Source organism: Grus americana, chromosome 5, assembly GCF_028858705.1.
Source record: "Grus americana isolate bGruAme1 chromosome 5, bGruAme1.mat, whole genome shotgun sequence".
In the NCBI taxonomy this organism is placed as follows: domain Eukaryota; kingdom Metazoa; phylum Chordata; class Aves; order Gruiformes; family Gruidae; genus Grus; species Grus americana.
In genome coordinates, this window is record NC_072856.1 from 42,201,835 (window position 1) to 42,273,923 (window position 72,089).

Below are 72,089 nucleotides of genomic sequence, written 5' to 3' on the forward strand. Positions count from 1 at the left end.
TGCTGTATTCTGTAATAAGTTCAATAATACTTTTTTGTTTAGCTTAGTGCCAGGTTCTCGGTAGACAAACCTTTGGATAAGCTGAATGAGAAGGAATTGCTCTGAAATCTGTGATTGCAAGAAAGCAGGACTCCCATTTAATACAATTTTAACAGCATGATTTTTTAATAATAATACAGCAAAAGCAGTCTCAACCTTTTCCCCACTTAGGCATAAAGTACCAAAACCTTTGTGTCTTCCCACTCTGAGGGAAGAAATAAAAACCTTTTTTCTCATGTGAATTTATAATATTCAGTACAAGCTTCTTTTAAACTTTCCTGCTGTTGGAGGTACATTTTTCCTCCTTCTACTTGGATCCTTTTAAGATATATAATTTATTAGAGGTTTCCTCTTCCTTCCTGTACTTTTCTGCTCTGGATGCTCTATTTATAGTCTTTGTAATGTCAAAATTATCTCTAAGGAAAAACACAGAGTCACATACGTAGGCAATGTAAATGGGCCCCATTCCGCTGCCCAGTCCAGCATCTTTGCATTGCATTTGTCCTTTAAACAGAGGAAACATTTCTCTCAATTTATTTACATACTAATTTGTCAACATTTAATCTACATTTAATCATTTTATCTACATCTAATTTATCTCCATACAGTAGCCCTCGTCTCCCCACGTGCCGCATAGACCAGGTCTCCCATTGCACCCCTCGTTGGGCTGGCACATACGTTGTGTCCCTGCACACAGGCGAGTGCCGTGTCCTGGTTACAACCACTGATGGCTCTCAGAGACGAAATGAGAGGTTACATATGTGAACCATACAAGGCACTGGGCACCTGGACCCCACTGCCCCCGAGGCTGGGCAGAGAGTTGGGAGAAGCAACATCTTCATTACACGACCACCATCCTTCCACCACCTCCTTGGCCAGTTTTGTGAAATGTTGTGCAACTGTAAGGCTCCTTTGGGGGCAAAGAGGAAAAAGTGCCGCCTGGCCATGCCCTGGCACCTCCATCCCCTGCTCCCCAGTTGTACCAAGGTGGGCCTGCACCCAGGCTTTCCTTTAGTTCAGAAGAAGACATGATCCATACTGTCCTGGAGGAGGACAGCCTCTGTTCCTGGCAGAGCAGCTACTCCCAGGAGCAATCCCACTGAAATCAGTAGCACTCTTCCAGCGAGTCCCCGCGCCGCAGCGCGAGTGTTTCAAAGCCCGACCCCGCTCTGGTGGATACACCTGGAGTCCATTACAAGTCCCCTTCTTCCTGTGATAGGTGAGCAGCTGAAATGTACTTAAACGAGTGCCCTGGCCTTCCCGGGTGCCCACCAGCCCCGTGTGGTGCGGACACGGGCGAGCAGGGAGGTGTACGGGGACAGCAAAAACCAGCAATGGTAGCAATGACAAATTGGGAGCAGAAAGGCCTCAGTTTCTAGTGGAGCATTCAGTATGGTTTAGGAAGGTTTTCACGGCTCTGTACTGAAAGGCTACAGTGCGTTGCAGTTATGTCCGTTCTTCACAGGCGCTGGTTTGTTTTCCTGGGGTATTTCCGCACAAAATGAGGAAACGTTGCATCTGGAAAATTGCAAGGTCGGCTCATGCCGGTAGCTATTGCTGGAGAAGCAGCCCTGTGACACTATTAACCAGGCCACTGCCACAGATAATTAGCAGCAGACCCCAAAGATGTTTCTTAGATCAAAAGAGAGAGAGCCAGTGGAAAAAGTAAGAAAAAGAGATTTCTGGGTAGGGGACTTCAAGATGGGACATTTCCTAAAGCAATTAATACGGGGGGAAAAAGGAACAGTCAGCTCAGGAACATACGACTGTCACCATTTCTCCCTCTAAATACAAGTGCTTGAGCTGTCTTTGAAAACTAGCATCAGCTTTGTGTGACCGTGTCCTTGTCCGCTGTGCGCTGTCCCAGGGACGCGGCAGGGGAAGGCGCCACAGCCATGAAATCGGGTGTGAGGAAAAGGGGTTCTCCAATGCACATGTGTTCACTGAGTGTGCATGAGTAGCATGCAGAAAGGTCTCTTTGTGCTGATATTCATTCCCTGTAATTCTAATACAACAATTATTTTATAATCCTTTAATATATTTTTAACTAATTTAAAGTTCAGGGCTGAGAGTAGATTAGCCATCTAGCTCAATTATTTAAATGCTTAAGCCTGTTCTAAGATACCAAAAAAGAGGTGAGTTTAGGTATTTCAGCTTTAATGCCCCATGATAACTTTTCCCCTTCCTTCAAAAATGGATGCGAAACAAACAAATGAATAAAGTGAAACACTCAGGGCCCGAAATTTTTTCTCTCTCCTGCTCCTCAGAGGTCACTACCAAGGCTTAATCCTTACTTGCAGGTCTGTAAAACAAGCAAACCACAGGCAGTGCTACAACAGGACCTGGGGCTGTGTGTTTGGTGTGGCCGATCTCGGTGGGCGCTGGCATTGCACACCCGCACGGCCGCCGTGGGTTGGGCTTTGGAGGTGCTGATCTCCAGACACCTGAAGAGGTTAGCCTGGAGAACTATTTACGTCAGTCATCGTGTAATTCAGCAGTGGCGAACGCAATCCTCCACCCCCTCATCCCTGATGGATTGCATGCATCTGCCTCCAGGCAGGAGCGGGATGCATCTGTGGAGGTGATGATCCTGGCACATGGCACGCTGCGTGGCACATCTGTCACCTACCGCCTCGGAAATAACCAGGACGTGTCTTTGCTGCCAGTGCGGTGCCTATTGCTCATGGCCATTTTAGTTGGGGTCAATTGTCTCCAAATTTGTTCTCACTTCACTATATAGTTTAGTCTACCATTTTGCTCACCAAAATGTGCACACCCTGCTCAACCAAGCATACTTGGATTTTTTGGTTTTTCTTTGTTTTATTTCTGTTTCTGTCAAAGAGATATAGCTTGGTATTCACTGGAGATTTAACACCTTCTGTGCAGGCACTGTTATGCCCACAAGCAAAAGTAGAAACAACTAGAAATCTTCCTGGCCCTTGTAAAGTTTCGATAAAAATAAGAGAATCATAGAATCATAGAATGGTTTGGGTTGGAAGGGACCTCAAAGATCATCTAGTTCCAAATCCCCTGCTACAGGCAGGGACACCCTCCACTAGACCAGGTTGCCCAAAGCCCCATCCAACCTGGCCTTGAACACTTCCAGGGATGGGGCATCCACAACCTCTCTGGGCAACCTGTTCCAGTGCCTCACCACTCTCACAGTAAAGAATTTCTTTCTAACATCTAATCTAAATCGACCCTTCTTCACCTTAAACCCATTACCCCTTGTCCTGTCACTACACTCCATCTATAAACAGTCCCTCCCCAGCTTTCCTGTAGGCCCCTTCAGGTATTGGAAGGCTGCTCTAAGATCTCCCTGGAGCCTTCTCTTCTCCAGGCTGAACAACCCCAACTCTCTCAGCCTGTCTTCACAGGAGAGGTGCTCCAGCCCTCTGATCAGCTTCGTGGCCCTCCTCTGGACTCGCTCCAACAGCTCCATGTCTCTCCTGTACTGGGGCCCCCAGAGCTGGACACAGTACTCCAGGTGGGGTCTCACAAGAGCGGAGTAGAGGGGCAGTATCACCTCCCTCGACCTGCTGGTCACGCCTCTTTTGATGCAGCCCAGGACATGGTTGGCTTTCTGGGCTGCTAGCGTGCATTGCTGGCTCATGTTGAGGTTTTCATCAATCAAATAAGATGATTCTAAATAGTCAAATACCTTGTTTAAAACTGTGCTTTGTTGATGGACAGAGTTTTAGCTGAAGTCATAGAAAGTTGTCCGGTGACTCCTTTGTGTTTTATTTTAACATAGTTTTATGATATTTTCTATTTATGTTCCTATCTCTTCAGTAAGAGAAAGAATTTAATAGAGAGGAAAAAAGTATAGATTCTGTTTATAAATGTAGGTGTGACAGATATACAGATATAACCATGTACAAACATCTGTGTCATAAAGATTTGGCCTTTTCCACCTGGAAAAACCTCACCAGAAAATAAAGAAAACCTAATTTTACTGCAATAATTTCCAAAATAATTACTTCATCTGCTAGTGAATTTATTGTATCAAATTGTCTGCTTGATTTATCCATGTTAATTATTTTTAAAGGAGTAGTAATAAGAAGAAGTGGAAAAGTCCTATGCAAAAGAGCAGTCATCATATTGGAAAAGCATTAGCTATTCATAAATGGGCATGTTAGACTTACTCTGTATAACAGAGTAAAACATAAGCCATTTCAGGCAAGTTCCCCTGTTCCTGATAAGACATATTTTAAATAGATCTGATATCCTAATTATAATCTTTTCCCTCTGGCTAATAACGCTAGGTGTTATTCAGGTTAACATCCCCCTTTACATTTATTTTCTTTTTCTTTATAACGTGACAAAAATAAAATTGAAATGTATTCACATTCACACTTGTAAGAGCTTTGAAAGTTATGTGGCAAGATTTTTGGAGACCTTTTCTCCCGTCAGGTTTCACTAAAACATACATTTGCCATGTCCCTTCTAGTGGTTCCTTTCAGGAGATCAGCTGCATTAATTTAACTCCTCTACTGTGATTTGTAGTTAAAACAGAGACTAAACCTGGGATAAAAGGAGCTTGGTGACTGCTTCTGCCTTTTGCCATCATTTGCTTGGTCTGAAGATAATGGTGGCAACACTGACAATGTTAAAAAAAAAAATAAAAAATGAGGAGTACTTCAGGCTTTCACTCTAAGAAACAAAAGGCAATTATCCAAAGACAGATAGAAAGGGAGAGGTAGTTGAAAGAAAGCTAAGCAGCGGTGTCTGCTGAGAAAAGCTGTCAGCTTTGAAAAAGCATCTTTTTGACCTAAATCTTTCCCGTTGGGCTCCTATTCCAGGTGTTCAACTTCTTAATCGACGTGGCCAACCCAGCACTGTGTTGCCAGCACGACTGTCAGTTCTCCAGGCTCCCGGTGCACCGGCCCCTTTCCACCCGCCGAAGGAACAGCACCGTTCCGCTGGTGGCTGTGCTGGTGCCCCACACTGAGGGGACGAGACCTGCAGAGCCTCCGCACCCCCGGCATGTGCTGGGGTGTAAACCTGCATGCCCCGAGGTGGGATCTGTGTGCGCGTGTGTGCAAATGTGCACGAGTCTCTATCCCTAGCTTTGCCTGCTGCTGCCTCGCGCCCCAAGCGGCTCTGGAGAGCCCCATCCCCGTGGGAGAGGCACCTCTCGAGAATAATGTTGTATGCCTCACCATATAAATAATAAAGAAGAGCCTCAGTCTTGTCTCCACAAAAATTCTCTCTCTCTCTTTTTTTTTTTTTTATTTTAAATCTAGGCTTTCTAAACAGCAGGCAAGCAAAGGGCATTATTCAGCTCCTGCACAGTAAAGAAAAACATGTGGTTAAAGTACAGCGTACTTAGTACTTTGGCTGAAAAACCAAAACACCTTCACACACACTTAGGTGCCATTAAAAAACCATATAAATTTGCAGATGATTTCAAAAGCGTCAAAGTCACTCAGGAGGGGCTGCGCTGGCGATGATGGGGCGGGCTGGGGCGTTCCTCCGGCAGCCGTGAGGACTGGGGGATACTTTCCCCTGTGGGGCCACTCTCTCTGCTCACACGTGAGGTTGCAGAGGGAGGGATATGCTGCATCCAAACAAGACAGGGGACTGTGTTGAAGACAGCCTGAACAGTCCCATACACCCAGAAGACTCTTCATATTTGCCTCTCCACTGCCTGCAGCTCCAAATGAAGCTGGAAGAGGCATGTAATACACCCCGTGGCTGCATGGAAAAGGGTGCTGGTATGATTGTTTAACACCATGGGAAGTAATTGCATCACAAAAAGAAAAAGATAGCTAAACAAAGCAAAAAATAATCTTTTTATAAATATATTGGGGCGTCTTAGATTCACCACTGTGATCTATAAATTATGAGCCATTGCCTAACACAGCTTGTACCACTTGGTGGCAACACTTCCATGTTTGATTTATTGAACCTTTCTCATAATCTTTCTTCTGAGAGTTGAAAGAACAAGTGTAGGCCCTGATTTGTGCAATTAATTACTGCAGAGAATAAAAATAAAAGTTTTGAATGGCTTTGCTGCTCCTTTCTGTCCAGGAGTCATACTGAATAGTTTACAAGCTCATTTTGCTTTAGGTCCTGAGGCATTTCTAATAGGAAACTTTCACATGCCAGAGAGGCATCAGTGAGCAGCCTTGTACAGCAAGCTCATATTAAATACTGGCAGAAAACAATTTCTTCCAATGTGCAACCAGAACCATGAAAGAAAGTGTTGACCAGCTGCTTTCAGAGCATCAGGTGCTCTGGAAAGACAGGGTAGACAGCTACGACTATGCAAGGTTTTCCATTGCAAACGTGGTTTCAGACTGCAGGTGCGCATTCGAATGACATTCAAGCTGCAGTCTTGCATGGTGCCCAAACAACAGCCATGCCATCGCCTTTTCTTGCAGTCTAAGTTTGATCTGCAAGATTAATTTTTCAAGCAAAGATCATTCACTATCCCCACCTGCTCACCTCTAGGCCCCCCTGCTAAACCCAAGAAGTAATGTCATTAATGTCAATAATTCCCAAAATTGCAAGGGGTGCAAGAGAAAACCCATTTGCTGCAAGAGAAAGAGGAAAAGCCAGGAAACTCAACGGCATGGAGCCTATAGATACAGTTTGTGGTGGCCTGTTCCGCCACATGGAGACATCATTTGAGTCTTACAACCACAGGGGAGAAGTCTCCTAGATACTCCCTCGCCTCTTGTGCCTGCAGCACAGGGTGATACTGGTCAGGGTGCTGGCACGGGCGCTCTGCCCAGAGAGAATGGCAGCGGGGTCCGTCCCCTCCAAAGTGCTGAGCCAGCTTGGAGAGGACGTGCCATCTGCAGAGGCTGGAGAAGCCCCCACCTCCTCCAAAATGACTTCGTCTACATCTTCTGGCCATGATTTTCTGACAAGGGGAATGAAAGGAAGCTGAGACTCCAGCAATTTTCATGTGCTCCCTGGGCACATTCGCAGAGACTAAGCAAAGGAAATACATTAACAATAAGGGGGGAAATGTTTGGCTTATGATATTAACATATTTATAGCAGCAAGAATACTATAGGTCCTAACCTTATATAAAATTTTGATGGACTGCCAGTTTTAAAAGTGAAAGAAAAGTTTGCAAGAACTACCCATGGTATTTAATATTAATAATAAACACATCTAGGCTCAAGTACTGGTGTTACAAGTGCTTGAATTTATGATCACATTAGTTAATTCAAGTTCTTTCAGATGTATTGAAAGAATTAATGACTCAATTGAGAATTTACTTACAACATACTCGGAAATCGACATAGCTTTGCAAAGGGGAGAAAATGTTCAACGGAGGCAGCAAATGTTGACTTTTGGACGGATACACATTCTCTTGAATCAGGACATGAACTCGGGGAGGAAGCGGAGGTTCCTGCCTTCAAAACCACATATGGTCCCAAAGGTTGACTTCTGATACCCCCCTGTATATTTCTTCATCTTTCCCTTTTTTTTTTTTTTCCCTAGTATTACTTCTATTTATAATGAATGATTGAAGATGACCTATTATTCAATGCTTCCTAGAAAACAGAGAGTCCAACCGGCTGCATGGCTGTGCTGGATAGGAGGGACAGCAAGGATGTGCTGCCTGCTCTAAATCAGTTCCTGGTTCTACTTTGAGGTTAGATCCAAAAGGGGCATCATGTTCAGAACTGCAATTTCTGGATTTGAGACAGGAAGAAGAGGAGGAGAATCCACAGCCTTAGGCACTAGATCAAAAGGTTAGGGCATGAAATTGTAAGTGTACCCCTCCTGGGGTACATGCTTTCCATGCCCGACATGCTGCGTGGGGTGTGCAGCGTGGGTACCTGCAAACGTATCAGGCCAGAAGGAAGAGGGCAGGGGAGGACAACTGTCCACGGCAGCGTCAGGCTGAATTTCACTCCTTGGGAAGGGCAGCCCCGACCTAGTCCCACACCAATGAGTGTTAGTGATCCCCATAACTGTTCACCGGAATAGGACGACCCCCAAACCTCTTCCCTTCCATGGGTACCTTGGCCACTTAGACTCCAAAATCATGCTTACATTACCATGACACAGGGCATGTCATCTAGTCTGATCAGCCCCTACTCACTGCTCCAAGGAAAAACATCGCTTCTACCTACATCATTCCTGGAAGATGTTTCTCCAACCACACGTCTGGTAATGGCATCTCCACAATCTCTTCAGGCACTCCAGTGGTTCGGTGTCCAGCTGTAAGAAAATTCTTCCTAACAGCTAACTGGCAACTTCCTTGCTGCAATTTTATCCCATTATTTTTGTGTTATCCATCACAAGTAAAGAGAACAAAACACAACTTCTCTATTCTTTGAAGTGACCTTTCCTGCATTTTAAAACTATGATTGTGCTTTTACTTTCTTCTTCACCCCTCTCCCCACTCTCCTTATCCCTGTAAGAAACAATCCCACTTCTTTTAGCCTGTCCTCACAGGTCATGTTTTCTACATCTCTGATCATACTCATTTTTTCCAGTGGACTGATAGAAGAACATTTATTTCCACATCTTTCTTGACGACAGCTGAGCCACAATAGTCCAGTTTACATAAATTTCTTCTTGAATCCATGAAAATGTATTTATTTGCTCAGAAATGGAACAGCTTGATGTGGCTTAGCCCCAGCCGGCAGCTGGGTGCCACACGGCCGCTCGCTCACCCCTCCCCCAGCGGGATGGGGAGGAGAATGGAAAAACAAACGGCAAAGCTTCGAGGGTTGGGATAAGGGCAGTTTACTGGGACAGCAAGGGAGAGGGAAACAATCAACAGCAGTACTGATAGATATTCACAATGGGTGATAACAAAGAACAATTTATCAATCCCACAACCAACCAGACACTCAACCCATCCCATGGCCCGACTGGTCCCCTTTATGGGGAGCATGATGTCACATGGTATGGAATAGCCCCGGCCGGCTTGGCTCACCTGTCCTACCTCCTTGTGAAATTAATTCTATCCTTGCCAGAACCAGGGCACAGCTTCAATGAGTTAACCAGAAATGTCACACTCCCTCACCACAAGGACACATGCTGTGTAGCCTAATATTTAGGATTTTGTCCTGGGGGGGTGAATGAAGCTGGTTTGATTCTCCTTGGGTAAGCCTGGCATCAGCTTTTGGCATCCCGCCTCCATGCCAAAGGCATAGGGGCAGCTCCATTCCCTCCTGCCATGGTCCACATGGGACCCAAGCCCAGAAGAATCATGTCTTTCAAGACTGAGGCAGCTCTTGACCAAATAGAGGAAGATCTGCTGGTGCTCTGGGAACTTTGCTAAAATAAATGTAGATGACTGCGGTGGTGGGCAGGAGGTTGGGAAGCTCCAAAAGTAGGTCTCTGGCACACGGTGTAGCACTTGGGCACCCAGGGCCACGTATATGCCAGTTAGTTATTATGGTGTAATGAGCTGAGCTGCTTGACTGATGGTGGCTCAGAGTCCTCCATCTGCCCGGCCCTGGGAGGGGTTCACACCCCAAGCGCTGCATTCATACAACTGCGCCACAGCTCACCACGCCGGCTTGGATCCAGCCCTGTCATGTCCATGCATTGGGATTGCAACGCAAGGAGCTAACAATAAAGTAATTAGCCTGCCTCAAATCAAGGAAAGATATTGCAGGTGAGGACCAACAAAGTGGGAGCTAAGTGGAAGGGGAAATAAAATATTTGAAGAAAGAGAAATCAAAACAACTTTCTGTATTGACATTTGTTTTTAAACCAAAGACATAATTATCCTGTTGCAAGCCTTGGCTACAGAAAAAAAAAAAAAACACCATCTTGTTGGGAACTAATTAAAGAATTAGCCAGTGTTTAGCTTCTCACAGATAAAGGAGCATAAGCTTTGAAACAGAAGTGTTTGCAGTGAGCTTTTGAAAACTCTCTGAAGACAGCTGAGCTTAAGTCTGTTAAGCCTCTTCCTTCACCTATTAAATGTCTGTTCAGACGTCTTTTTTTGGTTGTTGTGGTTTTTTTTTTTTCTTCCTTTCTTTTTGTCTTCTTATGAGAGAAGCCCCTGGTACCTCTTAACAGTCATAGTCTCCCTTGCTTGAAGCATGGAGTGATGTGCTACCGTACATCACCATGATGAACCCGGGGCATCCACTGAACCACCGTAAAGGTGCGACAAGTGTCAAAGCTGGCACAAAGTGCAGTATTCACTAAGTAAAAAGCAACCCGCTGTCGCTGCATGCCACAACATCACTCCAGGTTACATTCTGACCAGACCTTGTGGCCTTTCCCAGGCACAGCCACCTTGCCTGGCCTGCCTGGCTTGGCACTGTACCCCTGACAGAGACAACCTCGGGGTGCTGCAGGGGATGCCCAGTCCCTTTTAAGAAGCCGACCAATTTCTTGGTCTTGTGTGGGGCAACTTTCATCCAAATTTCCCTGCCTATGACCTCTTTTTTCCTTGCTGGGATTTATTTTATCAGTGAAAATGAAAACCTTGCTTATGTGGGTGGAGAAGCTGAATGTTTTGCAGCCCAGTTCCAGCTACTGGTACTTTTCTAACTAGCCTGCTGGGCAGTTGGTTGTATTTCCTGTGCTTCCCTGTACATGCCAGAGGATGGTGGTACTTAAAATACCTAGATCCACAAGGAGATCCCGAAATCCCTCTGTCAGTTGGCCCCCAACCTAACACTGTGATAGCCTTTATTTTCTAACTACTTCAGGCATTGGATCTGCGCTTCTCCCAGTGCCTCCACTGCCTGCGTCTTGGCAGAGCCCAGCAGCTGACATCTGACTGAGCTCCTGACATCATTTTGGCTCCGCTGGCTAAGTGATCCTCCCTTTGAGGGAGACGGACCACCCACCTGCAACCCACAGGCACCCTCAGTGCAGCCCCAGCTGCACACTCAAGGGTCCTACCAAATGCAGTGGCAGCCGCTGCACTGGGTTGGGAACAGCAATGACGTTAGCATTTTATCCTCTTTGTATACTGCATATAATCATTTTGTATAATAACTTTCTGCTCTCTGTATGGACAGAGTGCTGAAATGCAACACGGGAGCTCTAATTCTCTCCTTGCTTTAAGGATCCAGTTTCTCTCCCTGCTAGCAAAATGCCATTAAATCCTTTTTCTTACTTTTCTAGAAGTGTTTTCAATTTAAGTTCAAGAAGAGAAATGAGCCTTGATTAGTTTCTTTTTAATTTCATATGAATACAACATATATTGAAACACAAAGATTTTTCCAACTTAAAATGTGAATTATTTTCTCTGCTTTGGAGGAAAAAAATAGCAGCATTTTCCTCGCTTTATTGGGGTATCAGCAGTCACTGAGAAGGAAGGTGGGCGTTTCCCACGGGTGATCAGGAGACTTTACAGTACCGCTGCATGGACATACCAAGCCCTCTTGGGTGCTTTGCTTATGGTTAGAAATAGCATGATTGGCAGGCTGATCAAGCCTGAGGTTTTGGCCAAATGTGAAGTATCATTCTCCTTTTTCTTTTCCTTTCAGATTAAATATGAAAGTGTTATGCAGTTTTCCTGGCTTCCAAAAGTTTTATCTTTGTTTTCAAATTTGCACACTGATGGTCCGTTCTTATCTCTGCCATTAAGTCTGGCCAACACCTTGGCCATCGGCTCCGAAAGCCCCTCCAGACCCCGAGGGCTCAGAGCAGCTGGGACACGTGCTTGCGGTCATGCAGGACACTGCCTGAGGCTGCCGAAACTCATCCCGGGCCGTTTGCCTCGCCAGGATGGCGCACAGGGGCTCATCCCCAACAGCTTAGCAGCCCGTGGTGAGGACTGGGTGGCAACAGGTAGATGAGCAAAGACCTTGAGTCCCAAGTAAGAGCGTTTAGCTCTTTGGAATAGGACTTTGGCGACCTGTTTCTCAGAGTTATCAGGTCCATCACAGACAGCCTTCTGTAAAACAGCCTGGGGCTGAGCTTTGCCCCACAGAGGCATTTGATGAGAGATGAGATGCAGCCGAGCTAAACAAATCCAGAGATGGCAACAGTGCAATGGCAGCAGTAGCAACGATTTCATTTCCCACTTTGCATGCTCCTGACTGAGCTGCAGTAACGCCGTGTTACAAAACAGCGGGCAGAGGAGAGGGCGTGGGGACCGCTGTGTTTTACTACAGTGCTGCACATCAGCCTAAGCCCGCTCCCTCGTGAGAACGGCGCTAGTAAGTTTTAGTTATACCATGAGCAGATGCTATTCTTCTGCTTTTCTAACTACCTCTCCTCCAGTTTACTTAGGGGGGAAAAAAAAACCAAAACCAACCAAAAGCCCAAAAAAACCCCAAACCCCAAACCAACCAATTTCAAAGATGCACCTTTCAGGAACAGTAAATATTTTAACTACAGATCTGTTCCTATGTCAGTCCTGGCAAAGGGAATGAGTCCTTTCTGTACACTGGAAAACACAACATATCTTTTCTCCAGTAACAGTAGCAAGGGAAAGAGCCTGGGAGGTTAGCGGAGCCATAACAAAGGCTTGATGGTAAAATTACTGCTGTCTAAAGTATTCCGCTTTCCAAAGGTGCGCTAGGTGGTTTCATTTTGCAGTTCTTTTAGGAAAAAGAACTGGTTTATATTATCAACATTAGCTGGTAGCAGAGGACCAACTTTCAGTTTTCTCAGATTAATTCCCCCTGGAAATCAGGCTTCCCTCTAGCTGCACAGGGAAACAAACACACACGCACACACTTATACACACACACGTGTCTGCCGAGACCAGCAATGCCTCGGATGCTTTTATCTTCCCACTTTCCACAGGCGGTGGCTGCTGAGTCTCTGCTACAGCACCGCAGAAATGGAGCTGGTTTCTTACGCTGGTATCAGAGGGAGCGAGTGGGAACAGCGACAGTAATGTCATCTTTCATAAACTTTAATAGCTCGACGTCCTCTGCCTGGGAAGGGATGACCCCCAGCCTGAAGAGCAGGGGCTGCTGGAGGTGGGACATGTCCTGCACCGAGGGGGAACAAGATCCCACTCCTCCTGGCTCCAGCTGCAAGGGCTGCTGTGGAAGGGGAGAAAACTGGCCCCTGCCAGTTCCTGTGTGCACTGCCATCCCGTAACTTTTGTTTAGTGCTTGCATGCACTGGAGGGATTTGAATCTTTTAAGTTCTCACGAGATGCAGATATTTTGGTACTGAATGCTGCAGTGCCCACAGGTCGCACCCTCAGTTCACTTCTGAATGCTACTAATGCTGAAGATGGGGCAAAATGCCCCCTTTTTGCATAATTCCAGCCCAATTTGCAGTTCTTGGAGAGGTGCTGCTCTGAAACTGAGCTTCATTACTTCCCAGGGCAGGGTTTTTGCTGCTGTGCTGCTGGCTCATCGCTCACACAGCTCCCATACCTACCTGTGTAATGCTGGATGGAGGATGGCTCCGCTTCCTCTGCCCCGAGTCCTCACCGGAGCTGGGAATTCAATCCCCTCTGCCGGGAGCAAAGGCAAAGCCTGCAGAGGGTGGTCATGGCTCCATGTTGTAACCCCTAAATGAGTAAATGCTTGGGCTCCCCACTCAGCTTTCTGCATGCGATGCCCCAGCTGACCCCCGGGCTCTTCCACGTTGGCCGGACGACGTGCCTGGTCACGGCACACACTGGCAGAGAGCAGCTCAGGGTCAGCAGCCGCTGCTCCCAGGGTGCTGCGCAAACTTGTCCATCACTCTGGAGCCTGAACCACCGCCCTGTGGTCAATTCTTGTCCTAGCCTGGGTCTGCTCTCACCTATTGCTGTCATATGCCCCGTTAACAGATAAGCTTAACAAAACCAGCTTGCCACAGCACCACCAGCAACTCTATAGAGCAAAGGGGACTTCAGATAACTTTTACCATCTGAGTAGTGTCATCCCTTCTGCTGCTTCTTTGCTAAATTGGATGATGATTTCTCAGTTGAGAAATCTTCTGTGCTGTGCTGCATACAGCATTATGGTGCTTGAAAGATCACGCAGCAGCAATCCTTCATAGATCATGGGGCATCAGGGATCAGGAAAATGTTTTAAGTCCACAGTTCTGGAAGTTACTAAATAGTAACAGCTGTATGAAAGAGGCAAGGCTTGTAAGGGGACATCATATTTTTTATTAATCAGACTGACGCAGATGGGAAAAAAGGGACACGTTCAGGCACAGAAACCCTTCTGTTAAACACACTGGCTCAACTGGTTGGAAATCTCTTTCCCCCGAGCGCTCCAGTTTAAACTGCCATTCTGATTTTGCTACTCTGAGGTGTTTCAGCACAAGACGTTCAACAGGTACAAGATGAGAAAAATGTCAAAATTAAGGGAAGTAAGAACAGCTGCATGTAATCACAAGTGATCTTCAGAGCTCTCTTAGCTTGGACTACAGGGTCTTTCTTTCCCTGCTTCTCACCAGCCACCCATACAGGGGACTTAAGAGCCAACCAGACTAACACTTTCCCAAAACCTTGGGACTAGCAGCCACACTGACCCCCCCCCCCACTCCTGCTAAAAATCAGTCTCCATGGTGCTGGTTAAAATCAGGGTCCACAACCTACCTCCTCTCCCCCCACTAGCAGAAAGATTTACCACTGTGGGTGTCCAGCAAAGGAGCAGACCTGCACACTAGCGCTGACTGGGGTTGCTGCCACATGAGAATTGCTGTTGACTGCAGTTGGCCTAGTGTAGTTTACTCAGCATCTCCAGCATTGTTTAAAATAAGCACACATGTAGATGAAATTATCCTCTCTTTCCACAAGACAGATTTAAAAAAAAAAAAAAAAAATCTATCTCTGCTTTGTGAAAAAGGATGGGAGTTTTACTAACTCTCTGAAGTGGAAGTACTCCACAGAGACAAAATTATGTGGGAAAGGGGAATCAATTTTTACTAACCTCTCTTCCAATGTCATGCTACTTAGTAATCTTCAGTGCAACCTCTGCTATCAGATGCATTCTCAAGAGTCATGGGAATTGTCAGTGCAAGTATATTTAGCCATATCCCTTTGGGTAGGTGGGGGAGGAAAGAGACCCCTAAATAGCTGTAAGATAACAATTACTGCAAGTATATTTGCTTAGACAAAGTTTAGTCAAAGTTCAGAGAAAAGACAAGTCCTTGGCAGCTGGATGGCCAATGGCCAGCTTCTTCTCGAGCTGTCCCTACAAACCCTTACTGGGTGAGGAACATGCTCAGCAGAGAAACCCCTCTGCTTTCCTTAGGTCTGCTCCACATGCTCCAAGTGCTCCTCAGTGCAAAAGAAATGCTTAAAGTGGCAAATTATCTAGAACTCTCCCCTCTAACCAAAAAAGTCAAATCCAAGCCTTTCACCATAGAAAGCAGGGGTTTTTTTGGTTGGATTTGGGTTTTTGTTTTGGTTTGGGTGTGGGGGGGTTTTTTCTGGGGGGGGTGGGGGGTGGGGGGTGGGAATTCCCACTATTCACAATATTGCCAAAAAAAAGAAATTTTCAAAAAAAAATTACAGCACTTTAAGAGACAAGTGAAAATGTCCTGGCTTTCATTCAGCTGCATTCTCAGTGGGTGTGGGGAGAGGCCTCCCCCACAGCTGCAGGAGAAAACTGTGCAATTCAGGCTGGAACAGGAGGAGGAGGAGGAGGATGTGACCACTGAACACTGTTAAAAATAAAACTTATCAGATGACAATTGAATTATGAGAATGTTATCTGGTTCAACAGGAGTGTGAAAACAAATAGGCATTTCAAGAAGAGGGTCACTAGAAGGTAAATAACTTCAAAATAGCAGGAAGTGACCAAGGAAATGTGCCAAACTGATGGCAACAGAGCTCTCCCCGACAGCGGTGGCCACAGATTTCGGAGTCACCTCATCCAGCTGTGTGGCACTGCACCCCTCTGCCGCAACCCTGGACATGGTAAGACCCAAGACAAAAGATTTGCACAAGACAACACTTAACATGACCCAGTGTTTATTGACTCCTGCCACATTTTATTTTTTTTAACAGTAACATTAACACAAAATGTGATGTATGGTAACATACTACTAGGGGTTTCTATATCAATCTGATGCAAAGTGCCAGCATTGTTGACCAGCATACAACCTGACAAGAGAAGATGTAGTCATAACTCGCTCTCAGATTATCTGCTGGGAGTACAGCACAAAGTAGAACTAGTTATTTGCCTGCAAATAGATACATTTTCTTCTAGATGCAAGTGGTGTTAGAGCCAGCTATTTTGCAATAACAACAACAAATACATATTAATATATTCCAACATTTTAAAAACTCAGTAGGAAAGGACTAAAACTGTTTAAGGAGAAGGAAAAAGAAGGAAAAAAAAATCTTTTCAGACACTACTTTGCAGAGGCCATTCCTCATAGAACCAGAAGTAATCTAGAGAAAATATGATTTATTAGAGGCTACCTCGCTCAAAAGGCCAGTGGTTACAGGTTTAAGAATAAAAATAGTCTCTTGATTTTCAGTACTCTCTCCTGGCCTTTCTTCTCCCTGCACAACAAAACCCACCTGTTGGAAATTGTGGCTTGGTAGTTCTGCATATTTTTCCAATGCAATTGCATTTGGAAAGGCAATTGTATTTCTTAAAGAGCCATGAAAAACTTGCATGACACACATGTGGCATGTAACATCTTCACAGATATGAATGATGAAGGCACATTACTGAAAGGTTGAAAAAACCCAGTAAAACTTTCGGAGGACTAAAAGTTAAATGCCTTAGAGAAAACACTCTTTTTCACAACTGGGTGGCAAGTCCTGTTTAGCCATCGATGGCTCAAACAGTTCGCCATGAAGACAACACCCAAGGAAAGGAAAGAGTCTCCTTGAAATGCCCTCCCTACTGCAACAGCCTGCTTCCCCCAGACAATTTCATTCTTGTAGAGCAGTTTGCAACAATTCCAGAGACAGGCAAGAGAAATCTGTGTAGAAAACATCCAGCCTGTGCATTCCTACACAACCAACACCCCACCCACTCCCCCAGTTAAACTACAGCATCTTTGAGGAGATCATCCCACTGACCGGGAAACGGGGTAAAGGGCTGGAACAGAGAAATGAGGAACCGGTTTCAAACCCCTGCACCCTCAACTTTTTTGATCTTAATTATATGTGTTAATAAAGAAAAAGACAATGCTCTCTGACAGAGAATAATTGTTCTCTCCTCTACCTGGATCAGGAAGATATTGGCTAAAAATGAAAATATGTACTCTATTTACAATAAATGCACCTGTACTGCTCCATACTCCATCCACGTGCTGCTGACCACCACTGAAGCCAGGTGGTAGCAATAGAGGTAACTGAAGTACCTTTCTTTTTCAACCTTTACATAAAGCCTTTCCCCTCCCACCCCATTGTTTTTCCACTGTTCTAGGCTCCAGTGAGATGTGTACTAACATCTCTTTCTAGTGCATTTTTTTTTTTTTAAGGTTACAGTTTCTAAAGGCAAAGCAAGCTTTGCTCTGCTCTGGTTCAGCTGTCTTTGTCCCCTTTAAAATCATGTAGGAGTTTCAGATTTATGTGCCATTATCAACTTTGCATAGCAATACAACAGGTTTGGTTCCTTCCCCCCCTTTTTAAATAATAATCCTTTGTGTGTCCCCCCCCTTTTTTTTTTCCTCAACACCTACCATCTTTCAAAGGGTTACCTCTCACTCTCAGGGAAGAGCCCTAAATCTTTCTCCTCCCACATGAACATTGCAGAACGCAAATATCAAGTTACCTTCAAGTCTATGTCGTGCTACTTAGAAGCAACTGTAGTGGAATAATGTTTTTCCTAACATTAAAGGACATTTAAGTGATTATTTGTCTTTTTGTAGTCTTGAGTTATAAGAATATTTGTCACACATGTTCCCTCATATTCCTCTCTTAAGGTGCACAGTGGTCAGGCTGAACAAAGTCCAGCCCATAAGACCATCGCTGGATCTCTGGGAGAAGCCAGGGAGAACAAGGGATTTCTTAGGACTACTGTAGTTACATTCAGAATTCAAAGACAGGCTGAAGGATGCCCAGTTTTTAGGATTTGGTTTTGCTTGGTTGTTTGTATTTTTTTTAAGACAGAACTGCTTAAAAAAATACTCCATTTCTGTTATTTTTTTATGTCACAAAAGTTATTTCTTTTCTGTTCCATGCAGCTGTTGCCCTTCTGTCACTGATGTTTAATAGCTGCCATGGCTGCTACCTTGTCATTCCCTAGCTCAAGCGCGCCAGAGCCAGCCCGCAGACCCATCGCTAGCATGGGAGCCCAGCACAGCATGGAACTGGTGCAGGGGCCGGCGGCTCAGACAGCCCACCTTCACCACCGCGGGCGGGCGGCATGCGAAAATATGGGAAACCACAAAGGGCATCTATACGGAACATTTAGTGGGGTCCGACATACACGCTGACAACATGAGACAAAAAAATTGAATGCAAGTGAGTGTATTAGGTTGAGAATAATTAGTGTGAGCGATAAATACATCCACCACCAGCTCCCAGCTTCATTAAGAGCTATTCTGAACTGCATAGTAAGTGCTGGTTCTAGAAGCTCAGGTAGACTGGAGGTAGCTCACCAGTTACTCACTGAGTCTCATAAGTTTTTAAAAAGAAAAAGGAGAAAAAAAAACGTGCTTTGCCATTTGAATAAATCTAATCTCATGGCTTGGGCACAGCAGAAGTAGTTACCTGGTGTAACACATCAATTGAAACGGAATCGCTGTTTCATTCAAATTACATACGCATGCAAAGTTAAATAAGTGTGTTAACTAAGGATAAGCAGCATAGAAATCAAGTCTAAGTTACCCATTGTTTATCATACATTTGTCAGACTGCCAGACACATATTTTCCTTTCAGATTCATATCTGTGTCATACAAAACATAGTAGATGAAGTCACATAAATACCACTTAGCTCTACGCATCATTGGCCTTTAGTGCCAATGCATTGCATGCCATCAGCCTTCCAAGTTTACCAAACTTTGGGGAGAAAACAGCTGCTTTACCGAACTTTGAAAATAGAAAACGTACAACCCATCCCGCTCAGAACAGAAAAGAAATGGTTTTACAAAGTTGTGGACAGATGCATAACTACTCCCCCCCTCAGTCCTGGGACAGAAAGGGCAGCACAACTGCACGGCTAGAACTTGACTCTTGAAAAAGCAAGAAAATCCAGGAAATGCGATGACTAGACAAAAATCTGTTTGGAAAGTCCTGCTGTCGAAGAGCTGAGCCAACATTCTGCACAGCAAAGTGATGAACAGTACATCGACAGGCCCATAAGATGACACACTACAAAAATCCAGTTCAATTTCACATTTCCAATACCTCTCCTCACCCATCAGCAGTCTGCCACAGATTTTAAAACTTGTAAAGCTCCTTCCCATTGAGCTAGATTTCCCCCTCCCCGCCCCCATAAAGTGCAAATAAGACTCAGGTTTTTACCGCTAGTTCCAATGATCATTATCTTGGTCACAAGAGTGATCAAAAGCCAGTCAGCTGAGTCACTACCACAAGGCTTAGTGATACTCTTTTTTTTTTTTTAAACCCTGGTTACTTTTTCCAGCAAAAGGCAAATAGAAAACAAGCGTTCCTTCTGCCAGATGCAGGCATGACAGGAGGCTGCCTTAAGTACCATCAATATAAGATGCGCATGCTAGACACAGCCAGTGCGTTCTTGTGCATAACAAGAATTTGCCCTCATTTGCTGGAAATGGAAGTCATCTTTGGGATCTTATTTCCTCACAAAAGAGTTCAGGAACAGTTAGTCTTCATTAAAAGGTGCTTCTCTCTTCCTTGCATCTACATACAAAAGATGAAAAAAGGAGAGGCGGTTAAGCCAGAGGGTTCCGATGGCATTCATCTGAAAATTCAGAGACAGAATAAAGTTGGTTTGTTTTCAACAGACAGCACTTTCCATTTCAGACTCATGATGGGAAATCACTACCTGGGCTGAAATGCTGTATGAATCCACAGCACGGTAATGAGATAGTCATGCCAAGGTTTTGTACATTTGGCCTGTTGAAACTGAAGATGACTCATGCAGTATTTAAGTAGCCCAAAACACTTTCAGGCTCCAGGCCTGTGATACTTTCCCCCCCATAGACTCTTGGCCCCTTTCAGGGTGAAGCCAGTATTTGCTTTGCATACCAGCTACAAAGATGACAACAGTCTGTTCTGAAAAGCATTTGACTAATTATAACTTTGCTGGTCGCCAGCTGCATAGAAGACATTTTAAGAAAGATGAATGCTCTCCACACCATACTTTGAGGAACTGCTTGAGGCAGTGCCTGAAGACCAGATCTTAAACTGCTCCAAACAGCAAACTTTCGAGCATGGCCCCAGGTAGGGTGTTGAGGCACATCTGGACAACACGGTCCATTACTCATATGCCATTACTACAGCAGCAGGCAGTGTGGTTGCTGTTAGGAAAGCTGGGTTCACCTCTTCCCAGGCTTCCGCAGCAGTGTCTCAGGGCTGACTTTAAGCTACCCGTGAGACCCAGTTGAATGCAGGTAGCTCTTGAGGTGCACCATGATCACAGCTACTCTAGCAACTGCCTGCCGAAAGATGCACTTCCATATATTTCTAAACTTAGTTTCTTTCTAACTCAATCTATATATTCCAAGGTCATTATGAATATCCCCACTCAGAAACTACTTGTAAATTAAAGACAAATCCATTTTGCATTACTGCAGGCCCCACTGCCCTTCATTAATATAGAAATCAGGCCCTGTTTGGCCAGAACATTTAGAGAACACGATTATGAAACTGTTTGTGTAAGTCTCATGACTTTTGATAAACAAAGTTTGGAGGAGATAAAATATACTTCCCAAATAATAAAAGAAGAGCTTTGAGACTCCCAGTGACTGGAGCAGCCACCCGGGGTGGGACAAAATCTCAGCAGCCATTTGGGAGAAGAAAAAAAAAAAAAAAATCAGAAGCCACCTCTCCTGTGTTCCCCATCACGCTCAGCAGGAATACTAAGGCCAGGCCTGAATCTTCTTCTGTCACAACTTCTCCACTTCACATAAAATAACTGACTAGTGATTAGAGAAGAAAAAAGTTTTCTAAAAATTAGTGTCATACCCATCTAGCTACAGATATTCCCAGTCTGTCTCTGACTGTGGAAATATCAAAATGCATTAAATTCTTTCTGGTGAACATTTATAACATAATCATACCGGTTAAGTTCCTGAACTTTTTTTTGGCTTCTGCTCTTTCTTCGGCATCAAAATACCACACCGTCATGGCGTATCTATAAAAGAAAGAAATTGTGTGTTTGTTTCGACTTTTGCTATTAAAATAGAGCCCTGGAGTTTTACGCCCATGGAGAAAGCAAAAAGCAAAACTGGGGATAGTAGGTAAAAAAAAACAGGATGCAAATGGCACATCTTTATAGACAAATATAGACAGCATTTTAAATGTCTACTTTATCAAGTAAGATAGAAATATAGGTGAGAATTTCTGCTTGGAGGCATAAAAGAGTGCACAGCCCCTGGCAACAGAGGGCAAAAGTAGCTTACAGACCTTTACATGTTTTTCTGTTCTGGGATGCCCACAGGCAGCTTGGGGGTTGCCCTGCATCACATCAGCTTTTCGTAGCCTGTTGACAGATGGTAGCCCCAAGAATCCCTATAGTGTTACGAGGGCAAAAGTATAACCCAGCTAAATAGCTATGCCTGGCTTGGAAGATTTCTCCTGTCAATGGTAAAAGGGCTTTTTTTCCATCACACAAGGAATCTTCCCATTCAAGCTTGTTGTTCTCCTCATTTGATGAGAGAATTTCCAGTGATTAAAACACATAAAATCCAGCTATCTATTTTTTATGCACATGTGTATTTAAACAAACCTATGATGGCCATAAATTTAAGATACAAATATTGGTAGGAGAGATGCTTTGGTTTTTCCTGGCCAAACATCAATACCAAATACGCTACTTACCTGGTTGCATAAGAAGGCTGGACTTCATGTGGGTTCCTTCGATCTGACCAAAAAAAAAGTAATCGGTCAAAAATCGGCTCAACATCTGCTACATAGGACTTTCCTTCTGGGAATATCCGAAGAATTCCACCATGCAGCTGAAAGAAAAGAAAAGGTTGCTTTTTATACATATAAACACCCACACATTCATGCGAACAATGACTTATTTCTTCCTCCTCAGCACGCAACAAATGAGGAATAAACATCTAACGATAACCAAGACAGCTACATGACAACACTGGAAGACCATACACTGAATCTCTTGGCCACCTTGATTTTCCCAAACAGTTTGTAATGTTTCAGTGTAAACATCTGGCTAAAGTAAATGAACCACGATAAAGACAGCACTGGCCCCGTAACACACTGGGAAACTTCTGAGCTCCCAGTCACATCTCTAGAACCAGCGAGTACCACAAGGCAGGTAAGAGTGCTCCGCTTGATCAGTCCAAGATCAGACTCTCCTTCCAGCAATTGCTAGATACTGCTTACGGTATTTCAGAGCCTGCATCTGATCATATAGGAGTTAAGAAAAAAAAAAACACCACACCAGCCTGGGAAGAGTGAAGTTACAAATCTAATAATAGAACGGACATCTCACAAATGCATTATCTCCCCCAGTCTTTTCCCTCCTCATAACACAGCCTGGTTTCTCCACCACATCATTTCTCTTTCCATGTGCCACGAGTTTCAGGGGAAAAAGTCTGGTGATCTGCATGCACTGCAGAAACTTCAAAAGATGAAGATGAACTCTGCCTCCTCTCTGCTGCTGTCAAAGGGCTCTTTGGAGGCTTTTATGCTGCACCAGAGTGCAGGGAAGATGCTGTCAACCCAACACTGACCTGACTTAGTACTTCCACGTGGCATGCAAAACTCCGTAAGAAACTATTATGTCAGGTTTAAAGCAACATGGTTGCTTTCAATGGCCAGCACATTTATATTGCATCTCCTTCAGCATACACTTGCATAAAATTACCATCACATCTACGTAATAGTCTCCATCACTATCCCGGATTTCAGTTAGCTTTCTTAGTGTCCGCTTGAGTGCTTCCTCACTATTAGAATAAGAGTGCAGTCCACCAAATAAATTGGATATTTGCACTTCTTCCCGCATGTCCTCCTTCATTTTATTACATTGAGATGTTTCACTGTCATACTCCCCGCAAAGGAATGTGTTTTTCTCCATCAGTGCATTTTTCAGTGGCATTGGCTCTAAACCTGAACTCGCTTTTGGGGTTCATAGTATTTACCTGTGCTTAAAGACTATCCACCTAAAGCGGTCAAGACAGGTTAGAGACACAAAAAAAACATTGGGCAATTTTCAACAGATAATCCACGTGAATGGTTTGTGCCGTATTATGACAACAACAGTGTAAAGAGACATTCCACAATTTTACAAACTCTTATTTTGTTTCTAACTGAAAAGTTATGGTAAATTCAGAGCTGACTTTATTGCCTTATAGTAACACAGGCAGAAACAAGAGCACCATCCTGTCAAGAGACCCACTGTCGGATTCAAAGATGAAGAGGACAAACCAAGCCACGTGCTTGTTCCTCTTACTAAGCCCATCACTTCATAATAAGAAAACCACAAAGGCAGCTGCCTGAAGATCTTCTGCAGGTTAGCCTGAAGGAACAGAATAAAGAACGCTAAAGTCCCAAATTTGGGCTGTAATTTTCTTCTGCTCCCAGAATCCACTTATTCCCTTGTGGATTATGTTTTTCTTTCTAGTGCTACATTGCTCTTTCCTCTAAACAAAGCATAAGAGCCAGCAGCCCAGTGCTTAGAAGCTTTATTCTAGAGCAACAAAACAATATGTGTGTGGGATGGGAGAGAGAACGATAAGGAAACAGCTCAGATTCTTACTTCCAAAGGGTTGCCATAAACACCATGAAGAACGGACCAGCTGTTCAAAAGTTCACCAGAGTTCACAGAGCAACTGTCAGCTCCAAAGCTCTGTTTCTGAAGTATTTTCTCCTTCATGTTCTGCCTCAGTCCTGTGGCTTACTCACCTTGGAGTCCCAGTTCTTATTCAGGTAATAAATACAGGTGATGCAGCGCCCGTCGCCATTTGGATTGTCCACGTGACGAACATACCCAGTTCCATTTCCAGGATAGCAAGCAACCATAGCCTGAAAGAAAAAGATTGTAAAAAACTAAATTCTACAAGATGCCCACCTTCAGTTTGTCTTTGCTAAGCATCTTCCCACCACTGGTTTGACTCAGCGTTTTTCAGATGATCAATCCAAAACCTACAGCAGACACCACCAGAAGGTATCTTTGCACAAGCTTCTTTCATTGGGTGACTCAGTGTGACATTCTAAACTGGAAATAAATACCCTTCATACTTCACAATATATACACTCAAGTAGGAGGAAAAAACCCTGAATTAAACTAAAACACTGGTTTGTATGGTACAAGCTTTTGTTCTCCACAAGCTACGTGACTTTGAGGCAGTTTCAGCTGAAGTTTGCTTGCGTTTCTAAAGCTGAGCAGTCATTGCAAAACTGATTTTTGCAGTCATAATGAAAGTAGAAAGTGATCCCAGGATGTCACGCCTTACTACCACCATCTTCCTCTATTCACATCTTCTAGTCCCTGTCACATACATCCCTATGGTCCAACACAAAGTGAGGGTCCCCAGGATGTGTGGGTAAAAGTCCATAGAGCAAAGTCTGCAAAAATCTGCAATTCCTTTGTGCTGTGTTTGCACAGGGCACAGCATGTTTGCTTTCATGGACTGAGCCACAGAACTAACCAAACAGCTTTCAGAAGCATACTTCTCTCTTTGATCATCTCCAGACTTGCTGATACAATCGCTTAATTCACAGTTTAAATTTCACCTTGAACGATGAGATAAGCCTACCATGAATGACTTCAAACCACATGACAGTCAACAGGTCTTAAAAGGGTTTTTACAGCAAAAACATATTAAACTTGAGTCGATACTGCTAGCAGCCTAAGCAGGGAAGAGCAAGTGAGACTGCTGGTAGGGTACCGGATCTTTGCCTCAGAGTCACTCCTTCGCTATTGGGACTATTTGGTAGTGATATCACTCACATTCCATAGAGTTTACTCCACTAAAGCTGTGGCAATAGAAGTCTCGTTCCCACAAGCCAACCATCCAACCAGTTTTTTAGCCATCTAGATTTCCATCCATCCAAACCGTAACATCCCAATTCTGGATACAAGAGTATTGTACATGCCTACCCCACAGAACGAGGATGTGACTGTGCACCATTTCATGACCTGCCCCTAATAATCCGCCCAGCACAGCTGATAGATTGACAGTATAGGCTTTATCGAGAGCAACTGAAGTTTTTATTTAGGAACCCCAGAGGTCTTGTTTTCTGCTTCCCAGCTGTCACGGTTTTGCTCCAGCCAACAACAGAGCACCACATAGCCACTCACTCACTCCTCATCAGAGGGACAGGGGAGACAATTGGAAGAGTAAAAGTGAGAAAACGCGTGGGTTGAGATAAAGACAGTTTAACAGATAAAGCAAAAGCCACGCAAGCAAAGCAAACCAAGGAATTCATTCCCCACTTCCCATGGGCAGGCAGGTGTTCGGCCATCCCCAGGACAGCAGGGCTTCATCACGCGTAACAGTTACTTGGGAAGACAAATGTCATCACTCCCAACATTCCCCACCCCTTCCTTGTGTGTCCCCTCCAGCTGTGCCCCCTCCCAACTCCTTGTGCACCCCCAGCTACTCACTGGTGGGGTGGTGTGAGGAGCAGAAAAGGCCTTGGCTCTGTGTAAGCACTGCTCAGCAGTAACTAAAACATCCCTGTGTTATCAACACTGTTTTCAGCACAAATCCAAAACACAGCCCCATACTAGCTACTATGAAGAAAATTAACATGCTAAAGCCATGCTGTCCTCATGGGACACATGACCAGCTAGAGTATAGCACATGTTGCTTTAATCACTAAGGTAGTTTTACTGCACCAACCACCACTGGCACAGAAGTTACTGCCAGCCAGCGCAGTGGATCCCTTGGACCCTCTGCCACCAAGAACGAAAGTCTATTCACAGGAGTCAGCCAGTTAGGACGGATGTATACATGCAGCTGCAAAAATACTGTTCTGCATCTCAAGTCGCATATGAATTGACTTTCCTTCCTCCCCACAAGCACCAGCAAATGGCACCTGCAGGCAGCAGTAAGTCACCAGCGCCTGCTCTCGCCCCGACACCTCGGGCCACAGCTGCTTTGGGGCTGGTGGCCCACCAGGGCAGGAGATTATGCTGAACAAGAGCGAGTACCTCTAATTCCCAGTAATAAGCCCTCTTCCATCACGCCTGGCAGCTGGCTAGATGCCTTGCTGTAGGTCCTGTCTGCTCCGTTGTCATTCTGCTGTTACAAATGGCTCTGCAGCTGAACTTACTTTTCATTATCAGCCTGATAACAGCAGTAAGGGCCAATCTACAGCCTAGCACTGGAAACAAGCCTGGCTTAGGGGCACAAGCCCAGTGGAAACCACAAGCCAGCTGTAACTGCAATGTAAAAATGGTCCAAGGGAGCTGTAGGCTCACTGGGGAGGATAACCCCCTGTCGTGCATCCCCCACACCCCCCCCATTCCAGCTGCTAGCACAACAGCTCAGGCGGGTGTACCCTTCACCCATCCCATGCACAGCGAGCTGGATTTACAATTAAAATAGTAACCCTTTGCTAAACCTGACCCTTGTACGATGGGGAATGTGACCCTGGGAGCTGAGAGGAGAGGGGGCAGCGATGCCTGCAGGGAGGAGGGCTGTGCCGGGGGCTCATCTCTGCAGCGAGCACAGCTGGTGCCCAGAGGATGTGTGCCTACACCACCAGCACGAGGCACAGCTCAGCTAACCGCCGTACCAGAGAGATGATGCACGGTGGGAATAAAACTTTGTTGATTGAGAATTCCTCGTTTTTAAGTCGATGTACAACACAAAATTATGGAGGCTTTAAGGAAGTCTGTCTTTGGAGAGCAGATGTTACTCCAAGATTACTGAACTGTCTAAAAAAAATATTAATCCAATATTACTACTATTTTTTAATGCCACTATCAAAAAGCTGCTGAAGAATGATAGACTGCAGGCCAGATCCTTAAAGGGATTTAGATGCTTTGCTTACTACTGAAATCTGGGCAGAAGGCCAGAGTTTTCCCTGGCCTCCCCCACGTAATATGTTCTCTTAGCAGAACATGTGCTTTGACTCCCAGACATTGATGCATTATTTATTTATTTACAGCATGCACCTTTTGCAACTGCAACGCTTAGAGTCCCTGGGGATGAAGTAGAAGAAGAATTCCCACAGAATCCAAAAGCACTGGCCATACTCAAGCTTAACTTTAAGAAAAGAGAAAAAAAAGTTTTCTAGTAGCAGCAGCGAAGGGAGAAAAGCAGAAGTGAAATATCCTTTTTCCTGGTATGGCGAATATTTGAATGAAACCTTAAACAATGAAGGGAAATCATTCTGGTCCTCCTAGAGCCTGTTGAAACGATATCAGGCTTTATCAGAGCACTGGCTGGAGCAGCTCCAGAGCAGATCAAGCTGGCCTCAGCAGGGATTCCAGCTGTTAGCACTACTTTTGGATTCATTCAAAGCAAACAAGAAACAGGAGATGAGATGCGTGACCCAGACTTAATTTAGGTAATTGGTGAACACTAGACTTGCCAGTTTAGCGCACCAGCTAGCTACAAAAGCCGGAGGCTGGATCAAAATAATCAAACCATTTACCAGGTGAGCAAGTGGAGTGTCAGTAAAAAAATGTTTCCTATACTTTTTCAGCTATTGTGTCCAGAAAAGCCCACTCCTTTTTTGGAAGCATCTCCCTTCTTTAGCCAACTCCAAACCTAAACTAACTATAGCAGGCAGTAACGAGCAGGAACATACCTAACTTTTTTGCAATACAATCCATTACAATGGTTATTAGTTGGCTTAACTTCCCAGCGTAAGCACTCAGAGCAAGTCTCAGCAAAACCCAACCCTCCTTATTTTAAGTTAAAATAGACACATTTGCCTTAAACAACAGCTGAACAGTTAAAAGCTCTGATATACAGATGCATGCCTTCGCAATCGTGCACACATGCCACAGTTTGAAGACCAATGCTCTGGTGGTCTAGTCGACAGCCATAAGTTAAAGCCTACAAAACTTGGAAAATGAAAAGCAAATCATCAAGTCTGCAGCTTCTGCACTGTCATTTTCAGAGATGCCAGGTTTCCCAAGAGGGTGCAAATCAGCCACCAGTTAAACAAGCAGTAATTACCAGCTTTAGTAAGGAGCCAGGAATCATCAGTAAACTCCACATTGCACAGAAGCTTGCAAAAATAAGTTATTCATCATTCAGTTTAAGTATTACACTCAAGTCAACCAGAGAAATCTGCAAATCAGACTGCAAGACACCAAAGTCTGGAGGCAGATAAAAAACAACGGTTCCATAGAGAGGATTTTTCCCTGCCTCCCAGTGCTTCTAGCAAGGGGAAAAACAAATTCTCTTAGCTGATAGCCAGGACCATGCTGTGAGGCATCATTCTGCTACATTTCATAAAATAAGCAGCACTGGAGTGGACTGATATTTGGAACAGAACGCTTCAGAGAATACCTCAGCTAGAAGACGGTCATAAGTGGAAACGAACGCTGCCCAATAGGAAGCGGCAGTGACAGCAGGTCAGAAGGAGATGCTCTCCGCGCCTGTTACCACCCAGCCAGGGCCCCAGTGCACTCCTAGCGCAGACTGTATAGGTGGTATTGTAACCCTGTACTGATCCCCTATTTTACTCTCAGAACTAGCACGACCTTTGCAACCAGCAGAGAAAATTCTGACCTGCGTAACTCTATCCTGTCAACACCAACCGCCCTCGCAGATTAAGCTAAAGACCCCACAATACGCTTTTCCATTTTCTGCACCAGATTTGTCCTGTATATTGCTGAACAGCAGTTGCTTTTGATCCCTAGAGCAGATCATCTCTGCATACAGCTTGTACATCAAATAGTTAAATTCAGAAATTACTTGAGAAGTCTGTTAGATGAAAGGTACTATATAGACACGAAGCAATACTGATCTACAACATCACTATGATGGTTGTCTAGAAAAGCAAGATATTAACAAGAATTAACGGTGCCATAGCTACTGCAGCTTTCAGATACATTTTTATTTGCCTGCACACTTCCAAGTTTCCCAAATTTCAGTCCAATATGTGGTTCTCAGTCCTGAACTCAAGTGCAAACAAAAAATCACTTGACCAGACTTTAGGAAGTGAGGACTACCAGGATTCACTTGATCGACTTCGGGGTGAGTGCGTATTGTACTCAACCCGATTTTAGTCTGTAGACACGCACAGTCTGTACAGCCAGAAAGGGAAAGGCACACACAGCATGCTCTACATTAAAAGAACATGAGTAGTCTGACATTTCATGATCAAAGACAAGAGATTCTCAGTTGAGGCTTGTCTGACACACAGGCACAACGGGGTGTTTCTTAAGTACTTTCTTGTTGCACCCAATTGCGCCCAAGTGTTTTCTACCATGTAGCTTATAATGGTTAAGTATAAAATATTCATGAACATTATTAAATATTAGTTTGTTTGAATTTATGAAAGTTAAAACATTCAGCTGCTACACTGAAGCATGAACTAGGAAAATTGGTCTAATTTAATACTCTGTAGAGATGGGAGGGAACAGAGGGAAGAAAATTATGTTAAAACACAAAAAAATTAGAGACATTAGCTTCGTGCTTGTTGGAAAGAGAATCACCAATTCCAAGGGCGAGGGGGGGAACCCTGCTCGTTTCAGTCATGCAAAACATGAAGTAGGCTTCAGTGGCAGTATTGCATGAGGAACTAGTGCCTCATTCCCTCACCCATAACTTGGTTATCAGTCTTCAGTCAAACAGCTGCTGGATTTACAGAGCTAAACCTAGCCACCTCCTCTTTGATCAGCTTCTTGCTCAGACATGGAGGCAAGAGAGGGGAAAGGTTGTATGAGGAAAGAGTCTATTTTTAGAAATTCAGAAACACTGGGGAAAGGGCTGGAATTGGCAGGGCAAGACACCTGCATCTTTTCACTTCAATTTTCATCTTCATATGGAGGCCTAAACTAAAGCCATATGGAAGACATCTAAAAAAGCAAAAAAGCCCACAGAAATAATAATAAAAACAGTTGGGACAGTTACCTTCCTTCATGAAGCACAAAACAGATTAAATTCCACAAACTCAGCTACAAGCACAGCTTGCTGAATACTTCGTTACCTTGCAGAAGTAGTCCTACACAATGAAGGTTCCTTGGATGCAGGTGACAAGTGTCTCCTGAAGGGCCAAACAAGCCATGGCAAATAAGATATGAAAGACTGATAGATAGGACCTTGTACCAATAGGTGACTCATCTCTGGAGCACTGTATCTTGGACAGATTGACATCACCACAGCTACTTTCGCTCCTTGCTCTTGGATTATATCAGCAACCCTGAAAATTTGAGAGGAAAGGAGAAGACATTTCCATGGCCAGAGATGCAACCACACAAGCGAGAATACATTTGTTCTCAAAATTTCTCATCTCAGGAGCACAATGCTGTTTTCATGATGCCCATCAGCACTTTTTTTTTTTTTTTTTAAGTACCTTCTTGCTGGGCAAGCACTTACACCTGTACAAAAATCCTGTGTCCATGGATAGCATTTTAGCCAGGTGGTCTGGTACTTGCTTCTCCCTGCACATATGCAACCTTGATAATCAGATTCAGATCTTCCAAGACCTGGAAACCTCATCTCTCCCTTTTTATTCTATTTGGTCTTTTGTATGCACCATTGTAGCTTAATTATTGTTTCCAAGTGCATAGAGGTGCATTTTGAAGAATTTTTTGAGCCTGAGAGTGGGAATTGTGGGAAAGAGTACTGCTCTCATCCGCAGGAAAAAGATGCAGAGATACTGGTTTATCTTTGCTTACCAACCAAAAGGCTATTATTACCTGGTATTATTCTAATTACCATAATAAGGAAAAATGTTCCTGCTTATTAAATTTCTTCTAGAACTAAGGGTAGAATCAAAGAACTACCCATGAAAGTTCTGTTCATGGATTATCTCCGTGCCACACAGCTGTTGATGCCTGGCATGTTATCTAGTGGTAGCTCAAGGAGCCACTAATAAGCTTTCAAATCTTATGGAATCTGTCTGTACAGAAGCTAGATCACAGATTGATGCTGCTTTAAAAATAAGTTCCCTATTAAATGAATCTGTGATGGTGCTTAGGAAGCTTTTTCTAATGATTGGCAACAAACTTTAGTTCTTCATGGCCTGAAGAGTCCTATTAATGTGAAGGACAGCTTCGGCTCGTGACTATTTTTTATTTCTTTTCTTAGCAGAACACCCACTTAGAGATAAATCTGGATGCCCTTCAGGTGCAAGCTGGCCACCAGGGCAGCGCTGCTGTGAAGTGGGAAGGCATGGAACAGCCATGCCTTGTGTCGGTGGTGGTGGTCCGCAACTGCCAAGAGAATAGGAAGCATTTGCAAAACCAAGCTCTGGAGACAGTTGTGAGTTTTGTTCAGCTGTCCCCATTGCTGGATGTTCCCTGGGGGCCTAAAGCGAAGGGGCAATTCAGGAAACTGCGAAAGGACCTGACCCAGGGAGAAGTCCTCCAGGCTTCTGAAGAGTGAAGTCTGATTTGTGGTTTCCCAGGCAAAAGAGTCCCAAGGCACTCATCTTCCTCTGTATACTGTCTACATTGCTTTACTTTTTTTTTTTTTTTTAAAGCCAAGTACAATAACACCTCTTGCTATCAGGCCACCACCCAAATTCTCTGTGCTCAGCCTCTGGGCATGGCCAGGAAAAAACAGAATACTGAAATTTATGGAAACAAATCTAAAACTGCTATAGGATCACAACTGTCCTTGCAGGGAGCATTCTTGTCTCTTCTAATAATTAAAAGGATTAACCTAATTCCTTGTACGTTTAATTAATCTACATATTGCTGCATGTATGTCAATTAACACTTTTCCCCAGTGCTTCTCTCGTCTTCTGCAATGGTAAAATCAGGTAAGATTTTTTTTTATTTTACATCCTCCTCTGACCTAAACCTACATTTTAGGCTTGCAACGTTAGTCGGCCTTTCGTGCCTTGCGGACACAGAGAGACAATGCAGTTTCAGAAGAGATTAGCGTGCTGTGAAGAGCAGGCATACCGTCACGGCAGGACCTGAAATTTAAAAGGCTATTGCCAGTGAATTAGTTCAGTCAAGGATATTCAGATTAAGTCTCCAATTAGCAGCTGTAAACATGCGCAGTGCATCAATGTATCAATAAAGGCTGTTTCAGTTCGGAAAGACCGCCCGCCCCTGCGGGGCTGAGCCCTGGCTTCGGGCCAGCGAGATGATGGCTTAACGACAGTGCTACGTGCGGAGCGTGAGGCGATCCGCGATCGAACGCAAACTTCACTCCACAGTACGCTTCACAGAGACGCTATGGAGGGAAGAGGGGGAAACCCACGCTCGCAGTGCACACACACACACTCAAGGCACTTCTCTGTTCTGGTTCTTACTGGTGTCCCTCCCCCTCCTGCTGCACACACACGCGCGCTTATTTCCCACACTTTAAAAAAAAAAAATCTGTTTAATTAAATTTTAGGATTTTTTTTCCCCCCCCTGTTCTTGAAGCCCTCTTTCATCACCCAGAAAACTATTTCAGTCCTCTCCCCCAAGAGCCGAACCCAGGCGAGCTGCACTAACGAGAAAGCATCGCAAGCAATCAATGCTGATAGAGAAAGCGTCCCCCGTAATGAGTCCCGGGGGACACGGTGACAAGTGCCACCCCCACAGAAAAGCAAATTCATAAGTAAGTGCAGGCTCATTAAGGAAATCTGTAAGGACCATCCCTGGATGTTCGGGTTCTCAGCAGGGAATAAAGGCATGGTAACCAGCACAGACATCCTCTGCGGAATATCCTCATCACTGTGGTAGAAAGATAATTTCTTAGTTCCTTAAATATTCTAGCCTTTCGTTCTTTGTCAGCACTTAAGACCTTTTCAATTTTGCTACCCAGAGGATTACACTACTTTTCTTTTTTCCTGCAACATTTAAAGAGCTCTATGTATTTTGGTGCTCTTGTGGTTGCGTTTAAATAAAGGTCAGGAAAGATAGCCACAACACAGCCTGGGTTTTGCTGGTGTCAGAGTTGCCCAAGCTGGCCAACATCCCTTTTTTATTATTATTCATTTATTTTTAGCCCATGGGCTCAGGGCGAGTGAGCAACGCTGCCCACAAGACTTTTATCTGCCCACAAGACTTTTACCAGCTGACACACGGTATGCGGCACCCCTAATGCTTCCCGTGACCATTTTGCTTTGGAGGTTCACGGGGGGCACCCCGTGCGCCCGTGGGCAGAGGTGACGAGCCACCACCTCAAAGCAGTTGTGCCAAGGGGACAGAGGGGTCCCTCCTTGGGGCCACTGCCCAACGCCTCTCGTGGCCTCGGATGCTCCTGCCGTGGCAGAGGCAGGACCACGCCAGGGAGATGTTTTTCTTCACCCTCTTTGGCTCAGTGAAAGTCTCTCCCCGCTGCCTGAGAGGCAGGCAGGGTTTAGACTAGCACTGTCACACTTGGTGGGTACTCCAAATATGCCTCAAGGGTCCTCCCAAAATTGTCAGAGCTGCCTGGGCTTCTGAGGCTGCTGAGACATTACTAAGCTACATAACAGAGAGAGGAAAGGTTCTCAAGTGTTTGTTATCACAGCAGTAGCACCAAATTAAGGCTAATTGATGAGACCAGTCATCTCCTATGTTAACTTCAGAAGGAAGCCATCTCACTCACCCCCACCCATCTTTTACTCCTCCAGCACCTTTTCAGAGGACCTTCCCTAGTTAACGGTACATTTATTCCAGCATAGGATTTTGTGTACATGAATATTTATGGATAAAACTCATTAAAATTACCTATAATAAATTACCATCAGAAATAACTTCTGCTATGCCTAAACAACACATGTAGTCTTTACTTCTAAGACTTCGGCTGCACATAAAGTTGTACTGCTCTGACTACATGTGCACATTACAACAGTACAATCTCTCTAGTGTGGGTGCAATTAAAGGGGATGAATGTGTATACAGTGACACAGCATCTTTCTACACAGGAAGGGAAACAAGTTATTCAGATTCAAGGCAATTTTGTACTAATATAGCTATACACCTATTCTAAGGTTAGGCAATAAAAATGTATTAGTAAAAAATTAAATAAATCCTTCTAAGTGTTGTAGTGCCTGCCCTCTGTACCATTTACACAGTTTGTACTTGTGTACAGACAGAAACTAGGCAACTCTGAACAAAGCAAGCATGCATGAACACAGACATGCACACACACAACAAACTGAGCTCCAGCCTTACATACGCACATCTTAAAGCTATTAGCTCACAGACAAGGAAACCTAGTCCTAAACCCAGCTGCGAGGCAACATCAGACTCCGGATTTGAACATGGGGCTGCTGAATTCCCACTGGTCAAGGCTCTCCCACGGATTTCTGCTGCCACCACCTGACAGAAGAGACCAACCTTACAGGCTGGCTGTGGCACGGCCACTGCCACGGGCTTTGACTCGCCGGCCGGGGCAGTGGCCCTGCACTGGGACACAGCCATGCCTGAAGGGTGTGCTCCCCACCTTCCCCTCCAGCCCCGCTCATGCCTCCTGCTCTGCTTCACTGCAGTCCCCTCTGGAGCCTTCTTCACCCAGCCATTCCCACCGCAACTCACTGAAGCGACAGCCCTTGGGGGGTTTCTCAGGACCTAGTTCAGGACTGCGTCTTGAAGTAATAATAATCTTCGGCATTTAAGGTAGTTTTTGCAGGAAGTATAGCAACTGTTGAGCAGGGAGGTGGTCTCTCTGGTATGGGTTCAGGATGTTTCCTGAGGATGCAGAAAGCCTAGAGTGGTCTTTCTGGCTCTGTTCCCTCCTTTTTCCTCTTCCTCTCCAAAACCTTTCCTCTCTGGCAGCCAGTATGACAGAGAGAGCAGCATGTACTCGGGAGCCACCGCAGGGGCAGCCAGGGGTGAGCCAAGCTGGAGGTTGGACGGGGGGCTGCTCTCCCAGGATGCCAGCTGGGTGGGCAGCCAGAGGAAGCAGCCCTCATCCCCTGGGATGGAGATGAGACATGGTGGCTGCACAGGCAGGCTGTGGTAAGAGCAGGGGTAAGAAACCCCTTGGTGAGGGGCTGCAGCTGGCTTTGCTAGAGGTGTGGAGCACTTCTCTGCAGTGGGAAACGCAGAACATATGTGGTGGCAAGTCAGAGCTGTCAGGGTAAATATGCACATTTAGGTGTGGGAGTGAAGCAGGTACAATGTCTGCCCATAGCTATGGTCACCATTGGCACAACCGGTGCCTTGCCTAACTGCAGACAAGACATTGTACTAATACAGCTCATAATTAGCAGCAAGAGCTTCTATGGATGGTTAGCAGTGAAACAGGCTTTTAACAAAGTGTCAGCAAAAGACAAAAGCCAACTAAGAAAGAAAAAAAAATTGGTTTTGTTTCAGTTGCAGACATCTTCGATAAGTGTAAAGAAACAAGCAAACAAAAAACAAGTCAACTAAATTTCCATCCTTGCCAAGAAATTATCACTGTGACCGTCAGGCTAGCACTGAGCCTTTAGGTCACCAGTTAGACATCAAGTTATGCACTGAGAAATATAATGGTAAAATACACAACCTTGACACTTCAGCCTCTGACCACCATCAAATGTTGAATTACAGTAAACTTGGCAATGAGGACCAGCATTCGCAAATCCTCTCATTGCTCCTCCGTGAAGAGGAAGTCTGTAGAACAGTTAACCAGACAGTGGCCCTTCCTGTTGGCCTGCTTCAGAGACACCATGCACACGCTCCACAGACAACGGCAGACAGAGGACTAGCTCATTTAGAGAAGCGGAAACATTGGTGAATACTGTAAAGAACAGAGTTATCGATACATCCTGGGGGACCCTGTTCTGTTTGTGCACATCTAGTCATACGCCATGGTTTACATGCCTTAACAGCAGGACATGTTACAGCATTCACAGCGAAGCTTCTCCTTTTTCCACTTCTCAAACCACTTCTACTAGATCCCCTATGAGAAATCGGAAGGGGAAGGTGCAGTTACACATACAGTCTTCAGCCGGAAGCACAACACCCTAAGACTGTTAACAACCTAGGAACGGGCAAGTTCAGGACTAACTTCCACCTTTTTTTTTTTTTAAATATCTGCTGCCCCAAATTCCCCTGGTTCTGCTTTTTTTTTTTCCCCTCTACCTACATGGTCCAGCAAGGGGCTGCATGCAAGAGACTTTCATCATTTCCTGGTGCCTCAGGGCAGTTGGGAGGCTCCATGCCAGCATCCACCACTGCAGAACCCACTGCCCAACAGTGCCTCACACCCCAGGCTTTTCCCATTCAGGGTGTTCCCCAGCTTGCACTGACTAGTACCTATCTCCCTGTATGCATTACTGGAATAACTGCTACTGTTAATGCTATGAGAGGTTTGCTGCAAGACAGTCAATTGCAAAGGTCAGATAAAAATCATAACTGCTATCTATAACTTCCATCAAGTAAGGCTCCTTGCTCACTCCCAAGACACCATGTAAAAGATGGCCCGTATTTCAAATCTAAGACAAAACGTAGACAAAGACTGGGATGGCACAAGAAATCACTGCATCTTTCCTTAAGTTTTCTAAACGTATTCTGGCATAGCCTAAGCCAAGCACCGAAAGATGTGCTTCAGTCCCATTGATTTCAAAGAGCCTTTAAAAAAAAAAAAAGTACTTAAGTGAATTGCTGAATGGGGGCCAAAACTTTAAAAATATTTGCCTTATCAATTTGTATAAAAAATTACAGTGCAAGAAGACATAAGCAATGATTAATTATTATTATGACTTACAGACAAGAAATATACAAACATATTTCTTGTTTGGATTTTCAGGTCCAAAAAGAAAGCACAGAAAAGAATCTATTGTGACAAAAGGATTCACATGAACTAGATATATATGAGACTCAGAACGGTTAGGTTATCTTTTTGCTACAAAGTAGGATGCAATTCCCTGATGTTTGGCAAAAGACATGGCTGCCCTGCCATTTCCAGCTGACAAAGCTTTAGACAAACTGTTTTCAGTCTGTGCAGGATAGTGTGCTACGCTGTACTCCTGCCATTTATACTACCCATTTTAAACCGGGCGGCTGGTGGCATGGACGTTTAGTAAGCCTCCATTATGGTCAGCAAAATCTCTTGCATTACTTTATTTGTGAAAAATCAGAGCAACAAGTAGCTTGTTTAATCAACTGCTTTCTATTAAGTGCCTTGTATGGTGGCACTAAATTTCTTTGTCTACTAATCTTATCAAAACACAATGACAAGAGAAAAATGACTGTAGGGAAAAGCTCCTTTCTGTCACTGAGAGATAGTAGATGCATATGTGTGAGTGATGGAGGGGAAATGGGGCTTGCAGCTCCCTCCAAATCACTCACAGGAGTGGTCAGGAGAGGTGTGCTGACGGGATAACATGCCTGTGAATACTTTAAACAGTAGGAGATAGATAGTCCACTTGGCAGGAGCCTCCTTCATCCGTTTTCTTCTCCACCTCACTGCCTGAACAGCTAGAGAGACCTTATTGCTTTGCTGACCAACTCCCTGTCATCTCTTTTCAAAGCAATAAAAGGTCTAAAACAAATTGCTGTGTAATGTTATGTGTCAATCAAAAAAATCTTTTGTCAAGCCCCCCCCCCCCCCATTCTGTGCCAACGCACCAGTTATTCACCCTTGAGCCCACCACAGGGGCCATCAGCTGCCCTAGGCACTGGTACCAGAAGCGGTTCCCAAAACACCTTTACCCAAGAGCTCCTCTACTAATCCAATAAAACCTTTCCACAGAAGCTTAGGGAGTCTTGTGTTGCTGGCAGCTTTCTAACAACGTTGTTTCAGTCTTCAGCTTTGTGACAGAAGGATTACAGTCATGATAAATCCAATCCAGGGCTTCAAATTCCCTCAAGTTGGTATGCACACATCCTCCTTCTCCATAAATCTAAAGCCAGCACCACTTACTCACAGGCTTCCCTTCCTGACCTCCTCATTCTCACAAGCCATCCACTGCAAGACGGATGAGCTCTATGTAGCCTGCTGGTGCCAAAGGACCACTTGCCCCAACCTATTACACAACGAGAAAAGGCAATCCAATGGAAACAAGAGCATGAGAAAACTTTTTTCTAAAAAGTTAATACCTCAAAAAAAATAAAATAAATAAAAAAGTACTTTTACTGTCTAAGAGTCATATTGAAACATTTGATAAAAGTATTGATCTCTTCCAAGTGTGTCCAGTCTGTTCAAACACGTAGATTTCATCTGATTAAAAACGCATTCATGTTTGGGTCATTGTGGTTTTATCTTCTCCCTCTATCCCACCTCTTCCACATATGGAAAGGAATTGCCAAAAGAACACAGACACTGTTGAACATCCCCACCACCAACACCAAGAAAAAAACCAAAAATTAAAAAATTGTGTGGCATAGGAGAAAGAGGAGGGAGGAGAAGACACTTTCACATACTAAATCAAGAAAATTGCTCAGGAAGCAACATGCAAAGTTAAGCTGCATTACATTGAGCATCCAGGTAAGTCTGGAAGTCAAAGAAAGAACAGTTTACTGTGAACTCAAATAAAGACACTGGGATTAACACAGACAGCTGGAATCCTTAATGCAAAGAAACAAGTTCACTTTTACTGTGTACATGCTGCCCTGCATCAGTGTTCTGAGCATCAACGCATCTCCATTTAAATGTATACTGTTATTAGCAGTGAGCTGTAATGAACTGAATTATTCATTAATAATTACCTTGGGAAAAGGCTGTGTACAGATATTAATAGCAAGGACCAGCTCCCCTCCCTCCCAAAATGCCAGCTCAGCGGGAGGGGGCACTGAACTCTGAATCTTGCCGCCTTCCCCATGGCTCTCTCAAGGATACCGTGCAATGCTGTGCACACCCCCATCAGTCCAAAGGACAAACACTCCCCATACCCAGAAGCATTAATGCCACCTGCAGCACAGTGTCCCTCCCCACACAGCTGTGGAACGTTTACACTGACATTTAATGAGCAATGAGCCCTCATACAAAAAACAAACAGAGAGGGACATATTTACTTAGGGCTTGCAAGTAATAGGAATATTGGCAGGCACACCGGCAGGGCTACCACTGCAAGTCTCTGGCTTTAAGAGCTGACGTAGTGGTGCTGGGCAGGACTGGTACCTGAGCAGTCATGGCAATGGGTAAGAAGGTACTAAGGAACATGCACTACCAGTATGGGACAGATTGTGGAAAACTTCACACTGCTTTGCCATCATTGTGTAACTCCAGAGTCTTATTAGACTCGTGAAGCACTGCTTGACTGCAAAACTACTGACAATTATAAAAAAGCCAAGTAACCTGCCCTGATGCCACAAACATGTGCACAAACTCAGGATAAACAGACCACTCTGCTCTTCACATTGCTCAAGAGCTCAGACTTCTTTCCCTTCTTACAGTATTAGCCACCTTCTGCCTTCCTCTGCAACTATGGCTGTAAAGCACACGGAGAGGCACCTAACGCGGTATAAGAAAGGTGCCTGGGTGGTTACCGACTCCTCCACAAAAGAGGGAAAGGAGGACCAACAGCAGCCACCTGGCTGCCAAAGGCTCTGGTGTAACACGCGCTGAAGACAGCACGTTGTTTCCACTGCCTACCATGGAATAAGTCTACCAGCGCACTACAGTCGGGTTCTTAAGAGTGATGGTACATAACAGGTACCGAATTCAAGTTGCTTGTAACTTCAGCACCCAAGTATGAGCTCAAACACCATTCCACAGAGGGTACCCATGCTTCCGACCCCACCTAAAGATAATGTGCATCGCTGTCTGTAAAATACTAACCTGTTTCTGCAATACCCTGTCCCTGCTGAGTGAAGAAGCAATCTGAAAGATTCTCAGAGTGCCTCTTTCAGAGAAGAAGTCTCTTTTGAAAGTTTCAGAAAGTCGTTGAGGATAATTTGATGAAGAACAAAAACAAGAGCTAATATGCCCAGGTTTATACTCATTTAATGCTCTGATTGTCAAGTAAAAATTATACATTCCTGTGTATAATTAACCAGGCTAACTAATCTTGCTTGACAAACACAGATATAAACATCAGCTTTGACACCAAGCCAAAGCAACCACTCTAGGATCTGTGCCAATGCTGAATTCCTCAGTCTGATATCATAAAATGACTTGTCTGTTGTATTTGCAGTTCCAGTGGCTCTGGACTCTGCCGGCAGCCAGCCAGAAGAACAGATTTGAACTTACCCGTTATGCCAGAACATGTGCATTTGATTAGAAGAAAGGAAAATTATGCATATTTCTTCTGGATGGTGGTATTCATCAGACCTCCCATTGTAAACTAATTGCAAGGCATGCTGCTACGCAAGTATCAAAAATCCTTTGTAACATATAATAAACCAGTACACTTCTATGGGCAGTATTGCTCTTCAGCTCTATAGCCAGTTTTCTGTTATTCTGCTCCTTAAATCCACACCTCAAATCAGAAAATGCAGCATTTCATTCTGTGTTTTAATTGCAAAGAATAGCATTTGAATGCTATAGAACAGAACTTTTCTTTCTTCATACATAAATGCAGAAATATCTCACCTGCTTACCTGAGTTACAAGGGACTTGGTAAAACCACTCAACCCAAGCCTGTGACCTTTCATGCATTTCTTCAATCCTCAGGAACAGAAATCTTGGTAACAACCTGCTAGACAGACCATGTTTCAAAACCTAAGAACGCCCCATCGTGTGGTAGGCAGAAAGACCCAGTCTGGTTTTCAGCAAACACTGACTAGCCATCAGGTGCCACCACAAAAGACCTGCTTCTCCTGCAACAGTCAGAGAGGGCCCACCAGGGTGGGGTGAGCACGGATGCGTCATGACTACAAGCAGAGGATGCAGAAAACATCCCATAAAAAAGGTGAAAGGCTCACACGGAGATTTTGAAGAGGGTTCACATCCCACAGGAACTTCTGTATTAACTAATCTCATATTGAAAACACTTTTTTTTTTTAAAAAAAAAAAACAACTTTGGGCCATATACTTGACACTGAATGTGAGCAGTTGGGTTCTGAGCTAAAAAACATCAGTCATGGGCTTCCTTCAACACAGGTCAGCCCTTAGGATTATAACTTCCTGCCTTATTTTCTAACCAGCGGGGCTCACTGGTGTCCAGCACGCACAAGATGAGCTCAAGGTCCCCAAAGGCAGGCCTGACATGGATTTCAACTCATGACAGCATGCAAGAGGGTACCAGTGACTCAGTGGGACACGCTGCTGTCAGGACCGGGGTGCAGAGTCCACACAGAGTGCAGCCACGCCAGTTCAAAGTACCTTCCACCCCTCACCCGTGAGGGCCAACGCAGCCTGCTGGTGGCACGTCAAGTGCTGATTCAGCTGAGGTGGCCCAGGGCAGCAGGCACCAACCGCATCCCTCTGGGACCCTGCCTGACCACGGGGAGAGCTGCCCTGCCCCAGCTGAGGCAAACCATGAAAGGGGGAATGGCCACAGCCTCTCAGCTGCAGATGAGCTACCCAGGCATCCTGCTGCGAACGCAGCTTTTCGGTACACCGGCCAGCTGACCTGGCTCCTGCCAGCCCCCATCCCCTGCCTCCCCACAGGAGGGACTTCCAAGGCCCAGGGCTCCCCAGGCTCTGCAGCATCTGAGGCTGCCAAAGGGATGGGTATCTCAAACTCCACAGCACCTGGCACATCTGCAGCTTATAACTTTGAAAAAAAAAATCCTTTCTTATGTCTTGAAGGAGAAATTTCTCAAATGGCTTCTCTTCTGGAGTATTTTCCTGTCTTGTTTTGGGGAGTGGTTTGTTAATGCTGTTGCTTTGATTTATTTATAATACAGGGATTATTTTTCTACAGGGCAGACCATTTCGCCGCCTACAAAATTTTGTAATTGCCCCCTGGAAAATTTTACAATCCATGGCAGGCCCCTGTGCTACCTCTGCACCTGAGCAACAGTCATTTGCAAGTGGGCTTAAATTTTTTTTTTTTTTTTTTTTTTATAGGCAGCGTCATCTCCACCATCCCCTCAAGCCCCCGCGAACCCCAATTAACCCCAAGAAGGGACTTTGGGACCTGAGGACTCAGAAGCTGCAGCACATCACCCTTTCACACATGGTCCCCAGTGCACCACCTGACCTCCAGGTCACTGGCCATGGAGACCAAGCTGTGGCCTCACCTCCCAGCCCAAACCACCCACCAGCTTTTCTCCACCAAGTGTCAAAGCTCCAGCAGAGTGCAGACAGGTCCTCAAACCCAGACTGACCTCTGTCCTCAGGCAAGAGGGTCCCTCTGCACAAGGATATGAATCTTCTCACACTGAGGAGAAGACTCAATGCCTTGGTGAGATCCTTAGCTATTTACCTATTACAAAAGGGGAACCGTGGTATTATTTTACTAGAAAATGGAAACTCTAGTCGAGGAGAATGCAGAGGCCAACCGGCAGCGCACTGGGTCTGTCAACAGAAGAGTCCTTTAGAAGAATGTTATCTGGTTATTTTGATCATTTAACCATGTCAGCTAATATTTTTAAATATGACTTATTCCAAAGACTGATTCGGATCACTGGTCTGCAAAGATGAAAGGTTACATTGCATCATCAGCCCTCAAAGGTCAACCAACAGCTCTTAAGTGTATCCAGTACCCTTATAAAATTGCACTTCCATCCACTCTCTGGTGCAATCTTAATTTTCTTGTAATACTGGTGGAAGTCATTTGGAAACAGCAAAATCCTGACTCATTTCTCTCATGTAGCTACAAGGAAAGCTTCCTTTATTGGACAAAATAATTCTTATCTTCTCATGTTTGTATAGCTACAAAAAAAACCAAACATGAAGCACATCGCACTAAGCAGACAGTAAGCTGGCAGAAGGTCATTTACTAAGCAAACCTCTCCCTCTCTTCCAACACTTAGGCTGAAGATTGAAGTCATAATATTGTTTTAAAAGCATAAACCTCTAAAGAATGATGAGGCTGATATTACATATATTCATTTCCATGATAAGAGGAGTTACCATGTAGCCAAAGGCTTACACTTTAAAAAAATTGCTCCGGACTCTTAGCCCCACATCTAACACCTGTATCCCAAAACAATAAATTATAATAGCAAGTGTCCAGCTAAGAAGTTCTGGTCCAGTTGCTCAGAAACATCCCACACCCCTTCAAATGTTAAGCCATAGCAGTTTTCTGGGCATCCATTTCTTTGTATAATCTAGCAGATAAAATAAAACTACATTGAATTTAAATTTGGGATTTTTGTGTATACATTCACAAGACTTTAGAAGATAAGCAAAACGGGCAGCTTTAATGGTGGAAGGGACATGTCTATAGGTGACGTGGGAACCTGCATGTACTGTAGTAGTCAGTTTGTTAGTCACAGGAATAATCTTCCTGCTGAAGGTGCCCCACATCTCGGTTACAGATGGCAGCTGCTATTCTAGGGCCTCACATATCCATGGAACTTCATTATAATGAGGGGATTGGTTACTATTAATTTCTGATGGAAGTTCTTCTGCATTTAGTTTTACAAATGATAGTAAGTCCCCCTTTCAGTCCTGGACCGTCATATAGCACTTCCATGCACTGTTTGGAGTCTGACACCTTCCACACTAAAGCACAAAGGCCAAAAGTACTATTTGTACAAAAATGACTGCAAGAACACCACAATGCAGTTTTATAATCCTCTCTACAACCCAAGGTCACTCCCCAAAAGCCCCTTCTTCCCAGCCAGTGTACAAATGCTGGACCACCTCCTTTCACTCCAGTCCAACTTTAATGTAAGCCCCTGGTTTTTCCCCTCCAGGTGGCCGGCAATGCACTTTCAGCAGTAAACAGACAAACAGAAGTCAGCTAGCAAGAACTAGGATGACCTGAAAGGCATGCCAAAGCAGAATGGTTATTTATACCTCCTAACACCAGGGTCCCACTAGGAATAAGTGAAATCCAGTCTACTCGCATTTTAAACCAAATCTACCCAAGCTTTAACTGAACTGGTGATCAGTAATTCAGTGGAGCTAAGCACAGGAGCAATGTTTCAACCTTTTATTATTCCTACCACTGTGTGGAACTGTGCAGGGGGGTGCATGCACAGGTTTTAAAGTGTTCCCAAGCAACTGGTAAACATCACCATATTGTTTTCTTCATTGTCTGTGAAGAAAAAAAAATCTCAGCACTACTCACACGTTCCCTTAGTTCAGTGCAAGTTAGGACCAAAAGAAATGCCTAAGTTTTCACTTTTGGTTTTTTTTGTTTGTTTGTTTCACAGTTTCTCTTTCTGGCATAACTCTAAAAGAAGTGGATGTTTTTGAAAATTGCTATATATTAGAGTGTTCAAGTCAGAAATAAAGAAATGGGGATATTTTCGGCATTTGGGACAGCAAAGCAAACTTAGTTCCAAGCCCGTTCACTTTGCCACAGCAAAACAGACAAGGAAAGAAAAGCCAAGTTATCCCAAACTGAAGTAGTGATTGCAAGTGCAAATAAACTTCATTGAGAAAGAAGCCTGTAAGACAAGCGTCCTCTCCGTTTCTCAGCAAGAAAACCTAGAAAAAAAAAACTCTTCCCCTTCGAAACAAAAAAAAGTTTGCTGTGCTCAGAGCATCCCTTATTTTGTGCCACATACCCAGTGCAATAACGATAACCTCTTCAGCTGTGTAACACCGGCCTGAGTTGGACCATCGAAACTACTGTGGGTGACACTATCACACGGACGCAACCAACCAAAGAATCGGATCCAGCCGCGTACGTGCGCGGGGAGGGGGTAGGGAGCTTCTCCCTTCACCTGAAGCAATCCTCCAAAGGAAAGGCATGGTCAAGGCTAGGCATTTTTGGCGGGGTGCTCCCCGCGTTGGCGGTCCCGGCTCTCCGCAGCTGGGGCGAGCAGCGGCCAGCCGCGGGGTGCAGCCGGGCTCCGGCCCCGCCGCCGAGAAGCGGGGTGCCGCCTGCAGCCCCCCCCCACGCCGGTCGGCTGCGACGTGATCCCCGATGGCACACGGCGGTACAGGCAAGGGCCTGGCCAGGCTCCAGCAACCGAGGAGCCCGGCGAAGACCCAGCACGGGCCACCGCGGTGAGCGGCCTCGGAGCGCTGCCGGCCCCGGCGGGGCGAGGGACCCACAGCGGGCAGCCCCGCTGCCGCCGCCGCGTTTTGAGCGAGAGAGACCTCCGCACCCGCCCGCCCCCGGCAAGGGTTGGCGAGCGGCTGCCCGGCGCGGGCGTCCCCTGGGCAGCCCACGGCGCCTCCGCCACCCGGAGCGGTGCTGAGCGGACAGCCCAGCGGGGCCGCCTAAGCCACGGGCACCTGCGGACCGCGGGGACGCGACGCGGAGTGGGGGGAGCCTGTGTAAACTTTCCACCAGGTCCCACCGAGAGCTGCGAGGCGGGTCGGTCCGGCCGGGAGCCGGGGCCCCGCGGCCCCTTACCTTGGATCGCTCCTTCACGTAGTACTTGCCGAGCCGGCTCCCGCAGTACATCACCAGCCGGTCTATCAGCGTGAGGAGGAAGTTGATGGCCTCGCAGCCCTCCTCCGTGCCCCCGATCCACTTGATCTGGTCGCCGCGGAGGTGCCGCTTGGCGACGCCGCGGCTGGGGCCGGCCAGCTGCCCGTCGGCCAGCTCCCCGTCGCGGTGCATCCGCTTCACCCGCTCCAGCACGCAGTCCCCCACCACCTCCCCCAGGAAGTTGTCCAGGTAGCAGAAGCCGATGTCGTGCAAGCATGGCACGACGTACTCCAGGGCGATTCTCTCCAGGTCGAGCCTCATGATGTGCCCCAGCGGCATGGCGCTGCGGGGACGGGCGCGCCGCTGCCCTGCCGGCGCCCGCGTCGGGAGGCGATGCCCGCCGGCTCCAGGCCGAGCCGGGCAGGGGCTCCCCCGCGGCGCGGGGCCAGGCGAGGCGAGGCAAAGCAAAACTTTTCGCCGCGGCGGGATGGGTTACGGCTGCGCTCCGGCAACGCGGGGGCGGCGGTGCTGCCGGAGCCCGGCGGTGCTGCCGGAGCCCCGCGCTGCTGCTGCTACCGCCGCCGAAGGCACCGTACGGGACCCCCCCCCCCCCCGGGGCCGTGTGGGAACGCCGCCCGGCAACCCCCGCCCGGGTTATGGGCCGAGGCGGCAGATGGCCCCGCGCTGATTAATACGCCGGCTACGTGCGGGATGTGTGCTCGCCCCGCCGCCCGCTCGCGCGGCGCCGCCGCACGTGGGTGGAGCCCGCCCGGCACTGCACGGCGCGGCACGGCGCGGCAAGGCTTGCCCCACCCACTCCCCGCCCACTACATCCCAGGCAGCCAATCGGCTGCCGCGGGGCGTTGACCAGCCCTCGGGGAACAAGCTGCGGGGGCTTCCACACGTGCGCGTGGTGGGCGGAGCCTGCGATCCCGCAAGCCCCGCCTCCCAGGGGAGTAGGCGTGGCCAGCGCCATTGAGGAATTCTCCCCTGGCATGTCGGCACCGCTTCGGCCCCTCCCCGGCCCCGCCGAGCCGTCCCGCAGCCGGGCCGGGCGGCACCGGCACCCCGCCTCGCTCCGCCCCGCTCCGCCGGGCCGGGGCTCCCGGACTAGTCCAAGTGAGGTTTGCAAGTGCCCGCCCCCCCCACCCCCCTCGCCCGCGGAGTTCCCCTGCCGCCTCTTACATCCGGCTCCTGCACCGGCAGTTTGAGCACCAGACGGAAGCATTTCATTAGGCGGCAGGTACATTCTGGGCGAGGAATGCACTGGTTTTTTGTAAGTTTATATAATAAACCAGTACTTCCCTTAATTATTTACCCCCGCCAGGTTGTTTGGTTCTGCCGGCAGGAAACACCTCCGGGACTGTCAGCGCCTTCGCGCAGCGCTGAGACAACTTGAGTCAAACCGTGACAAACTTCGCTCCTCGCTTCCAAACGAAAACGCGCCTTTCCCCGGCGGACCCGTTTTTCGGTAACACTGGCCCTGCACCGGCCGGCCGCGAAACAGGATCCCGCTGTCGCTCTTCAGTCTGTCCCCGACCGAACGGCACGCGTTCAAATCAGAGGTGCCTCATGAAAAGCGAAAAAGTAAATAACCACTCGGCTCCGCTCACAACACCCAACATGCCCAGGGCTTACTAAACAAACAAACAAAACCTCCACAGAAACCAAAACTAAAGCGAAGAAACATTGCGGAGAGACGCGGGAAGGCGGGAAGCCTTGCGGGACGAGTCGTCCGTGCCTAACTCGGTGTCAGTGAAGTTACCGACATCACCTTCCCCTCTGATTTTGCCACCCCGTGTGACGAGAGCATCCATCCCGCGCGGCGGGGACCGGAGCTGCCCCACGCGTGCCGCCGTACCCGCGCCCTCCCCCCCAGCACCCCCACCGCGGCTCAGCGGCCGCCCGGGATCCCCGCAGGACGCGGGGTGCGTGTGTGCGTGTGTCCGGGGCGGGGAGGACGTGCCATGGCACGGGAGTTACATGGCTTTCAGCTGGAACCCGGCACATTTCACCCCCAAAAAAGGCCGGTTATTTTCTTGCCCTTCAAGTCGCGAATGCTGCCAGGATTACAAGCAGTCCGTGTTGCTGATGCTGCTCGAGCTGCCAGCTCCAGGCCCGGACACATGGCAGGAGTGGGTCACGTATCCCACGTTTGTTCTCCACGAATCCAGCAGTATCAACCCCCCGGTGCATAACACTAAGCACGGGTCTGGTCCTCTGCAGTTATTCCCTGACAGCTCTGTCGAGAGCCAAGCAAGACTTTTACATCAGATAAATTCCTATGCGGTGAGATATGGATTGTCAAAGGGCTTTATTTGATTTAGGTGCACACTTCACAATAAAGTGTGGTTATAATTAATAACATATAATTCTGAATCTTATTAATCCCTTAATGATTATCTGAAAAATCAGTCAGGCATGGTAAGCTAAGAGCAGCTATAACAATCAGCAAGGGATGCAAGATTAATTCAACGGCAAAATGTCAATGTTATGAAATTTTGATACATTAGGAAAAATTATTGCTGCATTGTTGTACTGTTCATACATTTTTGTCATGTAAAAGCCATGGTGTGCCAAAATCCTTTGATTTTTCTTGGATTCCCCCCCCCTCTTTCTTGTTTACGTATACATGCGTGCACACGGTCCTGTGCCAGAATCAAGTATTTGCAGACCCTGAACATCTAGCCTTTTTATCAAGTGTAATGCTGCCACTTTGGCAAGTCGAGGGCTGAGAGAGATATCTTCTGGCTGTAGCTGAAGTTGGTAATTTCGGCTCTATTTTTCTCCTTTTGAGAGTTTGAAATTATGAGTTAGGCAGATCTGCATCAGGAAAAGCCACCTTAGAGAGTTGGAGATGTGTCTTAGAAAGCTGAGTCCACAGCCCCACTTGCAGAGTGATGTTCAGAGAGTTGTAAATACTTTGACTCCACAATCATTGATAAGACATGTTTTCCTTAGGAGGGCATCTGCTGCCCTTTGTTGGCAAATCAGGTTTTCTGGTGGACAATGTGCTTGTTCCCTTGAAGCACGATGTGTTTTTCACACCTCTAGCATTCACAGTAGCAGATACATTACTTTTCCACGTGAAGGTGAAGATAAAACACCAGGAGAAACAAGCCCCAAGAGTAGGGATTTTATTTATTTTTATTTACTGATGCTATTTTACTTCGTCTGTTTGCCCCTCCTGACTTTTGTGGGAAGCATGATGATGCTGAAGGTGTATGATAAAGATTGTGATTGCTTAGGTTACAAACTCATTCCAGTGTAATGATATGGAGACTATGCTGGGTGCAACCTGTATGCATGAGAAAAGAGTTTCTAACATAAGCAATCACAATCTCTATCACACACCTTCATCATCAGCGAGGAAGGGCCAATTCTTGCCTAGCCCACAGGCACTCTGCAAGAGCTCTCTCATTCCCCTTAGGGGTACCAAACTGAGTGGAGAGATGCTGGGCTGCGACTGCAGTAACTCCCAGGTGAAGTCATCAACTTGCCAATACAAGAGGCAAAGCAGTTCTCAATATGTACTATCCTGCACAAGGACTACCCAGAGGAATAGCAGAGCCGGAGCAGGACCAGACATTGAAGCTTCCCGAGCACTTCTTGTGACGACTCCACAGCTCCTCAAAGCAAGCTATGGTAGCACGTACAACACAACAGTGTTGCACAGGTCACGAATGAAGGCATGAAGGTGTGAAATAAGGCAATTCACAATGTCACCTGCACTTTTGGACAAGGACAAAGTTTGTTTACAGTACTGTGTATCACAGGCATGAAAAGCGTCACCACATTTTAATTAAAAATCCTACATCACGCAATTATATATGAGCTATCCCTCTGCCATGTAAAGCTCTGTTTATCCTTACACTGTAGAAACTTAATTCTATATTTTCCTATTTTCCATTCTAGAATCTTATTTTCAAAACTCTTTTGAGTCCTATGTATCTGTTGCTTACACCTGCCTCCATGGTACATAATACAGTTCAGTAGACTAAACCAGGACCTTTCACTCTGGCAGAAGATTTTAAGGAGGTTTGGTTTAGAGAACAAGAGCAATTGGTAAGCATCAGTAAAGCCTGGATACCTTGTTATGTGCTAATGTAGTTTTTTTGACAGCAGATTTTACAGATGAACTGCTTCACACTTTTCAGAACAGAGAGTTTTAAACATTTTGAGTCTTGTTTTCAGATTCTTCTTTTTGGAAAGTCAGACTACTTCAGTGCCAAGAGCTGAATTGCAAAGGCCCCAGAGACAGAAAGGGAGGCAGGCAAGAGTATTCTTTATATCAGTGAGAACTGAAAAATAGTATTTTTAATACCCCACAATGTGATGCAGGGTTGACATCTCATGATGTAGTTAGATGCTAATTGAAGCCCTGCCTACAGAAGGAAGTTTTGTGATGCTGTTGGTATGGCTATACCAACCCCTCTCGCCGAGGGGCAGGACTGTTTGTACGGGGATGACACAGCAGCGCTACCAAAGCTTGCCATGACTGCTTAAGAGGTCACTAACCCCACCTGCCCTTCCCACCCCTCTGCTGGAGGTTTCGACCTCTCCTCCACAGGGCTGACAGAGGGGAACGTGTGTTTTTGCCTCAGCCACTTCAAAAATGCAAAGCCCAGAGCCTTAAACCCACCTTCACCGGGGACTTAGCTTGACATGGAAGCAGCTGAGGCATCGGCACCTGCGCCGGTCCCCTGCCTGCTATGCAGGCAGCAAATCCCGGTGGAGCGGCAAAGCAGCCATGTTTGAAGTCTCCTCCGACTGCAACAGCGAGACTTGCAGAGCTCCTTTGTCAGCACCCTTAATATTATGTCATACTGAAAGCTGGTGTGAGGGCAAAGGTACGTGTCACGGCTTGAGCTGATCTAGCAACTTGTTCAGCGGCTTTTCCCCCACACCCCCTTTTTGCACTTGCTTTGGCATACTTTGGACTCCTCCACAGCCGATCCCCTTCGCTAAGGTGGCAGAAAAGCAATCCTGAGCAAAACAATAAAGGAAGAGTCATTGTCTGCCAGGCTGGAGAGTTGAATTCTCAGGTCAGGTCCCATGAGACCCATGGAAGGATGGGAACCATCAGGACTGACCCCTTCGGGCAGGGCTGAAGGTTTGATAGCTCAGTCCTCGCTTTCCTTCACTGCCACAGTCATCTGACCCGCGCGAGGGTTCAAAGTTAGTTAACGTGATAAAACTGCAGGGCAGGCTTTGACTCAGCTTGACATCTGCTAAAGATTGCCTTGTTTGTAGAAGGCTGTGAACATGGGTTAACTGATGCACCAGTATCTTCTTTCTTGGGAAAAACCAGCGCTATAAATGTTGTTAGCACTAAGGGAATTAAGCTAGCATCAGTGACAATTGAGTGTTTTCTCAAAGTGTTTCTAAAGCTTTCTAAGTGTAAAAATAGCCCTTTGGGAAGTGAGATTCCAGTTTCCTGATGGGATTAAGTGCCCTTATCTTGTTCCAGCAGTCCCTGAGATATGCCAAACCTTAAACTTGCAGTTTTTACTGGCCTGTTGTGCATCTCTTCTGGAGGAATGGATGTTTGTGGCACGCCGTCAGCTCTCTGAAGAGCCGTGGGTGTTCAAAACTGCCCTGCAGGGAGTTAGCAAGAGAGCAGACTGCAAGTGGAGCAAAGTTGCATAATAAATGCAATTAATGCCCGATGGTCTGACAATGTAGTACTTGGCAGTTAATTTTATGGCTATCAACTATCAAAAACTTGGAAGTAAGTTTGGCTATGAGGAAAAAAGGCAACTATTGAGACTTTCATTATGTAAACAGAGAAGTTCAACGTGGCAAGTAAATAGTGCAAACAAGGCGGAGCAGTAAGCTTTGCTTGTATAACATCTTTGTAAAACAAAGATTCAATGATTTTTAAGTTGTTAACATCTTTTTAAGAATCTGACTGTACGGATATACATACATATATTTCCATGTTTTAAAGAGGTTTGTCTTACCTTTTTGATTTGGAGTGCTAAGCTAAGAACTATATCTAGGGCAAGTACTTGCATTTAAAAGGAAATAGAAAATTACCATAAATAACATTCTGATTACCTTAAAACTGATTTCCTTGTTAAACAGATACTCCTCCCCAGAAACCATATCCTTTGCTACCAAGTGTGTCTCAGTGTTTCTGGGATTAAACAGTAAATCTCAACAACAGAGAAATAAGTCTGCCCAAAATGGTGCGTTGTAATAAAATAGAGAATCTGTCTAGGAACGTAATAATCCACTGATCAGAAGGCTGCAGCCATAGCTGACTTAGCTGCATTGCCAAGGATTTTGAGTCAGAGAGCCCTCAGAAACAAAAATTTTGACAGACCAGAAATCAAAGCTCTCAACATTAATGAGATTTCTACTGAAAGGATCAGGCTTCAAAATCTTTCCTCTGTCTTTTCTTTCTTAAAGACATTAAGTGGTCATTTAACATCAATATATATGAAGAAGAAGAAAGCCAGAAATAGAATGTTTAAAATATCTTCCCTGCTGGTTTTGCAGTTGTTGAGTTTTCACACTTCTAGTTCTCCCACAGCTTCCAAGGAAAAGAAGAAATAAGTATATGATATAAACAAAAAAATCCCCTTTCTAAAAAAAAAATTAAAAGAGAATCTTTGAGGATCAACAATTTTAGGGATCAGATTTTCCACTTTTCAAGTTCTATCAGTCAATGAATGCGCAATAGTTTATTATCTGGATTTTATAATTAAAGCCTCCACCGTGCAATTATCAGTACAGGCAAACTTCATTTCTTGGAAATCTCTAGCTGGCAGTGAAAATTGCCATTGGCTTTCAGCAGTTACTGTCCTGCCAAAATGCCAGTAAGACAGTAAAGTTGTCTCGATTGGTTTGTTGTTGGGGAGGGTTGGGGGGGTGGGGGTGGTGTCTGGTTTTTTGTTTTGGTGGGGTTTTTTAAGATGCTGAAACAGAGAACAGCGCAAGACCTTATAAGGAAAGAAAATCAGAATTTTGGTTCTTCTCACAACTTTCTGACTGATACGGCTACAAAAATATTGTCTTCAATATGGGTGAGTGGTGAAATTGCTTTCTTATTTCATCTCCTTGCCTTTTTATTTAGGAAGTACCTACCTACTACTGGAAAATTTTTGAAGGGCTCAGTGAGTATACATTTTAACTCTCATGCCTTATCTCTCAAGAATTACGGTCCTCCACTTTGTCTTTAGAGTACTGTATGATCCAAGTTAAAGAAACAAACAGAAAACAAGAATTTTTTTAAACTGCCTGAGTAAGAAGTCAAAATGTCTTCCTCTAGATTACTTAAGATAATTAAAGCAGTGTATTTCTGCCCTTTCTTTTCTATCCTACAAGTAGTAGTGCATTTATATATCTACAAAGGTGTATATGTACTTTATACTAGTATATGGACTTTTTTTTTGCAATGGAAGGAGAATAAATCCTATCAAATATAAGGCACATGCGTATTGCTGTAATTATATCCACACCAGTAGTTGAACCAATATAATTATTCTGTTAAAAAAAAAATAAAAATCTAACAAATACTGATTATACATGTTGTGTATAGCCTGGCCATAAATAATGTGGTACCTCCACCTACCCAAATGCTTATCTCTATCATAAAGATTTTTGTGGTTATGTTAATGAAAATATGGCATATATTTTGCTTTTTTAAAATTATTGTATTTAAAATAGAGTAGACATTTTTGCAAAATGATCACAATAAAACATTTCTGATTTGGGTTTCTCTGACACAAAACAAATACAAATGTAAGCTTTTTCTATATTCTGAGTTTGATGATTAGGAACAGATGTTCATGGACTTGGACATCTTATTGTATATATAATTACTAGAGCTATCCTCCTAATCATAGCATGCAGAATTGATCACTTACCATATCTAAATAAAGCAATTTTTCCTCCTAATGCAGAACCATGAAAGTACTGTCCCCTAAATTATCTTCTGAATGGCTTGCTGATAAAACTTCTATCAAAGATTTGTTTTCCTCTCTTAAATTAATGTTTCTAATAAAATTCATCTATTTTGTATGATGTTTGCCAGATACTATTCTGAGCAAGTACTGTCTGAGTGTTACTTCGACTGCATAAAATGTAAGATACATGTTCATATCAAGTTATAAAATTAATATCTACACTTATAAATAGTTGCAGTGCCAGGCTTAAAACAAAGCTGCAGTCAGTTTGTCCTGTACACAGTTCCAAACACCCTCACGGCAGGACATACACTTTGTTCAATTTAAAATATGACTTGCTTTTTTTTGTAAATAAAGTTTAATTAAGATCTTGACACTCATGCATTTTGGAGAATCTTGTTGGTGGCTACCTCTTGTTCACACATGTGAGTTTCTGATAAGCAATTTTTTTCTTCTTTTAATCTTTTTCTGCCTCAAGAGCTGATAGTAAGCTATCCAGCCACACAATAGCAACAAAAATCAATGTTATTAGGTCATTATCATAAGTTAAAAGTTAACAGCAGAATTCACGGTAGCCATCAATCACACTTGCACAGCTTTCAGCAGTGTTGGGTAAATGCTACGCTATTCCTCTTAAACCTCAAAATCCTTGTCCTGGTGTTTGAATAGGGTGGACATGGCTTTACCATCTCTGGCATGGGTTTCCCCATCTTTGCTGGCCAAACGATGTCACCTTTCACAAACCACGTGCACTTCAGAAAAACAAAACAAAACAAAACAAAACAACCCACCACTTGTAATTAAAGTCTGCCTTTTCAAACATACTTTGCTGTTTCCACCTAGCCAGTGGTATCTTTCCCCAGCGAACCTTTCAGAAGGCAGTGCAGAAAACAAAATCCAAGACTTCATGTCATGGGTAGAAAAAGCAGCCTCTTAAGAGGATTTTAAAATATTGTGGAAAAAAAGATACTGTCAATACCTTTTCTCATAAGTGCTGAAATTATTTTTTGTATTGTGATTTACAATGTCCTATGGGAAAACTGAAAAGGAATCTGTGTGTTGCAGGCACAATATGGTGATTTAACTGCTAGATAAGGGTTTTCTAACAGAGAAAAGACCTTGTGGAATGTCTTGCTTAATTAGTTATAAAAGCAAAAAGAATGCAAAGTATTACAACCAAAAGAGGTCATAATTTCTTTAAAATGCTGATTTTATGTATTATTTCATTCATATACTTTTAAAGCATTCATTTGGTAGACAAGCCAATGCTCCTACAACTCATCTTGTGGCCAAAGCAAGGTGCCAGTTACTCCTAATTCATTCTCACAATGGATTAATTGACGTCAATTCCTTTTTTCCATCATCTGTCCATAGATGCTTGGTATACTTTCTTTCACTGTCTGTTTCACTATGAAATGTTAGTGCGTGAGGATGCTGGCATGTCCAAATAAAACACCTAGACATGGTGACCATAATCTGCTTTTGAAGAAAGACATTTTTGTCCCACAACATAAACTTTTTTTCCATGAGAGGTCTTTTGACCTGCCTTTCCTGCACAGAAATTATAGTTCGAAATGTCATTCTTACTGAATAAACAGATCGATCCCACTTCGCAGTTCCTTCATTACCTTTCTGAGGATTTACATGTCAGAGGGTAAGTAGATATTTACTGCCAAAAACCCAGTGGAAGTTCAATAGCAACCTCAAGGGAGGTCAAGCCTGGAGATCACAGAGCAATACCACTTTTGGGAATGTGGGTGCCCACAGCAGATGGGAGCAGCTAATATCTTCGGTGAAGACTTACCTTGACTTAAGATAATTTGAGCAGATACCGGGTAATTGCCATATCCAGAGACTGGAGCAGCTAGGCACGTGTTCAAGGCTTTGTGACTATGGTAAGTGAGCCTCTACATGATTCATTCTTTAGCAATTTCCAGAGAAAAATATATTTTTTTTTCTAAGCGTATGGAAGGAAGAGAAAAATACTAGGAGAACACCCATGACTAAGCTTGTTTCCCCATTGTGTGGTGGAGAATGGAAACTTCATCTGGGCTCTTATCTCCACTGCTGTGCTCTGAATGGTCTGACGTTAAGACCTGAATAAGAAAGAAAAAAAAAAAAAGCCTTAAAATTGTTCCTTTTCTCTCTTCCCTAAGGAAGAAAAACTTGTTTATATTTTGCAAACAAAGATTGTAGCAAATGACCGCACCCTCACTTAATGAGGAATTACGTGATTATGCCTTCTGGCTTGGAGGTGAGGAATCACCTGAAGAGATCTGTGCCGCATTGTGTTTTAATTTCAGAGGTTGGTTACTCTGATTTTTTTAGGCTTGCTCTAGGTACGAGTCTATCCTGGGGGCCCAGGAGTCCTTAAGGCCATGTTATACCCCAGGAGCTACTCTGCCTTTTAAATGTAAGAACAAACTGCCTGATGAAAAGCCCATTGAAGTCTTGCATGTGACCTCAGTAAAGTCTTGAGGAGGAAAACATGCATATTTCTTCTGGCAGAGTTATTGCTTTTCTAGAGGCCAGAATCTCAATATATTATAATTTATTGATCACAGAGTGGATTGATTCATGTTCGGTTTTTTCTCAGAATTTCTGTTAAACACTCCCGTGCCTTTTCCATGAAAGACAGAAAATATAAATCAACATTTTAAAGATCATCTTATAAGTAAGCTGCTATTTCAGCAACAAGCTGTCTGAGTGTATATGTGTATTATTAAATATGTGACCAGGAGTAGTTACAGCATTGATGATAAGGATAGGCTGATTTTACAGAGAAAAGTGGATCATCCCATTAACCTGTATCGTATCGACAACACACATTTTAGCGCAGATGAAAGTAAACTTACGCACTAAGAAGCAAAGAACCTAGATGGGATTGGGGTCTCTGTGTGCATGTATATTTGGATGCATAATGGCTAAACTATATATTATTTTGTACTTTGGTATCCGCGGTGATTTTCAAAAGGCCTTAAAAGAGATCAGGGAAAATAAGTTTGCTTTACAGGGTCACGGCTGAGAAAGTGATGCTATCATGACAGAAGCGTTGGTCTAAGCACAGGAATTACGTCGTGAGATTTTACTTTGTTCTAGTAGAGACACGTGTGCGCCATGCCAATATCTACCTGGCACTGACACATCCTGCTGATAATTGGGCATACCTCTTTCTGGCAGTGCAAACCTTTCCCAGTGAGCCACATCGGAGCAGTGGAAATGGTGACTTACACCGATACAGCCATCTGAATGCAGGTCTTCTCACATTCAACAGTCAAGTGTCTGGTAAACGTTTTGAATGCTACTGTCCATAATTCAAAGATATTAAAAAGGCTTTTTATATTATGAGCTGCCACACTCCCATTTCTATTCCCTGTTGATGAACGTGAACTACGTGGTCAGTAAGGTGCAGAGAGGAAGCCACGGATTGTCTTGGATGGAGAGGCAAAGAACAAGTACAACAAATTGTCTGAAAGCCCAGCATTGGTCCAGGTCCAACCCTAACACAGAAACAGAGCCCAAAATCTCACTCAGATGCCTGAATTTTTATTACTCCACAAGAAAGGAAACTCAGCTATACATTTGATATCCACACTAATCTCTGTCAAATTCCTGAACAATAACCTTGAATTTGAAGTAATGTTTACTGTACTTAAATTTTGAGTGAGCATCTCTGGACACTACCTTCCCAGCCAATGAAGACAAGTATGAGTGAAAATGTGGGGATCCTGTCTTTCCTCCAGCTCATTCACATGCTTCCAAATCATCTTCCATTTGCTCTCTGACAAGCTTTTTTTCAGATCCTCCACTACCTGAAAAAAAAAACAAACCCAAACAAAAACCCCCCAAAAAACTCAAACCCAAAACAGTTTCCTGGAAATGGATCATAAGGTTCCTCAAACTCACTAAAATCCTCTTTTAAAATAGTTCATTATTTTCCAGCTAGTGGCCTCCTCTATCCTCACATAACCCCAAAAGGCACCTTTATTATTGCCAAAAGCATAGGCTGAACACAAGAGTAAAAGACAGTACTTGGGGATGGCAGCATTTTCACTTCAGTGATATAGTATGCAATAATATGTTGATCTTTTTAAAGCATGTGATTCAACCCATTAATGAAACTTATTTAAACCATATGAAGTGTATTATGCAGTATTTGTGTGACAAAACTAATTTACTGTAATGCCATCACACAGAAAAGTAGAGGAGTAAATTACAAGATAGGTGCACACAAAACACACTCATTGATTATGTCACATGGATGAATGTGTGGTATGAAATGTCATAGGCACATATAAGCAACTAAGGGAAAAGACATCTAAGATAGCTTACAGAAATTAAATTACCCAGCTAATACATGTGGTTTTGAACTAGAACAGGATCTTTTTTTTCCTGCTACAAACTCAGTCACAGATACATAAACTTGCCTTGTGTGTGTGTCAGAAACCCACCGTTTTTGCGCAGACACAGACCGGAGTAGCGGATTGTGTCATGCAGATTTCAGGTTATGTTCTGCCTATCTTGCCATGTAGCAGAAGAAGAATGTATAATGGCAGTATTTATTTAGGGGATGGGAAGCAGCGGCAACACCTACACTGTGATGTTACGGTGCTCTAAGGAGCTTGTCACGGCCACTGAGGGTCTGCTCAGAGCAGACACACAGTGATGAACCACCATGGGAGAGGCAGAGGAGGGGAGGGAGCCAGAGAGGTCGTTTGGCAGAAGCCTTTAAAAACTCACTGCAGGTAGCCACGCTCAGTCTCGTGGCTTAGAGCTATAGAAACCTCTTAACATTCACGTATTTAAAGGTAGTATTTTACAGGATGCTTAACGCTTTGCCAGCATAGCACAGAGGGAGAAACTGAATGTGGCAAGAAAGAAAAATGCTCCTCATATTATTCCACCAGCCCTTCTCAGAAGGCTGTAAAAGATATTGGCTGCATATTTTCCCAGCTTGTCTCCTGCCACTTAGGGCTTCCTCTTGAAAGATATTCCCTCAAGGATTCTGTCTGGAAGAGTTTAACATCCTTCATTAAATACTTCCTCTGCTTACCCTTCCCTACCCCTTTATTTCAGTTTTCCCAGAAGTTTTACAAGATGCTGATCTTGCACAGTAGGGAAAAAAATACTCAGCACCTAAGGCCTTCAATGGAGTGTTTGCTTCAAGACTTTAATTAAGGTTTAAATATATGTTTTTAAGTGGGGAAATAAAAAGACTAGGAACAATTATCTGTTCTTTGTTTTTTCAGTTCACCTGTGACCTCAAGGAGCAAACTTCTGCAATAGCTTTCTACACCTCTGCAAAATTTCTGGTGAATGTTTGAACCATAGGGGAAAAAGAGTGGTGAGTGTGTATTTTGTGACCTTATGTCCAGAGGCCAACAAAACACCAACAGGAGCGGGAAATCCTATGGTGTTGACTGTGGCAAGTTAGGATGGTATACCTGGGAAAGCATCCCTCCAGAAGTGTATTATTATGATGGACTTTTCACCTACTGCTGCCACAAGGAGGATGGTAAGTAACTGGACTTCTGCTCCAGTCTAGTGTGGCCGTCCTTCTGGGAATGGCAAAGATGTACTGAAAGACATGCAGCTGGACACAATCCAGACAATGAAACACAAGACAGAACTACTGGAAACAATAGTAGGGAATAGCTGGCAACCACAGGAAATACAGCCCCTGAGCTGCAGAGCTGAAGGCATGCAATCCATTGCACTGGCCCATACATACATCACACTCCATCAAGTCTCCTTTTCCTCCTATGGAGCTCTCAATTGACTTCATCATCCCACAACAATACCTTGTTAATAAAGTTCAAGTGTTTTGTAAATCAATGTCCTTTTATTGTAAGCGATAACCATAACAATAGACAGGAGATGAACGATAGAGACAGTAGAGATAAGCACCAGGGTGCAGCCTTACAGTCACTGGACAAGGAAATAGTGTACCATGATCACCTACTCTCAAAATAAGTTAGTACTGCATTCCCCATCCACACCCAAAAGGGCAGTACGCCCGCATGCTAAAAGTGAACTTCACAAATTTTATGTCCCAAAAACCCAATAGGAGAGGTAGTCTAGTCTAGTTTTCCTGCTGAGCTTAAGCCATATTATGAGACACTCCCACCTGCCTGTCAGCTTTCCACGGAGCTACTCCACACCCTCTGTGACTATCTGCCACTTGTTGCCTCCTGTAGCAGGAAGAGAGCACAGCATTTCATCAGCCTGGAAAAGACAAGACAGGCAGGGACAGCTACTATCTTGATTAGAATCATGAATATCAACTAGGTGATTGGGGAAGGGAGAACAGCTTTGCCAAATGTTTCCTGAATTGCCTGTGTCACGGATGAAATTTTGGGGTTTTTGATCATGGCTCAGTCTACACGACACCAGGCCTGCTAGGCACAGACAGGGTACACCTGTCTCAAAGGGGGAAAAGGATCTTGGCAAGGAGTTAGCAGGGCTGATTGAAAAAGCTTTAAACTAGATTTGAAGGGGGAAAGGGATAAAAACAGGCTCGCTAGAGATAAGCTTGGGGGTGGCACACTAATGTCTGAGGGAAGGTGTGCTAGCAAGGTCCTTTGGTCTGCTGTCTCAGTGGAGGTAGGGAATGGAGATCCATGTGGCAGCAAAGACACAAGGGTTATTGATGTGTTAGAAACCATGGAAGCACCCAAAAATGGTCACATAGGAATTATGTCTTCTCCCCTCAAAAAGGTAGCAGGATCAATAGCCCAACTGAAGTGCATCTACACCAATGCACACAGCATCTGCAACAAACAAGAGGAGCTGGAAGCCATTGTGTGGTGGGAAAATGATGATATAGTTGCCATCACGGAAACATGGTGGGATGACTCACACAACTGGAGTACTGCAATGGATGGCTATAAACTCTTCAGGAGGGATAGGCAAGGAAGAAGAGGTGGTGGGATAGCTCTGTTAGGGAGTGTTTTGATTGTCTAGAGCTTAATGATGGTGATGATAGGGTTGAGTATTTATGGATAAGAATCAGAGGGAAGGCCAACAAGGCAGTGGGAGTCTGTTATAGACCACTCAATTAGGATGAAGAGGCAGATGAAATATTCTGTAAGCAACTGGGAGAAGTATCACAATTGCTAGCACTTGTTCCCGTGGGGGACTTCAACTTACTAGATGTTTGCTGGAAGTACAATACAGCAGAAAAGAAATAGTCTAGGAGGTTCCTGGACTGTGTGGAAGATAGCTTCCTGACACAGCTGGTGAGCGAGCCAACTAGGGAAGGCACCCCGCTGGACCTGTTGTTTGTGAACAGAGAAGGACTTGTGGGCCATGTGATGGTTGAAGGCCATCTTGGGCATAGCAATCATGAAATGATAGAGTTTTCAATTCTTGGAGAAGTAAGGAGGGAAGTCAGCAGAACTGCTACCTTGGACTTGCAGAGGGCAGGCTTTGGCCTGTTTAGGAGACTGGTTGACAGAGTCCCTTTAAGGGCAAAGGAGTCCAGGAAGGCTGGACGTTCTTCAAGAAGGAAACCTTAAAGGTGGAGGAGCAGGCTGTCCCCATGTGCCGAAAGACGAGCCAGTGGGAAAGAAGACTGGCCTGGCTGAACAGAGTGCTTTGGCTGGAACTCAGGGGAAAAAGCAGAGTTTATGGCCTTTGGAAGAAGGGGCAGGCAACTCAGGAGGACTACAAAGATGTCATGAGGTTATGCAGGGAGAAAATTAGAAGGGCCAAAGCCCAGCCAGAACTTAATCTGGCTACTGCCATAAAAGACAATAAAAAATGTTTCTATAAATACATTAGCAACAAAAGGAGAGCTAAGGAGAATCTCCATCCTTTATTGGATGCGGGGGGGGAAACATGGTGACAAAGGATGAGGAAAAGGCTGAGGTACTTAATGCTTTCTTTGCCTCAGTCTTTAATAGTAAGGCCAGTTGTTCTCCAGGTACCCAGCCCCCTGAGCTGGAAGACAGGGATGGGGAGCAGAATGAAGCCCCCATAATCCAAGGGGAAATGGTTGGTGACCTGCCACACCACTTAGACACACATAGGTGTATGTGACTGGACGAGAATCACCCAAGGGTACTGAGGGAGCTGGCAGAACTGCTCACCAAGCCACTTTCCATCATTTACCAGCAGTCCTGGCTAACCCAGGAGGTCCCAGTTGACTGGAAGTTAGCAAATTGATGCCCATCTACAAGAAGGGCCAGAAGGAGGATCCAGGGAACTACAGGCCTGTCAGTCTGGCCTCGGTGCCAGGGAAGGTTATGGAGTAGATCATCCTGAGTGCCATCACGTGGCATGTACAGGACAACCAGGTGATCAAGCCAAGTTAGCATGGGTTTATGAAAGGCAGGTTCTGCTTGACTGACCTGATCTCCTTCTAGAAAAAGGTGACCTGCTTAGCGGATAGGCAAAGGCCGTGGATGTTGTCTACCTGGACTTCAGTAAAGCCTTTGACACTGTTTCCCACAGCATTCTCCTGGAGAAACTGTCTGCTCATGGCTTGGATGGGCGTATGCTTCGCTGGGTAGAAAACTGGCTGCATGGCTGGGCCCAAAGAGTTGTGGCGAATGGAGTTAAATCCACTTGGCAGGTGGTCACAAGTGGTGCTCCCCAGGGCTCAGTAGTGGGGCCAGTTCTATTTAATATCTTTATCAATGATCTGGACGAGGGGATTGAGTGCACCCTCAGTAAGTTTGCAAATGACACCAAGTTAGGCAGGAGTGTTGATCTGCTGGAGGGTAGGAAGGCTCTACAGAGGGATCTGGACAGGGTAGATCAATGGGCCAAGGCCAACTGTATGAGGTTCAACACGGCTCAGTGCTGGGTCCGGCACTTGGGTCACAACAACCCCATGCAACGCTACAGGCTTGGGGAAGAGTGGCTGGAAAGCTGCCCAGTGGAAAAGGACCTGGGGATGTTGATTGACAGCCGGCTGAATATGACCCAGCAGTGTGCCCAGGTGGCCAAGAAGGCCAACAGCATCCTGGCTTGTATCAGAAACAGTGTGGCCAGCAGGACTAGGGAAGTGATCGTCCCCCTGTACTTGGCACTGGTGAGGCCGCACCTCAAGTGCTGTGTTCAGTTTTGGGCCCCTCACTACAAGACGGACATTGAGGTGCTGCAGTGTGTCCAAAGAAGGGCAACAAAGCTGGTGAACGGTCTAGACAATAGGTCGTATGAGGACCAGCTGAGGGAACTGGCATTGTTTAGTCTGGAGAAAAGGAGGCTGAGGGGAGACCTTATTGCTCTCTACAACTGCCTGAAAGGAGGTTGTAGCCAAGGGGGTGTTGGTCTCTTCTCCCAAGTAACAAGTGATAGGACAAGAGGAAATGGCCTCAGGTTGCACCAGGGGAGGTTTAGATTGGATATTAGGAAAAAAAGTATTCACTGAAAGGGTTATCAAGCATTAGAACAGGCTCCCCAGGGAAGTGGTTGAGTCACCATCCCTGGTGGTATTTAAAAGACACATAGATGTGGTGCTTAGGGACCTGGTTTAGCGGTGGACTTGGCAGTGTTATGTTAACAGTTGGACTTGATGATCTTAAAGGTCTTTTCCAACCTACATGATTCTATGATTCTGTGAATGCTCTTTCCAGCCCTGGCTGATGGCACTAAGGCATTCCCAGTGACCTGCTACAACATGGGAGTTACTAGCTCCCAGTTATCTCCCTGGCAGGTGAGTGAGGATGACAAAAAAATAGCACCCACAATCCATTAAGAACTTGGAATGAGTGCATACGGGGACTATAGTCTCCCTGTATATTTTCTCACTGAAAATCCACAGCTCCAAGGACATGACACACCCTAAGGTTTTAGTTTCATTGCTGGCCAATATAATAACCAGATTCATCAAATTGTATGTCTGCCCTGCAAAAACAGCACTCACAAGTAGTTGCGCTTAATTTCTGCCATGTATGTTCTTGGCATAGGCACTTCCAGCATCCTTCCCGTTGCAGCAGGGTATGTCCTGACCCAATAATAACTTAATTATTCAGTCCTCGTCCATGCAGGTGATGATAGGCTCAGGAATGAGACAGCCCAATAAATTAATAAATTAAAGCAAAAGTCAGTGTTTGAACCTCAGCTTCCACTATTAAGATGAGAGCCAGCATACTGCCAGAGCCCCAAGAGCATCCCTGCTCCCAGATATCCGGCTGCGGGGTTCAGGGTCCCTTTGGTGGCTGTGGGGAGAAGCTGCCAGGCAGCTGACCCCCCTTCCCAAGAGAGGTGCTTTGAGCCAAGCCTCTACCATTTGCCTCCCACCTGAGTTTGACCATCCCAGGGCTGTGTCTGACCCTGGTTCTGATCCTGGCCCCCATCCGCAGGCTGACATCTCAGCCTGGCCATATCCCTGTCCCCAGTGCTCCCCAGCCTGCCCTGGTCCCTGCCTGGGGGTGGTGGGATGGTTCTGCTCTGGGGGAGCCCCGGCTGCTCACAGCACACTGATGCACAACGCGGTCACACAGCTGACATTTCTAATGAGGCACGGATGCAGCAAGTAAGATCAAGGACATTGGTTGTCCATGTATGGTGCACTTCCACACTGCCATGCAGGGAGAAGAGCTGGGACACAACAAGGGGGCTCAGAGTCAGCCACCCCACCAATAAATTTTTTTGGATTAGCAAAATCAACCATCTTGTGCCTCAGCAGTTTGCATTTTTTAGCAAACTTCTGGGTAGATTCGGAAAGACAGAAGCATTAGTATGTGACTTGTGCTAATACAGGTATATCTGATGCCACCACACACAACAGCAGACAGACCATGATTGGAATAGTACAGCCCAGTGTTCAGATTTCAAAAGAAAATGTAAAAAAATTTGAAAAGTTCCTAAAGAGAATGATAGGAATGGCAGAAAACCTGCTTTACAGGGAGCCTGAGGAGACTCTATTACTTCACAGGGAGAAAAGTCTTTAATTTGGTATACAAACACACAAAACAATCCAATGGCTAGAAGCCAAAGCTTCAATTTCAGATTAGCAATAAGGGGCACAGCAAGGGGAATAATTTACCAAATGCGAAAACAAATTTTCCAGCATTCGAAGTACATAAATCAACATTAGAAACTTTCCAATGTCCCCTGTCTTGACCCAAGCTAGGGACTAAACTATGAAGCACCACTGTGAAAGTTTGATGGTTTCTGCTACACCTGTGGACAGAGAAGATACTTCCAATGCGCTGCTCCAGATGTCAATCTACAGCTATTAAATAATTATTTTTTCCCAGGAGTTTGACAATAAAAGGTTATTTTATTCTTTTATAAGAGTAAATATCTTTTACTAAATTGGGGTAAAGATGTTGGAAAGTACAATGCCCTTGATCTTAGTTTAAGGGAGAAAACAGAAGAGAAGGGCAATGGGAGGTGATCCTTCCCCTCTACTCAGCACTGATGAGGCCACACCTGGAGTACTGCATCCAGTTTTGGGCTCCCTGGTACAAGAGAGACATGGACATACTGGAGACAGTCCAACGAAGGGCCATGAAGATGATGATGGGACTGGAGCATCTCTTCTATGAGGAAAGGCTTAGAGAGCTGGGGCTGTTTAGCCTGAAGAAGAGAAAGCTCAGGGTGATCTCATTAATGTATACAAATACCTGAAGGGAGGGTGCAAAGAGGATGGAGGAAAGGTCTTTTCAGTGGTGCCCAGTGACAGAACCAGAGACAATGGACACAAACTGAAACACAGGAGGGTCCATCTGAACATCAGGAAACATTTTCTTACTGTGAGGGTGACCGAGCACTGGCACAGGATGCCCAGAGAGGTTGTGGAGTCTCCATTCTGGGAGATACTCAAAACCCGTCTGGACATGATCCTGGACAACCTGCTCTAGGTGGCTCTGCTTGAGCAGGGGGTTGGACCAGATGACCTCCAGAGGTCCCTTCCAATCTCAACTGTTCTGTGGTTCTGAGAACAGACAAGACTGAGTGAGCAGTGAAACAAACTTTTGGTAGCCACCAATATTGCTTGTGTATATTTTTAAAAATTATACTGCATGTCTATTTTTTACTTGTATCACACATTTTTTCCCCCCCTCTGGTCTGTGGAGCTAGACTTTGCTCTGAGTTTTATCAGTAGAGTCTGAAACCAGATCACTCCAAACAACCTGCGTCCTTCCGCTAATCAAAGATCCACCTTTTGATACAGTGGCATTTGGCCCTGGGGCAAGACTGAAATGGAGCCTATGTGAAATGTCCAGCCAGTCTTGGCCAAACCTCTTTCCAGAGAAAAAGTACCAACACCTTAAAATGTATGAAAACATTTAATGGAAAACATCAGGCCCCATTCTAACACTAAAAGGGTTAAGCCTTCTATTCTGTTAAATTAACAAAAGTGCTGTTACTATTTCCTCCTTGCTTGCCAGTGTGGTTTCCTCTGCAGTAACATCTGTGACACCACGAAATTGTTCAAGACCTAGTTAGTGATGTTAGATGAGAGTGTTAGTTCACCAGGCAGTTTAGGGAATGTAACTTTTATATATATATATATATATATATATATATGTTTCTAAGCATCTTGAATCTTCCTCACATCCCCAAGAATCTTGTGTGGTAGCAGCCTTGGAATGCAAAAATCATCTAGGGAATTCCTCATCGCTAAGTTTAGTGCTAAAGAGCTAATGGCTTCAGTATGTTGTATTGTTTAGATGTGAGGTTAAATTCAGAGATCAGAGTCAGTTTCTTTTCTGGAAAACCAGTCTAAATACAGTTAGGGTGTGCAAGTTCCATTTCTTACTGCCCTGCATTGGACCCTGGAGGCAGGACCCTGGAAAGTGCAGAACAATTTGTTTAGCAGAGTAGTAGCTTGGGTAAGAAAGAAAAAGGCATTAACTCAGTTTTCCACTTCTAATTCTCCAATTGCTAAATTATTATCTGTCACTAGAAGAAGGAGCAGTGTTAAAAATTCTGAATTCTTCAGACAAACAGAGCTTATGTGTAAATTTAACTCCCTCATCTTCAAAGGACCCAGCTTATGTAAACTGGCTTATATAACTCAAAAGGTGCAAAGGATCTAGATCACTGTAGTTCCCTAAAATGAAATATGCTCCACTTTAATTTAGTTTTATAAATTGTTATATCTACAATTTACTTTCCAACCCATGTTAAGGGCTCTCTGTCTTTGTTCAACCCTTTTTAATCTCCAGACATATTTTCAATGGATAAGAAATTGTCTTTTGGTCATATTCTCACGTCACTGAAGTGACTGGTGAGTTTGGGTAGAATTCTGTGCCTTTAGAATACAAGAGGTGAAATCGGCTGTTAATGGCTACAGCTATGCCTAGAAAGACTGTGAAGTAAAACCAGAGTTGTGTGAGCTGGTAGACTTAAAAAAAAGTAATTACTGTCACTGGAAATAGCTGGCCACCACTGCGAAACAGAATGTAAAAATAATTATTTTTAGCTGTACTTATGCAATCAGGACAGTTAATAATAAAGAAAATAGATTACTCACATACAGTCTTCTGTGGCCTCTGTCAGATTCCAGTAATGAAATAAGTTTATCAACAAATATTGTAAAGTCAGCAAAAGATATAAATCCACATCTCCATCTGCTTTCTTTTACCAAACCTTGGTAAACTCACCAGAATGGTGAAATACAATGATGTGAAGGTAATCTGGGAATTAAAGAAAGTGGTTCCCATAATACAGCAGCACCAATTACTCCACACCTTTGCCAAACCAGCTGGTATTTTAGATGTCTTCTCTTGGGTAATCTGAGAAGGTTCACTAAACGTATAGTACAGAACATTGTTTTCTGTTCTCTCTTGCAAGGCCTTGCGATGCCTTATACGTACTTAGCATAAACTTGAGTATGCTAATGAACACCAATGTAAAAGGTAGGTAACACTTTCAAAAATAGCATTGTGTCCTCTGAACTCCAGACAGATTCCTATCCATAACATCCTCCAATACAATAGTCTCCTTTGTACAAAAGCCAGTCCTCAGTGTCAGCCGAAAAGCTTAAATACTGAAGGCGCTGAGGCTGATGCAGAACTTGCCTTCTTGCTTTATGCCAGCTCCTTAGAGGAGGAGGAGGGAGGGAGCGACTGTATCCTCTGGTTTGAGATGGCTGCAGTGCAGCACTCCAGTGCACCCAGCATCCTGCTGCTGCTCACGACTGGCAGCAATCTGCTCAAAAGTTTTGTAATACGAAAATTTAGGCAGACTTTGTGATTCCCGCAGGTTATTTGTGATTTTGCATTTGTGAGTCACCCAACGTTATTTTGGGCAACGGAAAGCAGGCTCCCTACGCACCTGCTCCATCGCTGTCCTCAGCTCCCGCCATAGCCCCTCCGGTCCAGGGCAGCTCCTGCAGGTCCCAGGGCTGGGATCCAGACTGACTCATCATCCAGCTGGACTGGGCAGTAAACAGAGAAGGGATTTTACTCCCATATCCCAAGTTCTGCAGGGAGCACTCAGCCACAGTTAAGAACTGGGCTAAGAGATACCATTAATAACTGCAGATTTTGACAGAGTTGAAGCATTTTTGTATTGATTAAAAAAAAATAAACACAAAAAAACCTCCCAAAAATAAAAAAACCCCACTCTTACGTAACATTTCTCCATGTCAAACAAAAGGAACTGTATGATAGAGAGAATTTTCATGGTGATTTGATAGTAGAACATAAGCTTTCCGCAAGTCATTTTTAAAGTCCTATGTTTTTTAAGCTGGTGGTATGTTTGTAAAAGTTGTATAGCATGGATTTAATATTATACATAGAACCGAAAGATCAGTATATATGAGAAAGACGAGTTTTCCTACCTACGCTGTTTAATTTATGCTTAGAATGGTTACAGATAAGTAAGGAAGATGAAAAGAAAATAATGTAGGTCTTCCAATCTAAAAACACCTGCCTTATCTTTCCTTTCTCTAAGTAGATTTAGATAGACATAGTGCAGAATGTGAACCCATATTGATAGATAAGCAGAAGTATAATATGGCAGTGAAACTGGTACCTTAAGCATTTCTAAAGAGATTATCTACTGTTTAATGCAGGATACTTTTAACAATCAAAGAAAAATCTATGCAAGTTCATTTTGCTAAAGATACTGTCATTTTCTACTAGCAAGACATACTATATTTTGCTATATTATGGCCACTGGTGCTATTCTATCATTCTGTACAAAAAATCACCTCCGGAATTGTCCATTTCTTTTTGTGGTAAGGACAAAATAAGCTTTCCACATGAAATTAAGCTAGATTAAGACTATTTTAAAAAACATTCCTTTCTGATGTTATCTGAAAACAGCAGCAGGCTGCACCAACCATTACCATTTTTTTAAATTTAAAATATCAGATGCATAGCAAAGGTAGCTGACAATAGTAGTTTAAATCAGTTATGTTATATACCGAAATGGGAAGCCAGAAATACACAAAGGAACAGAAAACTAAAACAGAAAATCCATAAACTGCATTCTAACGTGACAAGAAAAGATTAGGTTTTACGATGACAAAGACCAAGCAGAATATGAATACTAGCAACTTCTTTAGTAAATGTGCACTACGAATGAAGAGCTTTGGGCATAACACAAAAGTTGCTTTGTAATGAAAAAATTTCTTTCACCCCAAGGTGAATTTGATGCTGAAATACATTTCTATGAAGAATACTGTGGTTCTTGTAAAAACTGAGATAACCGTAATGACTCTTTAATTATTAGCTGAGACTTATGACAAAACATGTCTGCACCCAGTGTTGCTAATAGCACCAGGTTGATGTAGGTCTTTGTTCCTTCCACACAACTCAAGTCACATGAGGATAACATTGACCTTATTTCAAGGAAGAATTATTCATGTCACTTCTTTTACTTATAGAGGTTGTTCACCCAGTCATGCCTGACTGAAATAGAAAGGATGGATTTACAAATTCAGTGCCAGACACACTGAGTCGACAAAGTACTTTATTTAATCTGTAAAATTAGTTCCAGAACTACAAAAGGCAGAGGGGGAGACAGATCCAGCACGCCCGCTGGAAGAACTCTAATATCATTTAGGACCTCAAGCAGTCACCTGTCAACTTCTATGGTCTCTCCTCTGCAGACTTCTTCTCTCCATCCCTAATATAGTCCATATACTTGTCTAGTCACACTGCTCCATTAGTATTTTTTTTTTCTTTCTGCTTCCACTCTTATCTCTGCACTATCATCTCTCACACAGGTCTGCCTCTCAGCTCTCTCAGGTCCTTATTTTCCTCCCCCAACAGAATCTCTGAACACCTGACAATCTCGAAGGTGCCTTCCTAGGACTGCTCTCTGAAAAGCACACTTATTCCCCAGTCACCAATCCTCCTCTTTACCTCCAAGGAAAGGAGATAGAAACTCTGATGTGTCAAGGTGATGAAGGAAAGCTATGTTTAATCAGAGAATTAAATTCAGGATAGCTACAGTCTTCACAAAAGGACATCCTTCATGTCTTCCAGGTCCCTTTTCCCTCTTCCTTAAGTCCATTCGTACTGCTACTTGGAATTTAGCCAGGGCAAGTACTTGTAAAACAAATGGTCCGAATTATAGAGTCCAAATCTTTTCAGTCCTAAGTGTCAAATGAAAGATATCCCTGTCTAGGACATAATGCTCCTTACACTTGGGACACAGGTTTTGTGATAACTCATGCTATTCTCTCCTAAACCCGTTTGAATCTAGCCCTAAGAGACAAAATTATATTAACCTACTTTCATTCTGAGTAAGAGTATCCATGCAGGAGGATAAATACTGTACAACCACTGCACTTGGAGCATCATTCAGCTAAATATTCCTATATGCAGGAGCTTGAATTGATTTTCCATGCAGGTACTAGTCCAGTCAAGCCCTCTTCAGCATTAAAGTTGTGCCTTATATCATAAGACACCTTATTTTGCAGATATAATTTCTGTGTTGTCCACTTTCTGTAGGATATGCTAAGGGGGATAACCAGTAGTCTTAAGGTTTATTAAGTGACTCATAAAGGTTAGCAAATGACAAGAAATGCTTATGATGCCATACACCATTTCCTGTATGGACATTACAGCAGCCAGTGCTTCTTGCTTCTACTCACATGATAGTTCAATGTGACTGCTGTTTTCTGCAAAGATACACAAGCAATAGTGGGTAATAACTACCCCATGACAAGCTTATTTTGTAGAGCCTGAACACCCAAGCAATGAAGGAATTAGCAGTGCTGCTTTTATAGTCCACGTTCATGTTGGTATGGTAAGTAGCTAAACAGACAAAATGGCAGTATTTCACTCAAGTATCTTCCTATTTTCTCTCTTTTATGTAAGTGCATCCATTTCCATGTTTATTCCATTATTGTTCACTAATACAGGAAATAATCGTGAAACTGAGATTTTCTTTCCAATAGACCTCTGCATCATTGACTTTATTTTATCTTTGCTGCAGTTATGCTAACAAAAACAAGTATTTGAGCTATGAATGGTCTTGTCACAGCCATTATCTTTCTCCTGATGGCCGAGTTCAACACAAACTATTTACATGTAGCTTTTGGAATCACAGAAATAAGGGCAGGAAAGGACCTCAGGAGGTCACCGGTTGCCTCTCCCTGCTGCAAGGCAGAGCCAAACAGCAAAACCACACCTAAACAAATCTGAGTTCTCCCTAGCTGTTAACATCTGACCCCTGTCCACACAATAGCTGCTGGTGACTGTTTACCTCAGCTTCAAGATCCAATCTATTTATAGATGCTGTGACTTTTAATAGATGATGTGATCCATACCATGCATTGCTTGTATAGCTCTTTTCATTCCATGCTCTCACTGTCTCCTTTCACAATGCTCCGTGTCCTCCGCAGGTCTGAAAATCTACACGTTGCAAGAGAAAGAAGGGCATTTCCCACTGTCCCTCTACCCAATGCTATGATCTGCAAATAGTTTACATCAGCCTCTGTGTTCCCTGATAAATCCTCTGCTTTCACAACCCTGAGCAGTTATAAATAGCAACACATGATATCGTGTCTTGAAAAAGCCACAAAACTTCCCAAGAAATGGATTGCCCAACTGAAAATGCAGGGAAAAGGGCAAAACTAACCATAATGTACCAGGTAAGCAAAACATCTGAGACTTTGTTTCCTGCTTTCTTTCATTTGCAAAGCACTCAGACACAAGCGTCATTTCTAAAATGATGAAGTTCGCTGAGGCTGCACAGAGCTTTCCTTGAAAATCCTTTTGCACAGTGGGAAACTCCACTGGGAGAATGTGGCTTGGATAATGAAGTAGTCTCAAAGCTGGTGGTCTGTGTTCTAGCAACACATTACTTATCCATATGTTGTTTTTTTTTTTTTCCTGAGGCATTCATCATCTTCATACTGCCAGGTATCGTTAAAATTGCTATGGAAAGGCAGTATGTAATTGTAGGAACTTGTGTGCAACTAAACAGAATTTATCCACGGCAAAACATGCATCACAGGAGCAAATTCTACTCACTGAGCAGGAATTTTGTCAAGGAGTCTGGGATTTCATCGTTGAGACTGCCCCTCCCTTCAGAGTTACAGATGAGGTAGAAAAGTATTACTAGCTTCGCTTCAGAAGGGGAACATCAGACAATGAGCAAATTGCTCTATCACCGTTGCTGAGTGGGTCTCAGTAACAATCCCAGCTCCCATTGCCCTAGAAACCTTGTCCTTGTGCCTTTTCTGACAGAATAGCATTAGCAAATTCTACACTTTAAAAACCTTGTGTGGAATTTTGTGTTAGGTTGGGGTTTTTTTTCCCCTCTGAGTGGGAGTTATCTGGTGCGATGTGATTACACGCTATAATCAACAGTGAACCCTAACTAGGGTAATCCCAGGGAGAAGAGCCTGACTGTGTGGAACAGATTTAGAATAAGAAGAAAGGGCACAGATCTGAAGTGTAGTGACAT

At 44.5% G+C, this 72,089-nt stretch overlaps 1 protein-coding gene across 1 annotated transcript; it reads right to left on the minus strand.

Moving 5' to 3' along the window:
• Positions 1 to 15,851: 15,851 nt before the first annotated feature.
• Positions 15,852 to 46,126, minus strand: EGLN3 (egl-9 family hypoxia inducible factor 3). Its single transcript, XM_054827554.1, has 5 exons — positions 45,328 to 46,126; positions 23,875 to 23,994; positions 21,826 to 21,962; positions 21,066 to 21,139; positions 15,852 to 19,683 (listed from the first exon to the last, which is right to left on the minus strand). The coding sequence occupies exons 1-5, from the start codon at positions 45,682 to 45,684 to the stop codon at positions 19,646 to 19,648; spliced, it is 726 nt and encodes a 241-aa protein (XP_054683529.1). The 5' UTR covers positions 45,685 to 46,126; the 3' UTR covers positions 15,852 to 19,645.
• Positions 46,127 to 72,089: the final 25,963 nt, after the last annotated feature.

What these genes read in the sequence shown, in the direction of transcription:
- EGLN3 (XM_054827554.1), bottom strand. Translation starts at nt 45,684, where the DNA reads ATGCCGCTGGGGCACATCATGAGGCTCGACCTGGAGAGAATCGCCCTG. An exon ending in CAGCCTTCTTATGCAACCAG is followed by an intron (nt 21,140 to 21,825) that starts GTAAGTAGCGTA and finishes TTTCTTTTATAG; the next exon opens with ATACGCCATGACGGTGTGGT. An exon ending in AAAGTTCAGGAACTTAACCG is followed by an intron (nt 19,684 to 21,065) that starts GTATGATTATGT and finishes TTTTGTATGTAG; the next exon opens with ATGCAAGGAAGAGAGAAGCA.